This window comes from Lissotriton vulgaris, chromosome 5, assembly GCF_964263255.1.
Source record: "Lissotriton vulgaris chromosome 5, aLisVul1.2, whole genome shotgun sequence".
In the NCBI taxonomy this organism is placed as follows: domain Eukaryota; kingdom Metazoa; phylum Chordata; class Amphibia; order Caudata; family Salamandridae; genus Lissotriton; species Lissotriton vulgaris.
In genome coordinates this window covers 1,479,045,757-1,479,117,845 of record NC_141693.1, presented here as the reverse complement: position 1 = coordinate 1,479,117,845, position 72,089 = coordinate 1,479,045,757, and positions in this window count along the sequence as shown.

Genomic DNA, 72,089 nt, shown 5'->3' with positions numbered 1-72,089 from the left:
TGAGGGCGGTCTCGGTGCTGTGGTTGGCTCGGAAGCCAGACTGTGAGGGGTCGAGGGATCCATTCGTCTCGAGGAAGGCGGCCAGCTGCTTGTTGACGGTCTTCTCGATGACTTTGGCTGGAAACGGGAGGAGCGAGATGGGGCGGTAGTTCTTGAGTTCGGTGGGGTCCGCTGTGGGTTTCTTGAGTAGAGCGCTGAGTTCAGCGTGCTTCCAGCTCTCAGGGAAGGTGGCGGTGTCGAAGGAGGTGTTGATAATGTCCCGCAGGTGGGGTGCGATGACAGCGTCGGCCTTGTTGAAGACGTGGTGAGGGCAGGGGTCGGTCGGAGATCCGGAGTGGACGGAGTTCATTGTGCGGACGGTGTCTTCGGTGCTGATCGGCGTCCAGGCACGGAGGGTGGTGGTGGGGGGCAGTGGTTCGGTCGTGGTGTGCGTTGGTTGAGTGCTGAAGCTGTTGTGTATGTCTGCGATCTTGTTGTGGAAGTAGGAGGCGAGGGAGTTGCAGAGGTCTTGCGATGGGGTGATGTCGTTGTTTCCGGCGTTGGGGTTGGAGAGCTCTTTCACGATGTTGAAGAGTTCCTTGCAGTTGTGTGCGTTGTTGTCCAGCCGGTCCTTGAATGCAGTTTTCTTGGCGGCGCGGATCAGCTGGTGGTGCTTCCGGGTGGCGAGCTTGAAGGTGGTCATGTTGTCCGGTGTTGGTTCCTTTCTCCAGACTTTCTCGAGGGCTCGGCAGATCTTCTTGGAGCTCTTGAGTTCGTCGGTGAACCAGGGGGCTTTCTTGCTGCCGGGTCTGCTGGGCGGGGTCCTCAGCGGGGCGAGTTCGTCCGCGCAGTTGCTGATCCACTTCGTGAGGTTGTCGGCGGCCTGGCTGGCGTTCGCTGAGCTGGCAGGAGGGTGCTGGCTCAGGGAGGTGGCGAGCTGGTCGGCTGTGATCTTGTTCCAGCTTCTGCGGGCAGCCTGTTGCTGGTGGTGGTGGTGGATCGTCGTTCTTTTGAAGGTGAAGTGGAGACATCTGTGGTCCATCCATTGAAGTTCTGTGGCGTGGCTGAAGGCGATGTCTGTGCTGGATGAGAAGACGGCGTCGAGTGTGTGTCCGGCGAGGTGGCTGGGGGTGGACACCAGCTGCTTGAGTCCAAGATTGGCGAGGTTGTCGAGCAGGGTGCTGGTGTTGCGGTCGTTGTTGTCAGGTCGGCCGCACGCCCAGATATAACAGGGATGAGGTCGACCATGAGAGTGGGGTAAGCGACCAAGTCCGGTGCACCTCTTCGGGCGGTAGGGTCAAGTTCAGAATATATGATTTATCAAAGTTGACTTTGAACCCTGCCACCGTTTCAAAATCAGAAAGCACTGTATGGACATGGGGTAACGATAGCGCCGGATCCCGAACTGAAAGTAATACGTCGTCAGCGAAGAGCGAAATCTTGTGTTGCTCACCCGTAAAGGGGAGGCCCAAGATCCGTTCGTTCTCCCGAATCGCTAAAGCCAACGGTTCTATGCTTAGCGCAAAGAGAAGTGGCAAGAGCGGACAACCCTGACGCGTTCCGCGGGAATGGTGGAAACTCCCGGACCTATGTCCGTTAATCAGCACCCGAGAGGTGGGGTTGTTGTAATTGGCCTCAAGCATTCTTATGAACTGGGGTGAAAACCCGAAGGCTTCCAGTGTCCGATGTAAAAAGCCCCAGTCAACGCGATCAAAGGCTTTTTCCGCGTCAAGCCCTACTAACACCGCCAGTATGCGAAATCGCTCAGCCTTCTCAATCAGATGGATTACGCGTCGCAAGTTGTTGTGGGTCTGTCGACCTTTTATAAACCCGGATTGGTCCGGGTGGACCAGAGCCGGCATCAAATCCTGTAACCTGCCAGCAAGTATAGATGAGTACAACTTAGCGTCCAGGTTGAGGAGCGCTATCGGGCGATAAGATGCGCATTTGGTAAGATCCTTCCCCGGTTTGGGGAGGATGGTAATCAGAGCCTCAGCCATGGTGTCTGAGGTTCTTCCCTCAGATGCCATCGCGTTAAAGAGGGAAACCAGGTAATCGCAGATGTCCGACGCGAACGTCTTGTAAAACAGGGCTGTGTAACCGTCAGGACCCGGGGCCTTGTGGAGTTTCAGAGCCTTAATGGGGTCCAGTACCTCCTCCCTAGAGATGGGGGAAGACAGCAAATCGTTCCATTCCCTGGAGACCTGTGGGATAGGAAGACCACCCAAAAACGCAGACTGGGCCTCTGGATCCAGGGCATCGCTCGAATAGAGATCTGCGTAAAAGCGGCCAAAAATGGCTGCCTTGTCTGCATCCTTATGCCGGACAGAACCCGTATGGTCCTGTATGCCCCCAATGTAATCCCTCTCGCGTTTATCTCGAAGCTGCCGGGCAAGGCGGCGCCCAACCTTGTTCCCCTGGGAGTAGGAGACGCGTCTAAGACGTAGGAGGGTAAATTCAGCCCGGTTGTTGTAGTGGGCTCTCAATTTCCCTCTTACCGCTGTAAGCGGGCGGAGGGTCACCCTAGAGGGGTTCGACTTGTGCACTTGCTCTAGTGTAGCGAGCTCCGTCTCCAGAGCCTCCCTCTCCTTCCGTCGAAGCTTGTTAAGATTCGCATTAAGGGCGAGGCACGTTCCTCGTATGGAGGCCTTGCACGCATCCCATGTGGTATATACTGACGTATCGGAAGGTGGCTTAAGAGCGAAAAAATATCCTATAGCCTTTCGCAGCTCCTTACAAGACACCTCATCCTGTACCAACGCTGCTGGGAAGTACCACTTCCGCCAGCCGTCCCCCCCTACAGACCAATGTAACCCAAGCACCACTAAGCTATGATCCGATAACGAGAGTGGAAAAATACTAGCCATTCGGACATCTCCCCTGAGGGCCTGGCTAACAAAGATGTGATCTATGCGGGAGTACGAGCGATGGACATGAGAAAAGAATGTATAATCCTTGGTCTGAGTGTGTACGAAGCGCCAGCTATCCACCAATCCCAATTCGCCTATTTGTCGCTGCGTTTCTTCCGAAAAGACCCCAGTATCTGCCCTACGCGCCCCCGAGCTATCCAAATCCCTGTCCCACACCATGTTGAAGTCCCCCAGCAGTATCAAGTGCCCTTCCACAAGGTCCCCCATCTTGTCCATCAAGCATTGTAAAAACCCATTTTGGCCAGCATTCGGAGCATAAACCACTACAAATGTACACTGGCGGCCATATAATGACCCCTTCACCATTAGCCAACGACCCTCCTTATCACCGCTCACCCCCAGGGGCTGAAAGTGGTGAGAGGCCCGGAATAGGAGGGCCACCCCTCTATGCTTAGTGGGTGCTGACGCCCTATAGATAAGGGGGAAATTTCTATGACAGAGTCTCAGTTCATCTCTCCTGGCCAAGTGGGTCTCCTGGAGGGCAACTACATCCAGATGGTGATCTGAGAGATACTTCCAGAGCTTCTGGCGTTTCTGCGGGGAATTGAGACCCTTCACATTCCAGGTACCTATACTAACAGGCATGATGATGGCATGAGACTCCGTTCTGTGTGTTTGCTAAGATACCCAGAGCCCGGTCCCTGGTCCCCGCAAGCCACCAGTCTACACACCCCTGGATCAGGCCCCTCTCCCAACAACCTCCCCCATACTCTAGTCCACCCCCCTCTCCAGTAACTCCAATGCACCTGACCTCCCAAAGCCTCTCTGATAAGATGACACGTTGAGCTCTGTATACTGAGAACAATCGGATAAAGACATCAAGGGCAATGTCCCAAGCACCCTCCGTCCATGGGGAACCGCACTCACCCCTCCCCAGCGTCCCCAACAGTTCTCCCCCATGCAAACAGCAGAAATTGTACAATCCACAGCACAGCACAAGATAGGAATTGCAGTGGAGAACACCACTAGCACCAACAACATCCCATACACACCATCTTTGGTCGCCACCACACTCCCCCCTCCCCCCAACCCCAACCCCAACATTCCCCCTGCATCTCCAACCCCCAGAACTCCCCACCTCCCAACCCCCCCCTGCAAACAAAGAGTCAATAAGACATAACTCAAGGCACTAAACATGAACAAAGCACTCAGCAGTTCCAATGGGCTACGGTTCACAAGGTCCACATCAGACTGGAATCGGGGTGGGGGCACCAATTCGGGGACCCGCAGGGCCACGGTCCGGGGTGTCTTCTCCAAAAGTACCATAGTACCCCGGGACCTTAGGGCCAGAGACCCTCCGGCGCCCAACAATCAAGGAAATCGGGGATCACGCTGCTCTAGAGCTCTGTTGAGAATCTGCTAATGTGGCCGAGGCCACCGACGCCACCGCAGCACCCCTTTCTTGCAAGCTAGCAGTGCGGTCCGGGCGCCTCCGGTTCGGGGAAGAACCAATTCGATGCCATGAGGAAGATCGATGCCGTCTCCTCGACGGGGAGGGATGTGCCGCTTGGGATGGAGGAACGTCCTCTAGACCGAGAAGATCCTTCGCGACTTGCAGGGAGCGGATTTGTGCCAGCCTATTTTGCCATCGGAATAGGATACGGAAGGGGTGCCCCCAGGAGTATGAGATGTTGCGCTCCCGCAAGAAGGCAGTTACCGGACGGAATTCTCTCCTCTTCTGGAGCGTCGATGCCGCCAAGTCCTGGTAGAGCTGCGGACGGTGATCCATGAATTGTAAGGAGAAGATGGCTCTAGCCTTCCGTAGGATACGCTCCTTCGTCTGAAAGTCATGCACACAGACGAGGATGTCCGGAGGAGGGCCCCCCCCTCTTCTAGGCAGACCGAATCTGTGCACCCTGTCCATTTTAATTTCCTGCACGTCCTCCTCGTCTAAGATCTGTAAGAACAGGGCCTGGACATACTCTCGCAGGTCTCCAGCTTCTCCGTCCCATGGGACCGCCCTAATACGAATGTTGTTCCTTCGGGAACGATTCTCCAAGTCCTCCGCGTGGGCCTGCAGATCCAAATTCTGTTCCGTAAGACGAATAACGTCCTGTTGTAGTATGTGCACATCACTTGCCACACTCAAATCGTGATCTTCCAGGGTCGCCACCCGTTCACCAATTCCATCGACATCTCTCCGCACCTCCCGGAGATCCGACGCCAGCTGGGCGCGAAGCTCAGAAATGTCCTCCTTGATAGAGGTGAACAGCTCCGTCATGAAGGCCTTGGTGGCGGGCGCCTCATCGTCCGATTGCCTGGACGAACCACTGGCCCCGGGGGAAGATGGCTGCTGCGAGGACTTGGAGGCACCGTCCTTACCCGGCCTTCCTTTGCGCAGCGTGGTGGACATCATGGAGGTCCGGCTTTGTCGTGGGACCAAGGCTATCGTACATTCACCAGGGAAGAGGAGTGCTCAGGCGCAGCGTAAGGCCTCACCAGGTATTCAGGCCTCCTTGTTTCCGCGTATCTGCGCCACAGGCAATGGCCGCCCGGCCAAGATGGCGTCACAAAAGCTTCCCACCAGAAAAGCGCCCAAGAGTCAATGCAGGGACAGTTTCGTCCGGCAACCGATCCCGGGGTCTCCGCCTCTGTAAATCGGGGCCACTAGATCGGACCCCCAGCTCCAGCCACGCTCCCCCGCTGACCTTTCAAAACTATGTCTCAGCCGCCAGCGAGGGAACAGCCCAGGTTAGACTGTCAGCCCGCAAGGCGAAATAGGCCTCTAGTTCCGCTCTCTCGCCGGAACGGGGTCCACAGTGCAGGGATAGTTCCTTCGGCTCTTAGCTGCTTCACGCTACGGGCAGCACCTCAGAGTGCTGAGTCGCTCGCAGGTGTGGTGGGGACGTCCCTCTCCACCAGTGGCTGCAAGTAGCTACCTTGGCGCATTCCACTAATGGCCGCTCCCGGTCTCTCACAGCTCCGCCGATAGTCCGAGGTGCACTCTCCACGTGGCCGGTTGTCCACCGAGTCCCTCGGTCAGCTGCAACAGAGCGCCCAATACCGCCTCAGTGCCTCGATGGTGCGCCGCAGCACTGGCATGCGATAAGGAGGGCAGGAGCGACCCGCGGCCTCGCGATGCCACGCCCAGCCGGCGTCGGCGCCTCTGCACTCACGGGTCGGCCTCCCCCTCACGCAAGGCCGGTGCTTACTAGGCCGGATGTCGACTCTCCCGCAATGGTGTTCGAGATAAACGCGAGAGGGATTACATTGGGGGCATACAGGACCATACGGGTTCTGTCCGGCATAAGGATGCAGACAAGGCAGCCATTTTTGGCCGCTTTTACGCAGATCTCTATTCGAGCGATGCCCTGGATCCAGAGGCCCAGTCTGCGTTTTTGGGTGGTCTTCCTATCCCACAGGTCTCCAGGGAATGGAACGATTTGCTGTCTTCCCCCATCTCTAGGGAGGAGGTACTGGACCCCATTAAGGCTCTGAAACTCCACAAGGCCCCGGGTCCTGACGGTTACACGGCCCTGTTTTACAAGACGTTCGCGTCGGACATCTGCGATTACCTGGTTTCCCTCTTTAACGCAATGGCATCTGAGGGAAGAACCTCAGACACCATGGCTGAGGCTCTGATTACCATCCTCCCCAAACCGGGGAAGGATCTTACCAAATGCGCATCTTATCGCCCGATAGCGCTCCTCAACCTGGACGCTAAGTTGTACTCATCTATACTTGCTGGCAGGTTACAGGATTTGATGCCGGCTCTGGTCCACCCGGACCAATCCGGGTTTATAAAAGGTCGACAGACCCATGACAACTTGCGACGCGTAATCCATCTGATTGAGAAGGCTGAGCGATTTCGCATACCGGCGGTGTTAGTAGGGCTCGACGCGGAAAAAGCCTTTGATCGCGTTGACTGGGGCTTTTTACATCGACCAATGTAACCCAAGCACCACTAAGCTATGATCCGATAACGAGAGTGGAAAAATACTAGCCATTCGGACATCTCCCCTGAGGGCCTGGCTAACAAAGATGTGATCTATGCGGGAGTACGAGCGATGGACATGAGAAAAGAATGTATAATCCTTGGTCTGAGTGTGTACGAAGCGCCAGCTATCCACCAATCCCAATTCGCTTATTTGTCGCTGCGTTTCTTCCGAAAAGACCCCAGTATCTGCCCTACGCGCCCCCGAGCTATCCAAATCCCTGTCCCACACCATGTTGAAGTCCCCCAGCAGTATCAAGTGCCCTTCCACAAAGTCCCCCATCTTGTCCATCAAGCATTGTAAAAACCCATTTTGGCCAGCATTCGGAGCATAAACCACTACAAATGTACACTGGCGGCCATATAATGACCCCTTCACCATTAGCCAACGACCCTCCTTATCACCGCTCACCCCCAGGGGCTGAAAGTGGAGAGAGGCCCGGAATAGGAGGGCCACCCCTCTATGCTTAGTGGGTGCTGACGCCCTATAGATAAGGGGGAAATTTCTATGACGGAGTCTCAGTTCATCTCTCCTGGCCAAGTGGGTCTCCTGGAGGGCAACTACATCCAGATGGTGATCTGAGAGATACTTCCAGAGCTTCTGGCGTTTCTGCGGGGAATTGAGACCCTTCACATTCCAGGTACCTATACTAACAGGCATGATGATGGCATGAGACTCCGTTCTGTGTGTTTGCTAAGATACCCAGAGCCCGGTCCCCGGTCCCCGCCAGCCACCAGTCTACACACCCCTGGATCAGGCCCCTCTCCCAACAACCTCCCCCATACTCTAGTCCACCCCCCTCTCCAGTAACTCCAATGCACCTGACCTCCCAAAGCCTCTCTGATAAGATGACACGTTGAGCTCTGTATACTGAGAACAATCGGATAAAGACATCAAGGGCAATGTCCCAAGCACCCTCCGTCCATGGGGAACCGCACTCACCCCTCCCCAGCGTCCCCAACAGTTCTCCCCCATGCAAACAGCAGAAATTGTACAATCCACAGCACAGCACAAGATAGGAATTGCAGTGGAGAACACCACTAGCACCAACAACATCCCATACACACCATCTTTGGTCGCCACCACACTCCCCCCTCCCCCCAACCCCAACCCCAACATTCCCCCTGCATCTCCAACCCCCAGAACTCCCCACCTCCCAACCCCCCCCTGCAAACAAAGAGTCAATAAGACATAACTCAAGGCACTAAACCTGAACAAAGCACTCAGCAGTTCCAATGGGCTACGGTTCACAAGGTCCACATCAGACTGGAATCGGGGTGGGGGCACCAATTCGGGGACCCCCAGGGCCACGGTCCGGGGTGTCTTCTCCAAAAGTACCATAGTACCCCGGGACCTTAGGGCCAGAGACCCTCCGGCGCCCAACCATCAAGGAAATCGGGGATCACGCTGCTCCAGAGCTCTGTTGAGAATCTGCTAATGTGGCCGAGGCCACCGACACCACCGCAGCACCCCTTTCTTGCAAGCTAGCAGTGTGGTCCAGGCGCCTCCGGTTCGAGGAAGAACCAATTCGATGCCATGAGGAAGATCGATGCCGTCTCCTCGACGGGGAGGGATGTGCCGCTTGGGAGGGAGGAACGTCCTCTAGGCCCAGAAGATCCTTCGCGACTTGCAGGGAGCGGATTTGTGCCAGCCTATTTTGCCATCGGAATATGATACGGAAGGGGTGCCCCCAGGAGTACGAGATGTTGCGCTCCCGCAAGAAGGCAGTTACCGGACGGAATTCTCTCCTCTTCTGGAGCGTCGATGCCGCCAAGTCCTGGTAGAGCTGCGGACGGTGGTCCATGAATTGTAAGGAGGAGATGGCTCTAGCCTTCCGTAGGATCCGCTCCTTCGTCTGAAAGTCATGCACACAAACGAGGATGGCCGGAGGAGGGCCCCCCCCTCTTCTAGGCAGACCGACTCTGTGCACCCTGTCCATTTTAATTTCCTGCACGTCCTCCTCGTCTAAGATCTGTAAGAACAGGGCCTGGACATACTCTCGCAGGTCTCCAGCTTCTCCGTCCCATGGGACCGCCCTAATACGAATGTTGTTCCTTTGGGAACGATTCTCCAAGTCCTCCGCGTGGGCCTGCAGATCCAAATTCTGTTCCGTAAGACGAATAACGTCCTGTTGTAGTATGTGCACATCACTTGCCACACTCAAATCGTGATCTTCCAGGGGCGCCACCCGTTCACCAATTCCATCGACATCTCTCCGCACCTCCCGGAGATCCGACGCCAGCTGGGCGCGAAGCTCAGAAATGTCCTCCTTGATAGAGGTGAACAGCTCCGTCATGAAGGCCTTGGTGGCGGGCGCCTCATCGTCCGATTGCCTGGACGAACCACTGGCCCCGGGGGAAGATGGCTGCTGCGAGGACTTGGAGGCACCGTCCTTACCCGGCCTTCCTTTGCGCAGCGTGGTGGACATCATGGAGGTCCGGCTTTGTCGTGGGACAAAGGCTATCGTACATTCACCAGGGAAGAGGAGTGCTCAGGCGCAGCGTAAGGCCTCACCAGGTATTCAGGCCTCCGTGTTTCCGCGTATCTGCGCCACAGGCAATGGCCGCCCGGCCAAGATGGCGTCACAAAAGCTTCCCACCAGAAAAGCGCCCAAGAGTCAATGCAGGGACAGTTTCGTCCGGCAACCGATCCCGGGGTCTCCGCCTCTGTAAATCGGGGCCACTAGATCGGACCCCCAGCTCCAGCCACGCTCCCCCGCTGACCTTTCAAAACTATGTCTCAGCCGCCGGCGAGGGAACAGCGCAGGTTAGACTGTCAGCCCACATGGCGAAATAGGCCTCTAGTTCCGCTCTCTCGCCGGAACGGGGTCCACAGTGCAGGGATAGTTCCTTCGGCTCTTAGCTGCTTCACGCTACGGGCAGCACCTCAGAGTGCTGAGTCGCTCGCAGGCGCGGTGGGGACGTCCCTCTCCACCAGTGGCTGCAAGTAGCTACCTTGGCGCATTCCACTAATGGCCGCTCCCGGTCTCTCACAGCTCCGCCGATAGTCCGAGGTGCACTCTCCACATGGCCGGTTGTCCACCGAGTCCCTCCGGTCAGCTGCAACAGAGCGCCCAATACCGCCTCAGTGCCTCGATGGTGCGCCGCAGCACTGGCATGCGATAAGGAGGGCAGGAGCGACCCGCGGCCTTGCGATGCCACGCCCAGCCGGCGTCGGCGCCTCTGCACTCACGGGTCGGCCTCCCCCTCACGCAAGGCCGGTGCTTACTAGGCCGGATGTCGACTCTCCCGCAATGGCGTTCTCCGGTCTCCTGCTTCCTCGCCGGGTGCCCCGGACCGCTCCACTCGATGTCAGTGGCCTTTGCGGGTATCCCAAGGTTGGTTAGCACCCCGTAGGCGACGCTATACAATGCTTAGCAGGTCGGGCGCCGTAGAGACTCGAAAGTGCGTCTTACTCCGACGCCATCTTGGCCACGCCCCCGATTATTATTTTTTTATTAAGATATTAAACTGTCCGGCTGGACATTTCCAAAAAATATAGTTCTATTTAGTCTATATTCATTTCCTTAATATTCTCCCTTTTGTCTAAGGACCACTGTTTGTAATAATAGGTACCTACCCAAGGTCCTTAGCATATTGTGCCCTGGGTTCCCTTGTTTTGTCCAAATAACAACATCATATCGCAGCAAAAGACATAGAGGGGCACAATTACAATAACTGGCGCATCCCTGCATATCAGCAGAGATGCCCCAGTTATTTTCCATGGCGGTTGAAACCGCTTGCGCCACCATGGATACGCCGCATTCATAATGCAGCACACTGTGGCGCAAGTATAGAGAGATGCATGACACATCTGATGCCATAAAGGTGACACAGTGCTGGAGTTGTGTCGCAAGCGAGACGCAACTCCATCACTGCTCAGGGGTGCCCTATACTTGCTCTGCTGCGTCACTTCTTATGCCTGCTACAATCAGGCGTAAAGTTTTGACACAGCGAGGACGTAAAAGTGACTCAGTGAAATCTTGTAGATTTCACTGCGTCACTTTTACAGGGCTTCCTTGTGGGGATGCAGGGTGGGCTTCCTTGTGACGGAACGCCCACCCTGCATACATTATACCTGATGCAGGTATAATGTAGCGCAGGGCTTTACAACATGACGCATCTCACTAGATGCGTCACGTTGTAAATATGTTGCATCGTGGCGCATTGGTTACGCCGCCGCTGCGTCACAAAAGTGACACAACAGCGGCGTAAAAGTGTCGCAAGGGGCTTGTAAATCTGCCCAGACGCAGCGTGCTTTGCTCAAGGACAGAGAATACAAACAAGAAGTGTTTGTGCATGATTATGGATATAATGGTATACATATGTAAACAAAGGTTGTAGGCCTTTGGGCATGGTAAAACAGTCAGGGACAGACAGAGAAGGCCAGAGATGAGAGGGTAATGAGCAAAACTTTGGGCCACAGCACTTTTTCTTTTATATATGAAGCACTGGGTACATATGGCCTGTGGTAAGCCCTGGTCTTAAACCCACCTTCTATGGTGTAATCGTAACAAATTCTGCACTCCTTCGACTAAACACTGCAGCAGAATTTTAGTAAATAAATCTCTGCAGAGGCGAGTACTGGAATTATTGAATATGATGCATGGTCGTCTCTAGAGCCATTTTTATGGTCTGGCTTCAGCATCACTAGAGACTGGCTTTGGCTCAGCCCACATGTTGGGAGTCAGGAATACATGTTTTGACTTGGCAGAAGTTGTGTCCTTCCACAAAAAAAGTGCCAGCTCTCCACACAGTGATCATTTTGTTTATTTATCCAGCTGATTGATCTTGAATTTTCAGGGCCACAGACATGACATTTTATTGCTTTTAAAGTATCTTAGATAGGTTATGGGGTTTTCTCTGGCAGCAGCACAGATGGGAGGCGAGCAGTCATCAACCTACATATATGTTTAGGTCTGGCTTGTCTCCTCACATTCTAACTTACACCAATATTATTCTACAGTTCTTTGCTACCACACAAATGCATATGCTCCCATGCTATTTACTTGTAATGCATCACATTACCATATAATAGTCATTTAAACCTAGACCTTTTGGTATTGTCAATGCGTATTATTAATTAGGTTTAACAATTGAGGCAACCCACGTGGCAGGAATTATTATATCTAGTCTTACCATACAGGGCCTGCGCTAGGCATGGGCAGTGTGGGCAGCTGCCCAGGGCCTCGCGCTCAGCTCAGAAACATGGGGGGCCCTTTCTGTGTGACTGTGAAAGCTCACACTTTCCCAGTCAGCCCTCCTGCTCCTTCAGGGCCCCCTCCCCAAAGCAATCACACTGCTAATGTGTTTTCAAGTGAGGTGTCTCGACTTTCCTACTCACAGCGTGGGTTCATTCATAGAGGTGCAGTGGTGGGCGGTGGGGAAAGACTAGGTATAAGAGGTGACAGCAGCAAGGCCAGAAATTATGACGCCTCACAGGCTCAAGGGCGGGGCAGCACCTCTGTTAAAAGCCTGTCTCCCCTTTGTGTATTCCGTTTACCCAGCAACAAAAGGCTCTTTTGTTTCACGGACAAGCCAGACATTAACAAGTAAGGAGAGGTGGCTGAGGGGAGGAGGGAGAATCCAGATCAGACTGGCAGGGTACACTAGAGCAGAGTTTAGCAACGTACTGCTTTGAGGCACAGTGGAGGTGTTTTTCCATCCCATGAGCCTCGAAGCACTGAATCAGGCTACAATGTCATCTGTGGGGCTCCTTTCACTGGGACTTGCGAAGCACAGGGCAGGTAGGCCTCACAGTATTCAATTAGGCTGCAAGGTCCTGGTGTGGGGCCCCTTTTGCAGGGCCTTGTATCCATTATGTAGTTCTGGGAGGCCCAGGGCAGGAGGGTCCAGTCCTTGGCCAGCGCTATACTGTGAGATCACCACATTTTATTCCACAGAGGGACTAGCATATTAGCTTCCCAGACCAGGCCACCAGTGCTAAACTTAGAGGGCTAGAGAGGTAAATGCAGCTAAGTGCAAAAACCTGATAACCACCCAATTCCCCAGCAGGGAGCTCTGTGGCCCCTCTTTTCATGATTGTAGCAGATTAACTGCTCCATGACACACTTTGAGTCCCCCGGCCCACTTATGTCCCAGGGGCTGTGAATTAGTAATTTCTTGTCCATATAATTACTTGTAGGAGATTTCATAGATACAGTTTTGACAGCCCATGGCGAGTGCTGCTCCTGGGTCTCGTTTAACAGGGCAGTGAGGGTGCAGTGCAGGAGCAGACAGGAAGGATCTACAGTAGCTAGACAAGGTTTCTTTTCGTGGAAGAGTGCGACACGCTGTCAGCCAGCAGCCACAAAATCTCGCTACCTGCCTTTTCAAATGTAGAAATAGCAAGCAACTTCCTTGATAATGATGAGTGACCAAGCACTGATTGAGTCAACTTAATCAGTGCCCGTCCATTGCTCTGGACGTCATTGAGGTACTATTCTGTTCCGTTTAACTTTTAGTGCCCTGCAAGGAGAAGGCATGCAACTGGCATAAACATGCCAAGCAGGTCAAACAATTGCAAAGATTCATTTTCTATAGTCAAGTTGCTTTTATTTTGCCAAGTCTTCTTTTCTTAATTTGCACTCATGCTTTCTTTTTTTTATATATATCTTTATTGAGATGTTACGATGAGTGAGGTAAAATCAAAACACATGTATCACATTTGCATAATCAGAATAAATACATTAACAACAATAAATAGCAGATATTAAAAGACACAAAGTTGTTAAAAAAAATTCATAGTAAGACAAGATCAATAAATATGTGCAATGGAATGGCTAGTTCATATGCGCGTTTCCTCTTAACTTTTTCCTGCATCATCGTCTAGATTCCCTACATTTCCTAAGGGGGGCCCAGATCTTTCTGCCCATTTCCCGGGTTTTCTTTCCCTTAAAATTATACAAGCATTCTTCTATATTATGCATTCCTAAAAACCTATTTAGCCACATCTGAAAGGTAGGTACAGTTGTATCCTTCCAACCAGCAGAAATTAGTATCCGCAGTACAGCTACTGAGATAAAAGCCAGGGCTTCTGGGCCCCCGTCTGCCCTCAGCTTGCCGTCAGTACCTAATAGAACCACAGTAGGGGATAGAACGATGTTTTGTTCTAGCAGCCCCTCCAGAAACAACTGTATCTCCCTAAGGACTGGAGCCAACTTCGGGCAGTGGTAAAACATATGAGGTAGATCTGCTGGACTCATGTTACACCTAGGGCAGCTGTCGTTATCTCTTACTCCTCAGCTAAACAATTTGGCGGGGGTATAGTTTAGGTTAAAAAGGGTTTTATAATGTTGGGCTCTCAGATTTGAGGAACGAAAGATTTTTTTGTTCAGGACTAAGACAAGATCTAAGTCCACATCGGGATCGCCAATTTTCTGAGCCAAAGTAGTTTCAGTTTTTTCCATATCGTCCTCAAGCTCTTGTAGTAGGAAATTATACCCTATGCTAATTTTCCTGCCCCCCTTTCTCAGGTAATAAACTATAGGATTAGGCAAAGAGAGTTAGATTCTGGGCCTGATTAAACGAAGTGTTTGGCAGATTTGGCCATATAATAGCCATTGGCTTGCTGGGATACCAAATTTCTGTTGTAGTCTATCAAAGCCAAGAATATCATTACCTTCCATAACATCCCACTCATGCTTTCTTTTGTTTTTGCATGTGGATACTGTTCTCAAAAGACAAGGATTATTTTATTGCAAAGCGCAATGTTATTTCTTTCTTATGTGTATTTTCTGAAATTATGCTTTGACACGTAATTGTGCAGTACACCCGAATCCGCCACACTCCAATCCACCCCACCCCACTTCACCTCACCTCACTCCACACCAACCCACTCCACTTAATACAATCCACACCAAACCAATCCACCCCACTCCACCCCACCACATCCCAATCCCCCCACCCTAATCTGCCCCACTCCAATTTACCCCACTTCCATCCAGAACAATCTGCCCCACTCCAATTTACCCCACTCCAATCCAAAACAATCTGCCCCACTCCAATTTACCCCACTCCAATCCAAAACAATCTGCCCCACTCCAATTTATCCCGCTACAATCCAAAACAATCTGCCCCTCCCCAATTTACCCCACTCCAATCCGCAACAATCTGCCTCACTCCAATCCACAACAACCTACCCACTCCAATCCAAAACAATCTGCCCGACTCCAATCCAAAACAATCTGCCCGACTCCAATCCAAAACAATCTGCCCCACTCCAATCCAAAACAATCTTCCCCACTCCAATCCAAAACAATCTGCCCCACTCCAATTTACTCCACTCCAATCCACAACAATATGCCCCTCTCCAATTTACCCCACTCCAATCCAAAACAATCTGCCCCCTCCAATTTACCCCAATCCAATCCAATTTACCCCAATCCAAAATAATCTGCCCCACTCCTATTTACCCCACTCCAATCCAACACAATCTGCCCCACTCAATCCAAAACAATCAGCCCAACTCCAATCCAAAATAATCTGCCCCACTCCAATTTACCCCACTCCAATCCAAAACAATCTGCCCCACTCCAATCCAAAACAATCAGCCCAACTCCAATCCAAAATAATCTGCCCCACTCCAATTTACCCCACTCCAATCCAAAACAATCTGCCCCACTAAAATCCAAAACAATCTGCCCCACTCCAATTTACCCCAATCCAAAACAATCTGCCCCACTCCAATTTACCCCACTCCAATCCAAAACAATCTGCCGCACTCCAATTTACCCCACTCCAATCCAAAACACTCTGCCCCACTCCAATTTACCCCAATCCAAAACAATCTGCCCCACTCCAATTTATCCCACTCCAATCCAACACAATCTGCCCCACTCCAATCCAACACAATCTGCCCCACTCCAATTTACCCCACTCCAAAACAACACAATCTACCCCACTCCAATTTACCGCACTCCAATCCAAAACAATCTGCCCCACTCCAATTTACCCCACTCCAATCCAAAACAATCTGCCCCACTACAATTTATCCTGCTACAATCCAAAATAATCTGCCCCTCTCCAATTTACCCCACTACAATCTGCAACAATCTGCCTCACTCCAATCCACAACAACCTGCCCACTCCAATACAAAACAATCTGCCCAACTCCAATCCAAAACAATCTGCCCCACTCCAATCCAAAACAATCTGCCCCAATCCAAAACAATCTGCCCCACTCCAATTTATCCCACTCCAATCCACAACAATCTGCCCCTCTGCAATTTACCCCACTCCAATCCAAAACAATCTGCTCCACTCCAATCCACAACAATTATTAGCGACCACACACAAGGATCCAGGCCTTGCTCTTATTTAGCCTTGTTTGTTGCAAGTACAGAGCACAAACAAGCTTTACGGAGCGGGGGAGAGGGACTGAAATTTAATAAAAATACACACTTACCTATCTGTGGCTCACCATCACCACAGCCTCCTCTCGGTCTTCTTCCCCGCTTCCAGGGCAGGAAGCAGGATGCATCCCGCTCCCAGCCTCCTGATGGACAATCACAAAGCTACAATGCAGCGTTGTGATTGGTCTGAGCACCATGGATCGGCGCTCAGCCAGGGAATGGGAGGCTGGGCATGTTCTCCATGCAGGCTGTAATGCAGCCTGCAAGGAGAACATCCAAAGTGCTCATTAATGTTAGGCCGCCCCCAATGGCTGACCAAATGTTCATATGCACCTTAGGGAGTGCAAACCACTCCTCCAGTCCCCTGCTCTGTCAGCAGAGCAGCCACGCCCATCCCTCCCGCAAAACTGCAGCAATAATGAAAAATTAAATAATAATGTAGCTATTATATTTTTATTTTTATTTAAGTGACACTGCTTAAAAGCAGTGGGGCGACCCTCCTCCGTCCGCCACTGGATGTCGGTTTTCTATGATGTCACTTCTTGTGATGTCACAAGCAAATTAGAGGGGCCTCGCTTCTTTCATTTCGCCCAGGGCCCCACAATTCCTAGGACCGACCCTGTTACCATATAACTGCGAGATTCTTGGTGCTTCTTAAACGCTATGTGTGCGCGCGCCCGGCTGGGTCGCTGTTGCGTTCCTTCCTTCTTTTAAGTGGGATTCCCTTCCGATGTGGAATCGCGTTGTTTCTTTGCTTCAAGTACAACTTTCATGTTCCAAGTCCTTTAGCGCTCACTCTCAGATTGGGGCGCCATTACCAGACAGAATACAGCTGCCATATTTGAATATGCTGCAGTAAATTACCATAGGACAGCATGAGATAAAATAAAGGGAGCATCAGGGTAATCGAGTAGAAGAAGAAGCATTAAGGGTGCTCGTGTTTTATGATGCACCAACGAGGGGTGGGCCTATCAACTCAGAATAACACAAGAAGCCCCAAAGCAGGGTGTTGTTTTCTGTGTTTGTCATCACTGCCACAAGATGGCATTGCTCAACCACACTATACATTTCTACATTATGTGTAAAAATTTTGCTTTAGGATTCACTGTAGTTGAAATCTGTCATTTACACGACATAATTCTTGTGAATTGCCAGTTTTAAAACTACCGTGATTTGTGCAATAAACAAAAAAGCATTGTACCCCTCGGGAATATAAAGTCGGTGGAAACTGGCCATCACGTACGTGGAAATCATGACCAGCAGGTGGAAGGCGAGAACTGTCCAGGGAAGGCGAGAACTGTCCAGCATTAGCACTGTCTCGTATCACTTTACACGCTGTTTACATCCGTCACAGGCCCTTCAATATATTAGAATGGCATAGAGAGTTTTCAGGGTCACTTTACCCCTCCGTCGCAGAGTTTCGACCGCCCTCTTCCATATTTTTATAACCACAGCTGTCGGAGGGGAAGTGGTACGGCCCCTGCCCCCCACAGAGGCGTCAGATCTAGACCTCCCTCCCGCCCCCCAGGTTCTTTGCTGGTCGGTCTGCCACCAGCGATGGTTCCTGCTGTGGGGGAATGGCCAGCCACCAATCCTCTCTAGCTGATTTGCCCAGTAGTATAGGCGGAGGTTGGGAGGGTGATTCCGCCCTCTAGGGGCTCATGGTCAGGGCCCCAGTGACATAGTCAACCGACTGGAAGAACTCATCCGAAACCTCCAATGGGGTGTTCTGCAACACATATAGAAATGTTGGCAGACATATCATTTTCTATAGGGGTGCCCTTCCCATCAGTTGCGCCAGGAATTTGCTCCAGCGCCCTGCATCTATTTTATAGCTCTCCAGAATTATGGTGATTCTTTCTCTTAGGAAAGCTCCCCTATCCGTGGTCACAAATATTCCCACGATTAAAAACTCAGTTGATTCCCATCTCAGAGGGCTATCCCATTGTGGAGTGGAGGCTTTCCGGTACAGGGGGCATGCTAGAGATGTGTGCCAATTGATGCAAATCACAGAGTAAGACCAAAAAGCTGCAAGATTTTGCTAAATTTCGTGATCCAGTGTTCTCTGGATCTGCCAGATAGAGCAGGATATGGTCTGCATAGAGGGAAATTACGTCCTCCCAGTCCGGATCCTGTTGCAACCCATGTAATAGTCCCTCACTTTGCACCCGAAAGGCCAGTGGCTCGAGCTGTGCCATGAACAACAGGGGGACAATGGGCATCTCCGCCTGAAGCCTCTGGCTAGTCTGAACTCCGTGGAGAGCGTGTCATTGACTTTAACCCTCGGCATCAGGTTGGTGTAGAGGAGTCTCACCCGGAACAAGTATCTGGTGTCGAGTCCCAGCTCCCAGCCCACGTGTGGCCACTCTAATGATTCAAATACCTTCTGCCAATGGCTAGATAGTTCCTGCGTGCTAGGCACTCAGCCAGGAGATGCAAGTTGTGTCTCATAGCTGTTTAGGACATAAAATCAGACTGATCCGGTCCCACCAGGGACTCAACCACCCGTATCAAGCGGTTGGTCACGACTTTCACAAGAATCTAGGTTTCTCCATATAGCAGTGACATCAGCCTGTAAAAGTCTCAATCCTCACTCGGTTTCCCAGGCTTGTGGATCAAGACAATCGTGGCATGTGTCAGGTCCCCTGGTAGAGTGCTGTCCCGCCTTGCCTTGTGAAAGAATGCACAGAGGGGACCCGTGATACCCACAGCGCCGGATACACTCAGGACACAGGTGCCGCAGCCATTTTGAGGGTCACTGGGGGCCCCCGCTGGGTCAGTCACCTCGGATTGAGGCTCTGATCTCAAGAGAAATGCTCCAGTGGGGTTTGGCGCCAGAGCTCAGGCTTGTGCGACTGGCTCTATTTGCAGCTGCCCACACCCCCTCTACGTGGATATCTTCAAATGCGTAGATACAAGAAGCTTTGATGTGGCTACATGACAACAGTGCAAATGCTTTGATGTCCTACTCGCCTGGCAAGAAATATAATAAAAAAGACAGCTCTACCTTCTGCTCGCCAGCTACATCCTGCTTTCAGATTGTGCACTGTTGGCAAATCAATCTTCTCAGCTCTTTTCTGAACAGTGGACATGCTTTTCAGTGTGCTGTTCTCCCAGGCCATCAATAATTTCAGCCGTGCTTCTTCTGCTTGAGAAGACTGTACACATTATTCACGAGGCTGCCTCTTGATATATCTTTTATTTTCATCAGGGGAGCTCAAAGCCGCCACATTAAAAGTAGGCATTAAAAACAAACATCTGTCCAAGACCTAAAATATGGTGTGACGTTAAAACTGTAAATAACAGAGGTCGCTCAGATCAGGGGTCAGGGAGGCCTTTTAGGCTCTCTTCCAGGTAACACCTCAGCAGTACTGAACAAATAGCAAATATTTCAACTTGTGCAGTTATCCACAATGTACAGCAAGCCCAAACTCAGACAGCTGCTGTATTTGAACAGCCACTGGGGAAAATAAAATCAATCATTTTGTCAATTTTTTATTTATGAGTTCATATGGCAATTGGCAGGAGTCACAAGGCTCATGCTGGGGGTCACAGCTGCGACCCCTAAACAACGTCCATGAAATAAGCCACGCCCATTCAGCAGAAGAGTGGTATGTGTGTAGTGTGTAACTGCTGGATCATTGTAGAGCACACTGTTGTAAATATATCACTGAAGTATGGTGTGGAAGTGCACTTTCATTTATGGACAGCACACGAACCATTGAAAAGATAGTACAGTTGCTCAGACATGCAGTTTTACTGATAAAACTACATAGCACATGTGAGACATTGGGTTGTTGGTTGAGGGGCTGTGAGACCTTCTCAAGCAACAACCACAATCCCAATCAGAGTGAACTAAAGTCCTAAGTGAACATGTGCCTAATCCTCCGTTAGTATGGCACAAAAGCAGTCAAGCTAAACTTAGAGGGAATAAGTAAAGTATTTATGCAGCACACAAACAGTAATAAAGTAAAAACACTACACCAACCAAGTACATTTTTATAATTTTTTGACACCAAAATGACAAATTCAATCAGTAGAACCAGAGTTATTAATTATTTTGTTGTTGCAAGTATTTTATAGTAAACCATACAAATATAAGTTTAGCATGGATAGAATTCAATACAGAAATCTGGTGGAGAAACATTGGTACATAGCACATGATAAACAGAAAGTGACATAATCGGGACTGGAAGTAGGTCAGCTAGTTGAAATCCTGTGAATTATGATGTACCTAAGTGGTTTCTACCTAGGTATCGGGATAAACCAGGAGTGTATGTCTCAAAAAAGGTATCCGACATGTGGGTTCTGTATGAAGTATATCATATGGGTGTATCGCCACTGAACTTTATAACTAGGTGGGGGAGGGGTCAGCGGTAAGGATGAGTCATGCATATGTGCATGCAAGACGGAGTTCTAATCTGTCAATCCCTACAAGGCAACTATGTTGTCATTTGTTCTATAAATTTATTTAGGGTGTGCCACACTTTGCTTGAGATCTGGAAGGTAGATGGATGTTGAGCTTGAGAGCTGTGTGCTCCTCTGAGGTAGGAGACCCATGCCCACCAGGTGTGATGGGATGGACGGGTAAATGATTTTCATTCAGATAAGTTTCCTTTAACTGCAATTGTCAGTAGGAGGTCCAGCAATGTCATGTTATTAGCTTTAGGATTGAATGCATTCATTGAGGCCCAAGGGCCTAGATCTATCATAAGGAAGTTCATGGAAATAGCTATGCCAAATAGGAATGAAAGCTGATTCTGGATCAAGGTCCAGTATGAACTTAAGACTTTGCAGTTTGAAGAAGTTGGATTTCAGTAGTGAAGGAGTGATTTTGTTGCATAATGAGGAACTGCCAATATTTTGCCCCTTATCCTCTCTTATGTATTAGATGAACATTTTATAAACTGTCATTTGAACTCATTAAAGGAGATGAGCCGCTTCCAACATGTTTCATATAAATTGAGTGGTGGTTTCTATATCCATAAGGAGGATTCATTTCTCTTAGGAACCTTCCCAGCCTGGATAATGCTTCGTCAACTGGTCATATATTAAAGTGACACTAAGCAACGAATGCTTTCTTGGACTATGGTACGGCCTTCGATGGCATCTAGCTTTTAGGATAAGAAGCCCTTCTAGGACACCAATATAAGACACCACTATTTACATATAGGTCCCATTAAGGAACTTCGACTCATTTCTATTGGCTTTAATCATTCTATCTTATATATGTGGGAGAATATATATGCTTGTCCTGAAGAAGGTGGCAATAATTTGTGAAATCAACTGAAATGCGTCAGCATGACAAGACTAATGAACTGAATCCTTACAGTTTATTGATACCATAAATGGTGACTTCCATGCTACATCATGTATCACGTATAAAGATTGAACTGTTTGGTACTATTGAGATAGAGTATGGTTTGTTATCTTCTTTGTCTCTTCCTTTTCATTTAAATTTGATAATTTATTTTTTGCCCCAAATTGTGTTTTTTAATGCAATATTTACATTTTTTTGCAGTAACTGTTTTTAATTCTATGTAGGTGATGTAATCACTGTATTAATGTTAATATACATATTATAATAATTTGAAATTGAAAATGGTGTCTATGAACACTCCAATAAAGCTGTGTGTTTCTCTGTAATGGTGTGATACTGGATTTCCATGTCAAACTCTTGAGTTGTCATTTACCTGAAGGGTACCTGAAAAGGTGTGTGCAGTGTATGCATATGGTTTGGCGAATTCCCAAGGGGAGATTTGATTTTACTATGTAAAATGATGCTCCGCTCCCCTGCTGTTAGGGGGCCCTCTCTCTTGTCTTACCTACCACACTTACATTGGATTGTCACAGAGTACAATATAGTGTAGTGTAGTTCCTATTTTCCCAATAGGCTCTGCGCATTGGAATAACATAAACAATAGTTTAGACGTAGGACTGAGGTCGACTAGGTCTCTATTGAATATGTTAGACTTAATTTAGGTTTGCCAGCTAGCTCAGAGGTCACTAGAAACTTTCTTGAATGAACAGGGAGGAGTGAACTTCCCTGATTAGACAAGAAGGGATTCAGCTTCTGACAACTGCATAAACATGACAACTTTGCTCCCCCAGAATAAGGAGTATATCTAAAGAGTCGTGTGAAAACAATAGATAGCTATTTCACTCAATCAATTTTGCATACTTAGTTTCACCAGAGTGCAGAGAAATAGAGAGACGGGCGTTTTCAATAAATGGTGTTATTTATTGAACAGTCTTCTTTCTAATGCAAGAGAAATTAATTCCTATGATTGCAATACTTGTTATAAAGTAAAGTGCGTACAGTAAAAGGAGTATTATGAAATAATACTGTAAAAGCATTGATATGGTTTCTGAGCCATATGATACTTAAAATGTATAAAATATATACAGTTACATACAAAGATAAAAGCTTGACTAAACGTGCTCAACTGGTGCTTCTAAGTACGCCTACCCCGGTGTACCTAACCTAAGCCTAGTACGTGGGAAGGAGTAGATGGGCTGTAGTTTAAGTTAAGTTAGTTTTTTGCCATGTATAGGACCCAAGATTTCTCTAAGGATGTAATCAGCTCCGTACCTTGGTTTTTAGAATGGAAGGAGGCCTTGTATCTCGCTCTCAGGACTCGATCTCCCAGTAACCAGCGAGGGTGACTGGAAACACCGGAGCTGGATTTTCTCGGCAGGAGAAAAAGACAGCGTCTTTCTCAGTGCGTCAAATGGGAGTGACGGCTACCTTCTGCACTTGCATCAGCTGGACTTCGGATAAGAAGATAGCCGCTCTGCTCCACACCACAGTGTGTTGCTTAAGGCAAACGCTGGTATATTTATACCTGGAAGGTGCTGTGTCTGACGTAAGGTTGGACATAAGACGTCAATTAAAGATGTCACTAAGAACCGACCGTTCTTTCAGTGCTTGCAGGAGTTCTAAGACAAATCAAAAACAAAAGCACGGGGAATTCCCAGGTTGCTGGAGGTTTGGTATGTTGTAAGAACTTGTTGTGCTTTCAAGGAGTCTAAGGAAGTAGCCTTGCCGCATTTGGTTTGCATTGGCTTATTATTAAATATGAAATATTTAATTAGGGTCCTAGATAAAACACAAGACCCACTCCACGTATAATGTCCATCATTACTAAATACTAAGCAATATATAAACATATAGGTAAGCATGTGTTATTCCATCCCACCCCAAAATACGTTTAAATGCATTTGAAACGGTATAGATACACGAAAATGAGTATTATACTGTACGCATTCAAGCAGTGTTATCATTCAGATAATGCAAATATAAATATCAGCTGAATGAATTGCGCAAATTACATTTATGAAATGGCTCTTAATACAGAAGAGAAGTTCGAGACCATTTCATCACATATTTATACAAGATTGTAAGTGTGCTAGAGGCTGATTCAAAATATTGTCTCTAGGAATAGAAGCTCTGTTCTCTAAGAATAGTTCTACTCTAAGCAGAGTACCTTGTGCCAAAAAAGGGGTAAATATTTTGGAAGTTCTTGGAGGGAGAATTTTTTTTTTTTTTTTCAGGGAGAGAAAAATAGTTCCAAGTCTTTTCAGCAGTGATGTTTTTAAAAGTTGAAGGCCGAATTCAGAGGTCAGGGAACGCTGTGTGCTCGCTATTTCAATTGTTATTCTCGTTGTTAGGGGAGAACATTACCTCAGCTAGACCAGCAAAAAATTTGTCTACTACAGTAGGTGAAAGTTGTGCCAACGCTGAAAAATCATAAATAGTGCATATATGCGATGCATTGCCATCATCGATGTTTAGATCAGCAATGTTCACAGAAGGTTGTACCTGTGTGCTGCTGCTTTCATCTCGTACTTCACCGCCACCTACTCGTAATGGTGAAGTCTCAATGAATGCCGTCATCAGAATCGGAAGCCGCTGGGGACAACACGTTGCATGAGTCGTTACTGAACAAAACAAAGCGTCGATATCCATTGGTAGTATTGATGGTAGTGTAAGACAAACGTCCAACACGCATTCTTCTCCGCATAGCAGACATAAAAAGCACAGGTAAGATGCAATTTTGCCAGATCGGTCTGAATGAAAGAAACCAGGTTGTATTCAGATCTCTTAGCCGGGCCAATCCGAGGACCTTAGTGATACGGTCTCTGTATCGTATTGCTAGGATCGTTTCTTCCATTGAAGCCTGAGTTTTGTTTGTGGCTGGGCTTGCCATATCGGAGCAGAAGGAGCAAAAATAAAATTCCTGCTACGAGTCCCAAAATAAGTGGCAGGCCACCGAAAAGAGAGTGCACAAAATTCAGGAAGATGCCCAGGACTGTCTCAAAGGGTGTTAAAAGTCCCGAAAAAATTGTCTTAAATACATGTGTGATGTCACTGGTATCTGACATGTTTACAATTTGGCTTAACATTTCTACGAAATGCACTGGCAGTTTGTTGATAAAAGGGTATGTATCTCTGCTGCTGTCCTTGCAGCTTGCAGGTCGTACGTCTCTTTGGACGAGGTTAAAGGCACAGTTGTCTGTAAAGAATAGACTTCATTCTGCTTAAAGTATCAATTTGAATAGAAGAGATATTCACAGAAGGCCAAATTTCCTCCTCCATGTCTGGATTGCTTTTTGGATACAATACTTGCATACAACAAAGGACCCTGGAAGTGACGCTCACAAGATAGGGTTTCTATGGCACTATGCCACAACAGCTGCGGTCACTTAATATAACGTAGCTACCTTTGGAAAGATGTCTGAAAAATGGATCTATCTGTGTAGCCGGGGTTCCGTGCAGGTGACATTAAAGGTTATTTGAGGAACCCTTGCAAGGTCCATGCAGGTTTATAGCTTTGCATAGGAGTGTACCGCTCAGTGATGTTTTGCAGTTACTGCCACTAAGAAATACCTCTCTCTTTTCCCCACTCCAACACCTGTGTGTAAATGGTAAATTCCAGGTTGATTTGATGTATCCTTTACCCAACCTTTCATACAGGCCTGCTGGTATATACTCTTGGCATTGAAACTGAAAAGTCGTTATCGGGATTGTAATGGTGCCATGTATTATCCATTCAATGACAGGTCTTTCTGACATTGTCAATGGTAATCTCTCAAGTTTTTCAATGCTTAGCACTGTATAGTCTGCTCATTTCTGTGCCAAATAGATTTGTCTATCAGTAAGGTTAAAGATAGAAAATAATGACGTTATGTTGATTAGACGCCATGGCACGTGACCTGAACGCAGATTTTGTAACGTCCAGCCTAGCTGTACAATAGAACGCAATTGGGACTGACCATGTTGTAACATTATCATATCCTGTTCTATTATATCAATAGCAGATGATACAATGCTATCCAGTGAATAGATTCTGGGGGACAGAGTCGTTAACCCATTGTCCACTACAGAAAATGCTTTTTTCAAATTAATACGATCAATTTCTCGTATTTTTTCAGCAGTTTCAATTTGATTTAATTTCCAAGCTTCATTGTATGCTGCATATATACCTGTGTATATGAAACGTTTTTGACGCTGTTTGCGAGGTCCCATTATGAAATCTCGCAAGTCAGCACCTTCTTTAAGTAAAGTTAAGTGTTGCTTAATTTCTGGAAGTGTGGATTTCTGTAGCCATTCGAGGCATAGCTTTCCCACACTGTATGTTGTGATTATCCCTGGATGTTGTCTTTGGGAATATCTTGGGTCTGGCCTGTTTTGTTTGAACCCCTGTATTTTGTTCAGGAATCTATCATGACAGTTATTAGTGTCTGTGGGCCAGATTAACCATTTTTTCCAATCAGGAAGTGTTCTGTTTTGTTTTAAAATATAGGCCACGTCTAACCCCTCATCTGAAATGGTGTTTCCATCAGGTATTGGCTTTGGTATAGACTGTTTTTTTAAAATCTTTTATCTTGGCTAAACCAAGACAGGTTGTTTGCTGAACTGTGTCATTCAGAAACATTATTTGTTCTGGGATCATGCAGGCTCTGAACAATGCTTCTACACCTTGTACCTGCCATTCTTTTATTCCCCAAATGGTTTTTGTCTCAATGTTATTTTTCCAATATTCAAAACCAAATGTAGACATTTTTTCATAAAATGTTTCTGAATAAATCAGTTTAGTATTTGTCAACATATTTTTCACCCCTGTCTTATTTAACATTTTAAAATAGAATGTTTCCGGATCAGTGACATTAAACCCCGAGAAGTATGGGAATTTTTCAAAAAATGTCTTTGAGCTGCCTTTTGGCGGGGTTGCACACTGTTCCCATTGATTATAAACGAAAATATTTCTAGGATTTGCGAATTTATGCAGATTATGATGCCTGTAATGGGTAAAACAGTACATTTCCTCATAATTCGACGAACCCTGTAAATAATCATGTGCAGTAAATTTTTCTGACATTTCTAAATCTGACATCATATTATTAATATTTTCAAAGTCCCAGTCATCAGAGAATCTACTAGGTGAAACAAAGTCACTCAAAGAAATCTTAAATTGGTGTGGCAATTTCAAGAGCTCAACCGGGCCATAAATTTCATAGTCAGTTTTGTCCCATGCTATACCACCAGGTATGGGGATGGCTGTGATGTTCACTGATGACAGTTCTCTTTTTTCGATGTGTGATGATCTGTGTGGTTTCAGGACAAAGTTGATGTTCTGACTTGCTGTGTCCATTGTACTATATTTTCCATGAATAAATCTACCCAAACTTAAAACCAAGATGAGCCACAGAAAGAGGAAAAGTACGCCTAACACAATCCACAATTTAATCCATTGAGGAGTTAGATATATTTTTTTGAGTTGACAGAGTTCTTTTACTTTTTCTTTGAATGTTTTCGTTGCTGGCTTGTCTCCATGTTCACTTGAATCATCGGAAAAATCATCAAAGTTGATAAAATAGCCAGATGCAGTTCTGTCAATTGGTAGGATTGCTTCCGGATTTCCGTTGATCTTTGCATTGTCTTTTGTTACATTTGTGTAGTCCGAAGCTACATCGTTGTAGACTGGTGTTTCTTTTTGAACTGTAGCAATTTGGATCTCAAGAGGCACAAGTTCCATGGCTTTGTTCCATAGTCCTTTTTTAATCACCATAGTTTTATCAAATGTGATTAGTCTCTCAGTTTGAACCTCTTGGATTGTAGCAAGATTTGGTCTTCTGCTATTTCTTTGGAGTCCACTGGGCCTGCTACTTATTATTGGCCACATGGTTGTGGTTTCACCAGGTCGATTGATACAACTCGGTTCTCCTTTTTACCAGCAAGAGGCGGTAGCACTACTGATCTTGTTCCGCTGACAGCTAAGACAGGTAATGCCTTTCTGAAGAAGGCCCAAATTCCTTCTTAACTGGGATCTTTTCACTGACCAGATCCCCAATCTTTGGAATCCAGACAGGTCTTGCTGGGACAGGTGTTTTTCTTCAGTGGTAGTTGGCTTTAATTTTTTGTTACACAGACTTTTTCTTGTTTCATTTAAGTCCTGTAAAACAGCCAAACCATCTTTGATATCAAAAGCTTTTTGTTGCACCACTGAAGTTTGACGATCTAAGTCCTGAATAAGCATTCTAGTTCCAAATAAAGCTTCATACGGGCTGACACCTCCTAGAGAATTTCTTGGCATATTATTAAGGCTACGTTGGACACTTGTTAGATGTTTGACCCACCCATCACCCAAACCTAATACCCTCGCTGTTATAGATTGCTTTATGTCCCATTTTTTTCTTTCCACAACCGCATTTCCCTCAGGAAGGAAGGGAGAAGAGTACCGCAATGCAATGCCCATTCTGGCCATGGCCTCCTTGTAAGCCCGAGAGCTAAACGCAGGACCCTGGTCAGAATGTAGCATGCCTATTGCGTATGTGCCGATACAGACCCGCAAATCTTTTATAACAGTTCTGGCGTCAGCCGAGCGCTGGGGCCACATCCAAATGAATCTCGTACAGGAATCCACTGCGACCATGATATATTTATAGTTACCGTCCCTTTGTAAGGGTCCACAGTGGTTCAGGTAAACACATGGTAATGGTTTGTCTGAGATTAGAAGGGGCGTCTGCGCTGGTCGTTTCACAGTTGACACTTTCATTTTCTGACATATTTCACACTCTAGAACATAGTTCCTAGTCTGTTTTCTCATTCGTGGCCACCAATATCTCTGTTTAAATAATGATACTGTGGCGGAAACACCAGCGTGTGCAGAAGCGAGACCTTTGTGTGCCGCTAAAATTAGTCCTAACCTGTGCTCCGTGTTTGGAATTGCTCTATCCCCCACTCCAGGGATTTGAGCAAACGGAACGTTGTTCGCATCAGTTTTGTATGAGTACTTTACTGGAAAGCCTTTCGGGAGTGTATTACCACTGTTTTTTACTGAAGCACTAACAGCTTGCATTATCTCGCTGTCTATTTTTGTTTTTAACCGAGTAATGGCAGCTACGGAAGCCGTTTGTACAGCTGCTTTCGCGGCCTCGTCAGCCAATGAATTCCCTGCAACATGAACGCCATCAGGCTGATGACTCAGTGTATGAATCACGTGAGTCTTTTGTAGTTCTCTTTGTAAAAGAACTACCTGTTCCCAAAGCCTTTTATGCTTAATTGTGCCACCTTTTGCATCTTTGTAATTGTTTTGAACCCAGTTCTGTAAGTATTCATTGTAAGACTGTACACAGTAATAGGAATCGCACACTATTAGTGTGGGGAATTCTCGTTCGCTATTTTCAAGTGCCATCTTAAAAGCCGGTAGTTCAGCTCGCTGAGCTGTACAGTCTCCGAGTACTTGAGTTTTAGTCATCAAAGGTTTAAATTTCCCTTCGTGCCAACGACCTTTAACAATCGCGCATGCAGCACTATAGGCTTGTTTACCCCCAACCGCGGGTTGTGCTTACCCGTCTTTATATATTATACAATCGTAATGCTCCAGAGGCAGAATCTCCATCGGCATAGGACATTCATATTCGTATTGCAGAAATTCCAGTATTTTTAAATTAGGATCAAATTCATATACTACTGACGTAAATAATTAATTTACTCTCTTAATTTCTATGCAGGTAAGTACTTAATCAATAATAACTCAATCAGAAGGAAAGAAAACAGAGTCCGTGGTGTTAGAGTTTCTAAGGGTTTTATTCCTCATAAAGGAATCAGGATATCATGTTCTGACCACCACAGGGGTGTCAGAAAGGATAGATGAGCGCGCTCTAGTTTATTGACATTACATAGCTTATATACTTGATTTACATCATAAGTTTCAATGTGAGAGGCGTAACAGCTGAGAGAAGACAAGATAACAGTATACACGTGGTACCAATACATCATCAAAAGGCGTAAACTAGGCGTGAACTAGAGGTGTGTGCTAGAAACGTCACTGATAGGTGACGCAAGTGGGTGGCACCAAGGGGTGGTGCTAACAGAATGTTGCAATGTCAGCAGAAATCGGAAGCATGGATGCGCGCGCAGCTGCATGACGTGTGATTGACGGGGTGCAGGGGACTTGACATTTACACTGACGGAAAGAGACAGAAGTCTGGCATGTCAGATCAACTTGTACTTCTATCATATCTGATATCTGATGTTTAGGAACTATACTATCTGGGCGAAAAGGTCTCTAGGGCAGAAACTATTCTATGCTAACTGTGGATGCGTGTATGAGCGCCTGAGTGTCTACATGTAGAGCGTGGGGGCACGGGGCCTTCCTTGGAAGCATGGCAACGGAGGCTATGAATTACTTGCATTAAGACGGGTCGGCCCTTTGGCTCTGCAGCTGGAGAGGATGTTTACAGGATCTAGTAGGCAGGAATGTATTCTCGGGGAGCGGAACAGATAACTCGAAGGTTATAGTCAGTCTTGGCAGAAAGCAGGCTTGAGCTGGGCGCGAGGGGCCGCGCAGAATGTAGGACATAGTTCATGAGTACAGAGGTAGCCTGGGCAGAGTCAGGAGCCACAAAAGAGGTTCAGATGGCAGGAATTCAGGGCCTACTCTGGCTAGAGCAGGAATACATGAAAAGCGTACTACAAAAAGACGGTGGCATAGCATACTTAGGAACGGACTACATAATCCATTCAGAGTGCATCTGAAAGAGGATAAATTAACGGTGGACGCAAATGTATTTGCGTCTTCATAGCTGGCATAGGAGGGAAGTTACATGCACTTTAAGCTGGTACATGGAGTCGGTGGGGTACGCGCTAGGGAACACAACATGGCCAAAATTTAATTTTCCTCATTCCCTCCTTGTTCCCTACGGACCCTTCATGAAATATCGATCTTTATGAATCGATCAGTCTGTTCTTGTAACATCATTTGTTCTTCTTTCTTTCGGTTACGTTTTGAGTGGAAACTGGAATGTTCAATACAAGAAGTGGCACACAGTCCGCAGATCGCTGGCCCACACTGTAGGCACAGGCAGCAACTGAATACTAGGACTAGGCCAATGCCTAGGAAGGATAGGATCTTCCATCCCCAAGCTGTTAACGTTGTCCAGAACCAACCGGACCAAGTCCAGGTGCCTGGAATCTGATGTATCTGATTTGCAATTTTATGAAGACGGGTGATAGCTTGATATACAGAAGGTGCATTTTGTGGAATGAAAACACAGCAGCTTGACCCGATGACCTTACAGGCTCCACCTCTATCTGCCAAGATGACGTCAATTACAAGACGATTCTGAAGGACAACAACCCGCATAGCGGACTGCTCTTCTGTTAAGTTACCTAGGGCTGAGGTAGTTTCATTTACTACGACTTCAAGTGTTCTAGTTAATCTGCGTATTAATTTACTATTCTGGACAGGACCTAAAAAGAAAAAGAATCCTTTATTAAAATCAGTGTACTGTTCCCATGCCGTTTCTGTGTAGTCAACAAGGGGGGCATCTCTTCTGGGTCTATTCTTTACTAGATTGCTATTTCTATGGTAATCAGAAGGAGCTAGAAAAACAGGTGGCAGAAGGAATGCAATGTAACAGGTACCATCCCAATCTGGAGGTAGATGAATGTATGCGGTATGACCACACACAAAATAAGAATGACTGATAGCTTTGAAAGATGATTTTCCACCATCACTGAATTCGACCACAGTAGTGCATTTACTATGACCTAAGTGCACTGAACCTTTCTTTTTGATACATAATTCACCAGTGACTGGCAGTACTGACATAATGGGTAGAATTGGTGTGGCTTCGGATTCGACAGTAAGAATCATAAGGCTAATTGTGTAATTACCTAATCCATATACTTCATTTTCTAGATCAGTTCCTATTCTAATGGGGAGTCCCTCCTTATCCGGGTAACAGACGTCTAGTAGGACCAAGTTCAGGTTTCCCCAAACCCAACCCCCATCGAAAACAGCAATGTCGGGATCTAAAGAATTAATTATCTTAAACCATGCTCCACAGGAGCCATTGTGAGAGAACGGATACGGAAAGAGAGGCAGCGCTCCCTTGTAATTCTGGTAGGGAGGGAGTCGGCCACATATCCAGCAATTTGTAGCATTGTTAGTTTGATGAGAATGGTGTAACATACTAATGAATGTATTGTTGCGCAGCGCAAGTCTGTAAGAAAGCTCATGAGGAGGTAACTCACTGAAAGTGTGTTCAGCAGAGACATTGTAAGCAGATTGTTCACGCTTGAAAATAGGATAGTATATGGGTAACAAGATGCTAGCAACAATGATTAATATACTGAGAAGAAACATAATTATTAGTGTCACTATGCAGTGACTACGAAGTGATTTGCAATATGTTCTTTTCTTTTCCTCTCTCTCTCTAACTCGATCTAGGGGATACATGTCAGAAACTATTTAACCGATTCACCTAGGGGAGGACTTAAACAATTAAACTGTCTGACTTGCTAGATCGTAACTTCATACGATATTGTTCTTGAGGAGTTTTTTCTCGTTTGGATTCGGAAAAGTCTTTGGAATCACAGTCTCTGGTGGGGGTGGGTGTGTCTTGTTCCGGTTTCAGTCCTGGGAATGGTTTGATATGGCTTAGGTGGACCCACCCCTTTCTGCCTTCCAACTTGACTGCAGTCCTTGTCGTAAGTAGAACGGTCTTCGGAGACTTCCAGCGAGGCTCCAACGGACTTTTCCTGTCGAAGTTTCGGACTAAAACAACGTCACCGGGGCGGACATCATGCTCCTTCACATCGGTGTTGTCAGGGAAAGCTGCGGCAACCTGTGAACGACATGATTGGAGTGCAGACATCAAGGAGGCAAGGTAATCTGTCAACATATTAGAATCAACATCGGTGATCTTTTTAGGAATGGGCGTCCCCCACATATTCGGTGGTCTGCCAAAAACCACTTCGTACGGAGATAGCCCTGATCTCGAATGGGCGACCATTCTCATATAGAATAGTGCCACTGGCAGGGCGACTATCCAGTCGACCCCTTTGTCCTGACATATTTTTGCAAGGCGGATCTTTAATGTCTGATTATGCCTTTCAACAAGGCCTGCTGCTTCTGGATGTCGGACACAATGGAACTTCCACTGGTATCCCAATAACAAGGAAACTTCTTTCATTAGGGCAGACGAGAATGGCTGACCGTTATCTGAGTACACGACACGAGGCAAGCCGTACCGTGGGAAAAATTCACGAACCAACTGTTTGGCAGTGGTCGGAGCAGTGTAATCTGGGACTGGGTATGCTTCGGTCCAGCGGGACAGAGCACAGACAACTACGAGAACATATTTAAATCCTCGACAACGGTCCATCTGGATATAATCCATCTGGAGAACTTCAAAAGGGTGATCGGGAGGATGAAATCCACCTTGCTCTACAGGGACGCTTTTACCTGGATTGAACTGACAACAGATCATGCAAGTACGCACTTTCTGTTTTGCGGCTGCTCGTAAGTGTTTATTGTTCCAGAGATTTTGCAAACTGTCTAGCATTGCTTTCTCTCCCAGGTGGGCAGGACTATGTGCTGTATTTATCATGACTTGAACCATGGAGTCAGGGAGAAACCATGTAGATTTTCCCTTCGTCATCCAACCTTGATCTGTCTGGATCCCTCCTAGTTCGGTCCATTTCTTTATTTCGTCTGCAGTAGCATGTGTCTGAATATCAATAACATCTAGTGTGGGATCTCTGACTGTCATGCAGTTTGTCAGATCTGTTATCTTTGTCGTGTCAGTTGTCTGAGTGTGAGTCAGTGCTGTATGTTTTGCTGTCTGATCTGCCAGGTCGTTACCCTGGGAAACAGAATCTGTGGCTTTAGTATGTGCTTTACACTTCATAACTGATATGGCTGAAGGCAGATGTATTGCTTCTAGCAGTGCTTGAATGAGAGGACCATGCTGTATTTTTGTACCATGAGAGGTCAGGAAGCCTCGTTCCTGCCAGAGCATGCCGAAGTCGTGTACGACTCCGAACGCATAACGGGAATCAGTGTATATGTTAACATTTCTGTTCTTGGCTAGAATACAGGCTCGAGTCAGAGCGATGAGCTCTGCCGCTTGAGCAGACAGTGTGTCAATACGATGTGTTTCCTTAACTTCAGTTTCAGTGGTCACGGCATATGCGGCCACTAACTCTCCTGTACTTGTTCTCATACATGAACCATCCACATAAAGTGTCAGGTCTGGATTTGTCAATGGAACATCTGTTAAATCTCGTCTGGGCTTTGTTACTGCATTAATAATTTCTATACAATCATGTGGAGCTGGATCTGTCATAACTGTAGGTAACAATGTTGCTGGATTCAAGATACTGCAGCGTCTGATTTCTATGTGTGGCTGGAATAATGTCAATTCGTAACCTGTCAGTCGTGCTATAGTTAAGTGTTGAGTCTGGGTTCTGTTTAACAGAACCTCTACAGAATGTGGAACTTGTACTGTTAACTGATGACCTAAAACAATTGAGTCGCTTTGTCTGATTGCTAACGCTGTTGCTGCTACTGACCTTAAGCATGCAGGGAGTGCCTGTGCTACTGAATCCAAAGTACTTGAAAAATAAGCGCAAGGCTTATGTGAACCTGCTTGATCTTGTGTGAGGACAGACAACGCTGTACCATCACGTTCTGTAACAAAAAGTGTAAACGGTTTGCTGTAACATGGTGTCGCTAAAACTGGTGCTTGGCATAAAGCTTTCTTTAATTCCTCAAAGGCTTGTGTGTGTTCCTGAGTCCAAGGGAGGACAGTCGAAGTTGCTGCCTCCTGTGTCGTTAACTGGATGAGTGGTTTAGCTAGAAATGCATATTGAGGAATCCATTGTCTGCAGTACGAGGTGAGGCCTATGAAGGCCCGTACTTCCTTTTGCGTCAGGGGTCGTGGCATGTTTACAATTAACTGAATGCGATCGGGAGTGAGCTGTCTCCCCACTTTGGACAGCAAGTGACCCAAGTACACAACTTGCTGAACACAGAATTGTAGCTTCGAAGGAGACACCTTGTGCCCCTTGTCGGCCAGGAAATGCAAAACTATCAGTGATGTTTGTTCACATTCGGGCTCACTTCGTGCGGTGATCAGCAGATCATCGACGTACTGTAGTAAAGCGGTATTAACTGGCATTTGAATACAATCTAGTTGTCTTTTCAGTGCTTGACTATAGATGCTGGGGCTTTCTGTAAATCCTTGAGGTGCGCGGGAAAATTTGAAACTTCGTCCATTTAAACTGAATCCGAAGAGATATTGGCTCTCCCACTTCCCAATCCTTTTCCTTTAATTTCTCGTAAATGCCCGTGGGCAACAGTACTTTTAACATTTTCATAATATCATCATACGTGTAATCTCCCATCAGTAACATGTCTTTAAGCTCTCTGTGAAAACCTGCAGGGTCTTTATCATGGCACGGAACTAATTTCTTCATTTCTAATAGTTCTAACTTAGTCAGTGGTGTGTGAACATACACACGTTTCAGGTTATTATCGGCACCCATAACTGGATGTACTTCTCGTAAGGGATTCTGGCTTTCAATGCCGCCACCGCATTGCATGTGGTACGTTTTTCTTTCTGGAGGCGGGGCGGGAATATATTCAGAGCTCAGGAAGGTGTTATACTTGCGTCGTTGTTCTAGAATTATTTGTATCAATTTGGTACTAAAACCTCTCCATCTATCCATGATTAGTGCTTCTAATGTTTCGTGTAAGGGACCTGGATCAGAATGATGGTTTCTGAACTTGATGAGGAGGTGCTGAATCATGTATACACCTGCTATTTTCTGCTCTTCCGGGGAAAGGTTCAAGAATGTCTGCACTAACGTGTCATCATTATATATGTCTGCGTTTTCAGCCCACAATACGGCTGACCGGGCTAGTTCCTGTTCATCCATAGAATTGAGTATATGGTACCCTACTCGATCTCGAAGCCTTTTATCAGTTTCCTGGAACTGATGCTCTGAAGAATTCGGATTTGTTAAAGCGGAGAAAAGAACTCTCTTGCTCTCCGGACGGACACCTTTCCTAAGGTAATTTCCCTTACCTACATATGCTATTATATCTGTAGACTTTTCTGATGTTTCATCTTCATCTTCCTCCTCGGAGGAAGTTTTATCAGTTTCTTCCTGATGTGCAGTTAATACTGCCTTTCTAATTTTCTGGGACATAGTGGCTATGCTAGTCCCCTTGTCATGTCTCCCGTCTGCTATATTTTGGCCCCACTTGTTTAATGCTGCTAACTCACTTTGATCTGTCCCGGGCCTGTCTCGTTCTCTTATCACACAATTAATGAAGAATCGTAAAATCTGTTTTTGAATGTCAACTTTCTGTTTATACATGGCAGCTTTGACACTGTCGGGGTCTTTCCCTGTCTGTATGAATTTGTATAGTCTGTCGAGAGCTTCCTGCATTCCTACATAGCATAGCAAGTTATCGGTGGCAGATCTTAAGCGCAGTGATGCTAATACCATTAAATCGTCTTTTCCGGGTACTGGATCATATCTGCAAAATGACATCCTATCTTTAAATGCGTCAAGCCGGGCTGAATAGGGAGACTGGAAAGGATTCTGTGTATCCTTTAAAGGCAATCTGTGTGTCGGTGGAGGGGTCTGTAGACCCGCTGTCGCACCTCCTGAGGCGGATGCTTGGGCTTGGGCTTGGGCATTGTCTCTTCGCGGAGTCTGGATTTGGACTTGAATCTGTCTTTTAGTAAGATCAGGTAGTACTGGTTTCGGTAGATCCGTCTTCAGTGGGGGAAGTGGCGGAGGTATCGGAACAGGGGAAGTCTGTCGCGGTACCGGCGGAGCTGTATCTGGGGGCGCAGTGCCACCCCCATCCCTGTCCGCAGGCAGGGCACGAACAGGCAGATTGGTGTAAGCTGGTGCTACATCCTCTAGATATGAATTCAGGAATATGTCTTTAGTAGTCTTGTGCATTACTTTAGTTGGAACTAATGGTGTCGGTAAGTTTTTCGGTATTTCTGATTCAGTTTCAGATGTGCCATCTGCTGCGAGATACATACCGTTTACAAGATTATTTCGGGCACGGTCTATTTGTTCTGTTTTTACTCGGATCCCTTCAGTAACTAATTCGTTTTCTCGCTCTTTATCTGATTCTTTAAGTCTGTCTTCTCTACGGAGTGCTTTGTCAGCACGCTTACGTGATTCCTTACGCCAAAATTCTATGGCGTCCTTCTGAGATTGCCTAGCTTTCTTTTTCCATAATGCTTCTTCTACCCTCATGATGCACTCGGCATCCCATGTTCCGGTAACAGGCCATCTGTGTCTCTCGTCTAGGTGCTTGTGTAATCGGCCCATAAATCTAGATATAATATGGCATCTATGCCGTGCTTTTGATACATAAAATTGCCTGGAGTGTCCCTAGGGGGGATAGGAATTTCTTCCTCTAGTAACCCTTTCCTAGTTCCGATCTGTTTTAACTTGCTGAGGAACGGCATCCTGTTTACTTATTACTTGAACGCTAGATCTTTATTCCTTGATACGAGTTGCTAGTTGATACACGAAATACAATAATACACAATAAAACAGTCACATTCATACCACAACATTAATTACATAAAAACATCAAAGACATAGCTAACTACCCCCTACACTGAATGTACCGCTCAACGGTACGGATACACTGGTGTAACAGTGCAAAAATTCGGAATACTTTATATACTGCTAAACAGTACAGATACACTGCCTAAAAACAGTGCAGACCGGACTTGTGTACCCAAACCCGTCTAGATACGACCCAGCAATGGTACTCACCGGGAAGCACGGAAACAGAAGGCCTCAGAAAACTCGACTGGACTCGACTCGGAAACTTCGGAAAACTTCGGAAAACTGGTGGGCCTCTTCACACCTCGGACCTTGCTTCTTTCGGCTGGGCTCTGGTCGGGATCCTCCGCACTCCTCACCGCCTCGTCTGGGCACTGATCGCAGTCTTCGTCACCTCCGTGGGTCAGAGGGGGATGCAGGAAATCCTGCCAGTACACGTGTAGTCCGTCTAACTGATGGCAGGGGACACGGATTGCAACGCACCTTCCGGCGCGTGAGGTGGGGGAGGGGTCCCTGTTCGGGCGCCAAAATGACGTAAATAATTAATTTACTCTCTTAATTTCTATGCAGGTAAGTACTTAATCAATAATAACTCAATCAGAAGGAAAGAAAACAGAGTCCGTGGTGTTAGAGTTTCTAAGGGTTTTATTCCTCATAAAGGAATCAGGATATCATGTTCTGACCACCACAGGGGTGTCAGAAAGGATAGATGAGCGCGCTCTCGTTTATTGACATTACATAGCTTATATACTTGATTTACATCATAAGTTTCAATGTGAGAGGCGTAACAGCTGAGAGAAGACAAGATAACAGTATACACGTGGTACCAATACATCATCAAAAGGCGTAAACTAGGCGTGAACTAGAGGTGTGTGCTAGAAACGTCACTGATAGGTGACGCAAGTGGGTGGCACCAAGGGGTGGTGCTAACAGAATGTTGCAATGTCAGCAGAAATCGGAAGCATGGATGCGCGCGCAGCTGCATGACGTGTGATTGACGGGGTGCAGGGGACTTGACATTTACACTGACGGAAAGAGACAGAAGTCTGGCATGTCAGATCAACTTGTACTTCTATCATATCTGATATCTGATGTTTAGGAACTATACTATCTGGGCGAAAAGGTCTCTAGGGCAGAAACTATTCTATGCTAACTGTGGATGCGTGTATGAGCGCCTGAGTGTCTACATGTAGAGCGTGGGGGCACGGGGCCTTCCTTGGAAGCATGGCAACGGAGGCTATGAATTACTTGCATTAAGACGGGTCGGCCCTTTGGCTCTGCAGCTGGAGAGGATGTTTACAGGATCTAGTAGGCAGGAATGTATTCTCGGGGAGCGGAACAGATAACTCGAAGGTTATAGTCAGTCTTGGCAGAAAGCAGGCTTGAGCTGGGCGCGAGGGGCCGCGCAGAATGTAGGACATAGTTCATGAGTACAGAGGTAGCCTGGGCAGAGTCAGGAGCCACAAAAGAGGTTCAGATGGCAGGAATTCAGGGCCTACTCTGGCTAGAGCAGGAATACATGAAAAGCGTACTACAAAAAGACGGTGGCATAGCATACTTAGGAACGGACTACATAATCCATTCAGAGTGCATCTGAAAGAGGATAAATTAACGGTGGACGCAAATGTATTTGCGTCTTCATAGCTGGCATAGGAGGGAAGTTACATGCACTTTAAGCTGGTACATGGAGTCGGTGGGGTACGCGCTAGGGAACACAACATGGCCAAAATTTAATTTTCCTCACTACGTCTGGTGCAGCAAGAGAATTAACCCATTGTATCCATCTTGGATGTAAAGCTTTAGCATTGGGGATGCTTGCTCTTGTTACTGCTTCTAGGGCAGGTATTGGTGTGTAACGGGGTGTACACGAGGTCCCCAGTCACCGGACCGACCCCACCACCTACAACTACCAGAATGCATTGTGCCAAGGGGGACTCCGGGGATGAGGACAGCAATGTACTTTTACCATACTCCCCTGTCTCTCTCCCCTCTCAGGACCCGGAAGCCGGTATGGCTGTTAATGCTGGAGAGGACTGGCCCTTTAACTCTTGGCAGGAGGCGGACTGGGAGGAGTCGGCATACTACTCATTTCCGACAAAAGGACTCCACCCCGAGGCACAGGTGTGCTTGATCACCCGGAGGACGGAGGAGGAAGGAGAGGAGCGGACGGAGTGCGAGGAGAATACGGAGACCAGAGGAGAGGACGGCGAGAGAAGAAGGACAGCGGAGGAGAAAGTAGAGAGTAAGAGAGAAGGAGGACGAGAGCGGCGTGGAACATCAGAGGCCGGGGGAGAAGCGGCGAGTCACCTACCAGAAGCAGAGTCGGCGCCTGCTACGGACGGAGAGAAGCCAGGAGGCCACCGTTCCCGCGAGTCGCCCAGCCACTCACCCAGGGGAGGTGCGTGGCTTTCACAGGTGCGTGACCGATTGCGGGGCTGGGTGGATCTCAGAGGTACATTAGGTACCAGACCACGGGAAACCTAACTTCCCGGGACCCCTATCCTGTGCACACGCCCCTCCCATTCACGATAGTGCACCTTTGTAATTACGAGCACCGGTGGTTTCCCTCACTCCCCTACCCTGACCTCGAGTTATTCTACACTGAGCTGATACCTCCCTTGTTCTCTTTTTGCCTTCTGGGGAGCGAGAACCCGGCATTCGCAGCGACGGACTCCGACGAGGACGAATCCCCCCCTCGAAGCCCGGAAGGGGTCCGAGAGAAGGAGAAGGTCACCCGACGACGGCGCAGCAGGAGTAGATCCCCACGGAGATTCAACCCGATAAGGAAGAGTAGTACAGATCACTGGTTTTCTGCAATAAAACCTTCTTTACCAAGAACTCGCCTGTTGCCTATATCTGAACCCCAGCCAACCCCCAGTGTTACAGTGGTGGAGAATGCGGGCAGTTTAACCCTCGATACAGAGATGGAGACCCTCATACAGCAACTAATTAAAGGACAGGAGAAGCTGGGATGGGTGGCCGAGCAACAGCTAACCTCAGCACAGGCCGACCGAGAGATCTTGAAGAAAGCCCTAGCCTCCAAAGAGGAAACACAGCAAGTATGGGTGAATCCGGGGACTACCGGGACCATCAGGGAGACGCAGTCTATACCACACGGCACCTCAGCGGTATCCCTCCAGAAATACCATCAAGGGGATGACCCGGATTCCTTCATGCTCAATTTAGAGAGAGTTGCCAGAGCCTGTGGGTGGCCCATCAGCAAATGGCCTTTCTTTTTGGCTCCGCTCCTGTCTGGAGAAGCCCAAGCAGCCTACCAGGTTGCCAACCCAAACGGGGATACTCCCTATGCGGATGTAAAGAAGATTATCCTAGACCATTTAGGACTGGACCATGAAGCCTATAGACTCCGGTTTAGGAAAGAACGAGGTGCTCCAGGGGAGAACCCTAAGACGCTATTTGTTCGTTTGAAAATGGCTGCGGACAAATGGTTGACCCCTGCCACAAGCACTAAGGCGGAAATCATGGATAGAATATATCTTGAACAATATCTCGAAGCGCTGCCTTTCGCTACCCAGAGGTGGCTCAGGCAACATCCCAACCTGACTACTACAGAAGCCGTAGACATGGCAACCAACTTCACGAGGGCCCAGCCACGCTCATCCGGCTGGGAGCCAGATCGTGTCCACAAACCACCTGTAAAGACAGACCGGCGACCCCCTCCGTCCCGCCCTGTGGATCCCCCTAAGCTCCGAGTTTGGAAACCTGAGACCCCCACCACTGCCGGACCACAATGTTTCGAATGTGGTAACTGGGGGCACATTGCACGGTATTGCCCCACCAAAAGACCTCCCGAGGAGCCTATGGAAGTGGGATACTTGCCCCGGGCTGTTCTGTATTCTGCGGAGATGGGGAGCACATTAAGCATGAGCGAATTTTGCGGATCTCGCGTTCGCGAATTTTGCGGATTTGCGGATTCGCAATCCGCAAAATCCGCGAATTCCCGCGAATTTGCGGATTTTTTTTTTTGTGTTCGCCCGTGTTTCTGCCAGTTCGCGAGGGGTTTTTACAATTTCGCAAATTGCGAACTTACCTGTCGGGTCGCAAGTTTTGCGAACTTGTTGTTTCTACGTGTCCAACCTGTTTGGGACACTCTTCTTCATCACTGCCACTCTCTGTCACCACTGCCACTCTCTGACTACTCATGCCACCCTCTGGCCCACCCATGCCACCCTCTGTTTCATCACCACACCCTCTGGTTGTCCAGTGTACATTATTTTCGGCAAAGCAAAGCACACCTTCCCTGCCTCAAGTGACCTGAATTAATTTGGGGCTGATTAATGTGTCACAGAATATTTTTTTAGCTGGCACCTGCTTCCTTAGTGCGCCCTGATTAGTGATCTTTTGCACTTGCTAAGTGCTTTCATTGTTGCAAAATTAGTTACAACACCTGCCCTGCCCCAACTGACAATAATGAATTAGGGGCTGATTAATGGATTTTAACTTCCAGCCTGGCTCCTGCTTGTCTCCCTTAGCTGTAATTCAGGACCTTTGTGGCATATGTGTAACTATTCTGAGGTTCAGAGCAGGGTCACATAATAGTTTCAACTGGCAACTGAACTCTGGAGGGGCCCCTCAGGAGGAAGCACTACAGGAAATGGCTACTAATGATGTGCCTGAACTTTTGAACCTGGTAAGTAGTTACTTTCAGTTTTGCTTAGATCGTATTTCTGCAATTTCGCACTTATTCGCGGGGCGCGAACTCACGCGAACAGTGCGAGCAGTGCGAGCAAAATCCGCTGCTCGCGGATTTGCGGATTTTGCAGGAAATTCGCAAATCTCGCGGATTGCGGATTTCCCGAAAATCCGCAAAATCCGCGAGCGGAACGGATTTTCCGCCCATGCCTAGAGCACATACAGGGTAAGTGTACAGGTGAACGGGTCCTCCCTCCAGGCACTGCTAGATTCAGGCTGTAGGCAGTCGGTCATACGAACTAAACACGTAGCTAACTGCCAATACTTACCCCAACAAGTAGTAGCCATCCGTTGTGTCCACGGGGATGTCAAAACCTATCCTCTGGCTCAGGTCCCTATTCACCCCCCCCAAAGGCCCCCAGCAGTTGATACGGGTAGGAGTCCTTAGCACCCTTCCTGAGGATTTAATCATAGGGACAGACAACCCCCGGTTCCTCCATTGGTTCAGACACAGTTTACAAAAACTCGAGATCCCCTCTATGTCCCCCAAACCAGCTCTTTTGGCACCCGAGCCCTGGGTACTAGACCGGAGTTTTAAGTTTGCCCAGAGCAATGATCCCTCCCTCTTCAACGCCTGGGAACAGGCACACCAGGATGGTGACAATCCCCAACCTAGGTATCCCCGTTTTGTAATCCGTCAGGACCTACTGTACCGACAGGGTAAAGAAGAAGAAGAAGGTCAACTCCTGGTTCCCCTCTCCTTCCGGGACCAAATACTCTTCTTCGCCCATAGTCACCTGGTGGCCGGACACATAGGATCAGAAAAGACGACGCAGAACATACTGCGATATTTCTATTGGCCCGGCATCTATAAGGACGCTAGCAGATACTGTCAGGAATGTAGCGTGTGCCAGCGGAAGAACATGACCAGACCACCAGCAGTACCTTTACAGCCTCTTCCCATCATCGGCAAACCATTCGAGAGAGTAGGAATGGACATCATCGGCCCGTTACCCAAAACCAAGAAAGGATTCCAGTACGTATTGGTAGTTGTGGATTACGCCACCAGGTTTCCGGAGGCCTTCCCCCTAACAGCCACTACTACCCGACAGGTCGCCGACAAAATGATAGAATTGTTTAGCAGAGTGGGGTTCCCCAAAGAAATCCTGACCGACCAGGGAACCCCCTTTGTATCCCGATTGATGAAAGAAGTCTGTAAAAACCTGGACGTCCATCAAATCAGAACCTCCGTATACCACCCACAAACGGATGGGTTGGTGGAGAGATATAACCGTACCATAAAGACCACCTTACGCAAAATGATGGAAGTCAACGGCAACGAGTGGGATCAACTACTTCCTCTGGCTCTCTATGTCATCAGGGGACAAAGGCAAAGTAGCCTAGGAGTATCCTCCTTTGAACTTTTGTATGGGCGACAGCCCAGGTCGCTGATGGAAATGACAAAAGACGCCTGGGAAAATGAGATACCCGAGGAAACCTCTTCCACCCTGGAATATGCCCACAGTCTCAAAAGCAAGTTGGGAAAACTGAGAGATTTGGCCTACACCCATCTAGAGGACAGTCAACACAGACAAAAGAAAGCCTACGACAAAGGAAAGAAGTGGAGACAGTTGAAGGAAGGAGACTGGGCTCTAGTACTCCTGCCCTCATCAACCCAAAAGTTTAAGGCTTCCTGGGTCGGACCCTACAAAGTGGTGGGGACGATAGGTAAAACCACCTACACCTTACAGATCGGCCCAAAGAGGACACAAACCTATCACATAAATATGCTTAAGAAATGGCTCGGACGACCCCCCACTGATGTACAGGTAGCCATCAGTACGCCTGGGGAGAACAACACCACCAAAGAGCAGCTGAATGTAAATGAAGACCTAACACAAACTCAAACCAACGACCTAAGACAACTCCTACAACGACACGAGAGCCTGTTCTCAGATCAACCTGGACGAACGACGATGGCTGAACACTGTATCAAGACCCTTCCTGGAAAAATCATACAGATGAAACCCTACAGGGTCTCGGAAGCAAGGAGAGCAGCCATCCAGAAGGAAGTGAAAGACATGTTGGACCTTGGGGTAATCAGACCATCTACCAGTCAGTGGTCGAGTCCCATCGTGATGATCCCCAAACCTGACGGAAGTCGACGATTTTGTATGGATTTTCGGGCGCTTAATGAGATCTCGGAGTTCGATGCATACCCCATTCCGCGCGTCGACGAAATGGTAGAAAAACTGGGAGAAGCAAGATACATAACGACCCTGGACTTAACCAAGGGTTATTGGCAGGTGCCCTTGAGGGAGGAAGATAAAGAGAAAACTGCCTTCAGTACAGATACAGGGCACTATGAGTTTACTGTCCTACCGTTCGGGCTGCATGGGGCCCCTGCTACATTTCAGAGACTCATGAACACTGTTCTGGCCCCGGTCTCTTCCATCGCAGCAGCCTATTTGGATGACATCGTGATACACAGTAAAAACTGGGAAGACCACCTACAGCATCTACATCGGGTCTTTTTGGCTTTAGAGAATGCCGGGCTCCGGGTCAACGCAAAAAAATCTAAGATCGCTTTCCAGAAAGTGAAATACCTGGGGTATATGCTGGGCCACGGTGTGATAGAGCCTCAAATTGAGAAGGTAAGGGCCATTGCCGATACTCCCTTCCCGACCACCCGAAAAGAGATGAGGGCATTCCTGGGCTTGGTAGGGTATTACCGTAGGTTTATACCTTCGTTTGCAGACATAGCAGCCCCCCTTACGGACGCCTTACGGAACCCAGGTAAATCAGGTGCCCTCATACGCCCTACTGACCCCATGTACGCTGCCTTTCAGCATTTGAAACGCCTCATCACCTCCACTCCGGTGTTAACATCCCCCGATTTCTCAGTTCCATTTATTCTTCATACCGATGCCTCGGAGTATGGGATTGGGGCGGTGTTGTCACAAAAAGGGGCGGATGGTCTAGAGCACCCCATTGTTTATGTGAGTCGTAAACTGTTCCCAAGAGAGTTAAAATATGCGACAATTGAAAAGGAGTGTTTGGCGGTAAGGTGGGCAGTTGAGAAGCTTGCCTATTACTTGGAGGGGCACCCGTTCGATCTGTACACAGACCATGCTCCCCTTTTGTGGATGGCCCGTAATAAATCGAACAATGCACGGGTAATGAGGTGGTTTCTGGCGTTGCAGCCCTACTCATTTACCGTCAGGCACACCAAAGGAACAGAGAATGTAAGTGCGGACTTCCTCTCGCGACATCCGCTCCCCGATCGGGAGCATCCTAGGGGGGAGGTGTGTAACGGGGTGTACACGAGGTCCCCAGTCACCGGACCGACCCCACCACCTACAACTACCAGAATGCATTGTGCCAAGGGGGACTCCGGGGATGAGGACAGCAATGTACTTTTACCATACTCCCCTGTCTCTCTCCCCTCTCAGGACCCGGAAGCCGGTATGGCCGTTAATGCTGGAGAGGACTGGCCCTTTAACTCTTGGCAGGAGGCGGACTGGGAGGAGTCGGCATACTACTCATTTCCGACAAAAGGACTCCACCCCGAGGCACAAGTGTGCTTGATCACCCGGAGGACGGAGGAGGAAGGAGAGGAGCGGACGGAGTGCGAGGAGAATACGGAGACCAGAGGAGAGGACGGCGAGAGAAGAAGGACAGCGGAGGAGAAAGTAGAGAGTAAGAGAGAAGGAGGACGAGAGCGGCGTGGAACATCAGAGGCCGGGGGAGAAGCGGCGAGTCACCTACCAGAAGCAGAGTCGGCGCCTGCTACGGACGGAGAGAAGCCAGGAGGCCACCGTTCCCGCGAGTCGCCCAGCCACTCACCCAGGGGAGGTGCGTGGCTTTCACAGGTGCGTGACCGATTGCGGGGCTGGGTGGATCTCAGAGGTACATTAGGTACCAGACCACGGGAAACCTAACTTCCCGGGACCCCTATCCTGTGCACACGCCCCTCCCATTCACGATAGTGCACCTTTGTAATTACGAGCACCGGTGGTTTCCCTCACTCCCCTACCCTGACCTCGAGTTATTCTACAGTGAGCTGATACCTCCCTTGTTCTCTTTTTGCCTTCTGGGGAGCGAGAACCCGGCATTCGCAGCGACGGACTCCGACGAGGACGAATCCCCCCCTCGAAGCCCGGAAGGGGTCCGAGAGAAGGAGAAGGTCACCCGACGACGGCGCAGCAGGAGTAGATCCCCACGGAGATTCAACCCGATAAGGAAGAGTAGTACAGATCACTGGTTTTCTGCAATAAAACCTTCTTTACCAAGAACTCGCCTGTTGCCTATATCTGAACCCCAGCCAACCCCCAGTGTTACATGGTGTAACGATAATTATTCGTTTACCTTGGGCAATGGATCTTTCTTTTGCTACAGCCGTTTGAACCGCAGTCAGAGTTTTTTCGGTTGAACTGAATTTCATTTCAGCTTGTGTGTACAAATGTGATTTGTAAGCTATAGGTACCGTTTCTCCCTCATAAGAGGTCAGGTATGTGAATCCGCATTTTCCTGGGATGATTCGGATTACAAGGTTGCGTTCATTCGCGCGTATTTGCAGTTTTGTTTTAATTAACATATCTGTCTGCAGTGATCTTAAAATGTCTGTATGTTTTTGAGTCCAATTAATTAGTTTAAAATCTGGTTTTATTAGTTCGTAGAGAGGTTTAACCCTCTCTGCATAATTTAAAATGTATGTTCTTCCGAAATTCAGGAAACCTAGTATTGATTGCAGGTTTTGCAGCGTTTTTGGAGCTTGTACTACAGCACACTTCTCCAAGAAGTTGTCTGCCAGGCTTTTGCCTTCACTTGATAATTCGTATCCTAAAAATAGGACAGTTAAATGGGCAATTCTAGATTTTTTAAAATTAAATTTGTACCCTTCAGAAGCGAACCCAAGTATTATGGTGTTCTCTCTTTTCAAGTGAGTCTCCAGGTCATCATCTGTAAGATAGATGTCATCTACAAAAGATAATGCCTCATCATCATAAATTTGTACTAACTCTGTTACCCTTTCTGAAAATAATCCTGGGCTGTTCTTGAATCCCTGTGGGAGACGACAAAATTGTTTTTGCGACCCCATTATTGAGAAAGCAGTCAAATACCTGCTTTCAGGTGCAATGTTTTGACAGAAGAATCCATTAGAGATATCTAATGTCGTTTTATATTTTTTTGCGCACGATGTTATTCATTTGTGCTGCACTGTGTGAGTCTTGTCAAGGTAAGAGAGAAGACCCCTCGTGTTCCGGGGAACAGGGTACTATGTGACCAAGTAAGTCTAAAGAAAATCCCTGGAATAGTACTAGAGATTGCAGTGTGCAAGGGACAATTGCTCTTTTGTGTCCAAAACACCCATAAGCATATTATTAAGGGACACACCAAAAACCAAAGTATGACGTTTACAGACTTTTATTAAAACGAAAATATAATATTAAAATTTCAGAAAAAATCAATCAATTCTTCTGAAAACATACAGTGTCAACAATGTAAATTACCATTTCATACTAATAATTTTTTTTTAAAAAAACACATAAATAACATTTTCTAAATTAAAAAAGAAAGCTACATAAGAATCTAAATGCGGAACAAATACAGTACAGTACAGTGATATCAATAGCACAAAGTATACAGAAGAAAAACACCCCAATAATAATACTCGCTCGAATGTTGTTTCAACCAATTAGTGGGATCCAATAGCCTTACTAAATTTGCATATTAATACCACAGTTGTTAAATTTGCATATAGTTGGTATCTTCTAGGCTTTGTTGGATTCTCTATCTTTCCGTGCGTCGACGCGTTTCGGTGTTAGTACCATGGATACGGTCACACCTTCCTCAGGACAATTAATAGTGGGGTCCTCAGTTTCACAAAAAAGGTTTCTTTCTGTATATTAAAGAGATATCTATCAGTATGGTACACCAGAAATTTTAAATTATGCATCAATAGCATTAGCATCTACACTTCCATCCTAATGCAAGTTTTTCCTATAAGTGTCATATTTAAACTAATATATACAAGATCGCAAACCATTTCTATATGGGCATTTCCGACATGTTTAGTGCTGATAAATTTGTACAATTTTACAATACATTACACCTTTATGAGCCTCAAACCCTCCATTGTACTTTGGTCAATGGCATATATGGTATGGGTATGTATAGGGAATCCCATGGGTTCCTAATTTCTTTCTGGATATGATAAGAGTAAAGTGGCTCCACTACTAGCAGGGTCTGTTTTTAATTAACAATTAGAGTTCCAGTGTTTACTTCAAGGATCTTCTTACTTTATGATAGGAGAACATTTAACATGATGTTTGATTTTTTGTTTTTTATTCTTTAGTTAGATTCTATATATTACTAACCTTTCAGGATCTTGACGAGATGGCATGATAGTGTACTTAAAGTCTCCCTTAGCGACCAGATTCACTGGGTAATGGAGATGTCTCTTAGCGTGGCGAGTTATGGATCATTCTTATCTATTAAACATAATTATTGCAACAGTTACATTTCGGACTTATCTTGCTTTTTATCCTATCTCTTATTAGCACTTTTGCCTGATGTCTAGCTTACCTTTTACTAGTGAGTAAAGCGTTTTCGTTTATTCCGTGTTTGTAAATATTCTCGTGGTTCCATCCGCTCTTCGGTTTCCACGTTTAGATACTTCGCGGGTATCTGTTGTTTGAAAGTGGGTATAGATCGGACTTAGTTTCTGATCATATATACTATACCCTACCCCCGGGTGCTTAGCATTATGTCGGTTGGCTTACCTTCTCTTTAGTTTAAAGATGATTTCCCGCACTTGTCACTGGCTACAGGGGGTGGCTGTTTTGTGCGTTTTTCAGCGGTTCCAAACCAGATATGTTCTATGGAGAAGAGCATAGTTGTAATAGCTCTACTCGTCTTGATATCATATACATTATTCTCTCTACTACTACACTTTCTAAAGAGTATGCCAGATAGCTTCTCTCATGTTCTCCTGTTTATTGGTTAATTACTTTACGCTTCCTGGATTTAAACTAAGCCCTTATGTACTCATACTTAAATCATTTAGCTCCCTCATGGCATAACCTCATCCCTCTGCTTGATTCTAAGGTTACAGCGATTCCTTCAGGTTAACTTAGATATATTCATCACTCCCCTTCTATCGATATAACCCACTTATATTCTCTGGCCCCCGTTCCTGTTCTATTTGTTTAAATAAGAGCATTTTATTACCGATGATCCTAATGCACCTAACAGGTTCCGCGCTTTATTTGTTAGTTCTTACGGTCCCTGGTTCCTGTAAACAAACAGCCTTCTTTTCGGGGTCGGAATCTTACTAAATATTTACTCAAATCAGGACCTTGTGATGGTGCCGACTGACCTCGCTAATCTATCTCCCCCGGATTTCGAACACTCACCTGCCGCCTTATCGCGCCGAGCTTCCCCTCCTGTGTGCCGGTATTTCAATGATGGCCGGGCTTGTAGTTTTGCATCTATTTAAAGCGGAGTCTTTGATATGGCTCAGCTGTATTGTACGCGGTATTCCTACGCTACCTTTTCGCGCATGCGCGCTGTCGTGTATTGAAAACACGTAAACTGCGGCCATCTTTAAAGGGGTTTAATGTCATAATTCACGAAGGGTTTGCACCTATCTGTGTTATTAAATCTCTTTCACATTGGCTAATCTGTAGTGTGTGATTATTATTCCTTCCATTTGTTTAATATCCCCCGTATCCACTGTATCGGACACAAACTGGCTTTTATTAGTATTTATTTGCCTACACATTTTTGACAGATTGTAATTGTATTCTTTATATATTTAAAGCGGAGTTTTAAAAATGGCTCAGATATGGTGTACGCAGTATTCCTACGCAACCTTTTTGCGCATGTGCGCTGTCATTTATTGAGAACACGTATACTGCGGCCATCTTTATAGGGGTTTACTGTCATGATTCACGGAAGGGTTTGCACCACTCAGTGTCATTAAGTCTATTTCACATTGGCTAATCTGTATTGTACAATTGTTATTGCCTCCAATAGGTTGATATCCCCCTTGTCCAGTATATCAGACACAATTTGTCGTTTATTAATTTTAAATTTACCTACACATTTTTTGGCAAATTGTAATATATACTATACACCTATGTCTATATATATTAAAGGGTATTTCTAGTCTCTATGTTATTTCCAGTGTGGAGAACCGGAATTCTAATCTCGCCTGGATTCAATTTGCTGGTTTTTCCTGTGTATATTAAATCAATGAGTCCCAGTCCTCTCTTGTGTTCAAACCACCTTTAATGGTATTGAACTTTACCATATACCACTGTTCTTGTTGTTTCCTTCTTTTTTTACTATCTCCCATTCTGGTCTGTTCTTTGATTTTCTCCACTATGACCCATCTAATATCCTTGTCAGTGTGATTTTTTTCTCTCCAGTGGTTCACTAGAGGGGCATTTTCCTTATTCAGTCTGATTGCTGATTTATGTTCCCCTATTCTTCCTCTAAGTTCTCTTCCTGTTTCCCCTATATATCCTAGACCGCAAGGACACAAGATCAAATAGATCAGATTTTTACTTCTGTAGTTATTTAATGTGCATATCCTATGTCTTGCAGAGTTGATACAAACTTCTTTTGTTACAAGACACTGATCGCACACACTGCAGGATCCGCATTTATTATTTCCTACCGCTTTTTCTCCTGTGAGGGTTCTTTGATTATCTATGATATCTTCCCTGTAGGTGTGGACCAGGGTGGAGCGAAGATTTTTATTTTTCCTAGAAGCATATAGTGGTCTGGGAAGTATGTTGTCTGCTCCATCATTGAGGATCTTCCAATTATGATTAATCACATTTTTGATTTGGTTTGCAATGCCAGAGAATTGGCTCACCATGACAATTTGATCTACAGTTGACTTTTTATTTTTATTTTCTAGGAGGCTGTCCCTGTTATAGTAACGTGCTTGCTTAAGAGAGTGGGTAATCAGTTTATTTGGATACCCTCTTTCCTTAAATTTAAGCTTAGTCTGTTCTGCATGTTTATAAAAATCCTCCACAGATGTACAGTTTCTCCTCAGACGGAGAAATTCTCCAAACGGGATGTTGTCACGGTGACTTTTAGGGTGATAACGTTTGTAGTGGAGAATCGTATTTCGATCAGTCTCTTTTTTATATAATTCCACCGCCAGTCTATCGTTTTCATTTTTTATAGTAATATCTAGAAAGCCTACTTTTAGGTTACTATGAGAGGCTGTAAATTTTAAATTGCTGTCTCCCAGGTTGATCCACGTAAGAAATTCATTTAGGTTTTCTTCTGTCCCTAACCAAATGAAGAAAATGTCGTCTATAAACCTCACCCAGTTACGGATGTTCTCATAAAAGGGACTGACATCGTTGTAGAAGTGTTTTTCCTCGAATACGCTGACATAAATACAGGCCAGACTAGGGGCGCAAGTTGCGCCCATACTGGTACCTTTGCGCTGTAGGTAAAGGTCTTTTTTGAACAAGAAGATGTTATTAAGGAGCACCATTGATACACATTTAACTATAAGTTCCTTACTACCTCCTGTAATTTCAGTTTCTTCTAGAAGTTTCTTGATGACTTCTATTGTATCAAGTTGGGGTATGTTTGTATATAGTGACTCTACATCTAGAGTCACCATATACTCGCATTCTCCCTCAAAGGGTAACCCTTCAACCTTTGTGATCATATCAGATGTGTCCTTGATATAGGATTTCTGTTGTTGCACTAAGGGTTTTAAGAATCTGTCAGCGTACTTGCTGAGTGGATCTAGTAGAGAATCAATAGAGGCCACTATGGGTCTTAAAGGAGGGTTGTCCAAACTCTTATGGACTTTAGGCAGCCCGTAAAATGCTGGTGTCTTAGGACTTTCATTGTGGAGGAACTTACACTCTTCTTCTGTGATGTCTCCATTATTTTTAGCTGTTTCTAACATGGTTTCTATTTCTTTCTTTAGGATATCTAGACTTCTTTAGGATATCCTAGTATAATGTTGTGTGTTTGATAGAAGGGACTGCAAAAGTTTTACAGCAGGAGTTTAGATGTCTATAGTCCAAAACTAGACGATATAAATCGTCTGGCTTGGAGACAGGAAACAAAGGATTGTTCATTTGTGAGGTGCATGTTTCAATCACCCCCTGATATTCAAGTTGATCTAAAATTTCTTTTACTTGTTTTTTAGCTTCTTGCTTAACCGGATACTGCCTCTGTGCAGTAGGTTGATTTTTTTAACTGGATTTTTGGTGAGGAGAATCCTCATCCCATCCTACATGATTTTTATATAATGCTGGGGCTTGGGCAACCGCCCATTTTCTAGCAAGTGTGTATTTTTGTATGTATTGGAATGTGATTTGAGAAGGCAGGCATGATCATTTCTTCGCCATGTGGGCACTCCCTGACAAACTCTGGTGGCCAGTCTTTTTATGCCAGTAGGATGTCATAGCCTTTAGATAGGTTCTCCCAAAAGAGACCTTTTATTTTCCTAGTTTTATCTCCCTCTATACGTAATGTTATTTCGTATAGTTTATGGGGCACGCTCACTCGGGTGTCTGCAGTTTCCACTTGAAAGTATTCATTTGTGTCCACTGCATCCAGAAGATTCATCAGGATCTTGCGAGCTATGCTCACTTCTGCTGCGCTGTCTAGCATTGTCTGGGCCCACTCTCAGTTTTTCAGTTGTGTCCTCAGGATTCTCGGCATGTTTTATTTTAATACTTGCTACCTTCTTTCCGGGAAATTGTGATTTTTATTTTGATGAGCAGGTTCTTTGTCTTTGGACTTGATGTGCTCTTCCTTGTGTTCTGACCGTCCTCTTCTTTCCGATTTCTTTGAGGAAGTCTGAAAAGATCGAGAGGAACGTGTATCATTATCTTGATATCTGTCAGGTTTTCTTAGATTGTCCCTATTTCTAAGGTTATATCTTTTCCCAGTGGGCTCCCTTTGGGGAGACTTGCCCCCCCTCTCTGGAGGTCTATTTCTCCGTTGGGGAGACCTTCCCCTGGACTGAAACCTAATGGACCTAGCCTGGTAATGTGATTTTGATGATTTAGGGCGCCATTAAACAAGAGCAGGTGCTCTTGGTATGTCAGTGGAATTTCAACTTCCTCATAAGGAGAGTATTCCTCTAGAGATTACGCTACTTTGTAGAAGTGGAACTCATGTGTTAAAGCATTTGCTGTTGGAAAATGTATCCAGGAATAGAATACCTCTGTCTGCCGAAACTCATGTACCTCTACCACAAATACGACCGTACCACCTCTTGATGTTACTCCATTTTCTATAAGTTTTATAGTTATGGTTTTTCTTATGTTGGCCGGGATGATTACTGCATCACAGTCGTCTTCATTCAACCCTGTAAGGTCTGCACCCGGTTGATTTGCATTTACTGCGGCTTCACCGGTTTCGTTGTTGTCGCCGTTAAGCGACATTATTTAATGAAAAAGTGTCTTGCAGAGCAAGTTTTTGGGGAAAACAAAAGATTAGGTGCACAATATTTTGGAACGCTGTATCCTTCAACGCTGATTATACCGTAAACTAATACATAGGATTCTCATCCTACTAAGTTCCGGCGGATATTAACCTTTCACCCACTCCAGACGTCTATTGTAGTTTTTACGGGAAAAGGAGTCTGTGTGAAAAAGCACGACTGAGTTACTCTAGTATCTTGCGTTAGATTATCGCCTTACCAAACGTTGGGCGCCATGTAGTGTAGTTCCTATTTTCCCAATAGGCTCTGCGCATTGGAATAACATAAACGATAGTTTAGACGTAGGACTGAGGTTGACTAGGTCTCTATTGAATATGTTAGACTTAATTTAGGTTTGCCAGCTAGCTCAGAGGTCACTAGAAACTTTCTCGAATGAACAGGGAGGAGTGAACTTCCCTGATTAGACAAGAAGGGATTCAGCTTCTGACAACCGCATAAACATGACAACTTTGCTCCCCCAGAATAAGGAGTATATCTCCAGAGTTGTGTGAAAACAATAGATAGCTATATCACTCAGTCAATTGTGCATACTTAGTTTCACCAGAGTGCAGAGAAATAGAGAGACAGGCGTTTTCAATAAATGGTGTTATTTATTGAACAGTCTTCTTTCTCATGCAAGAGAAATGAATTGCTATGATTGCAATACTTGTTACAAAGTAAAGTGCGTACAGTAAAAGGGGTATTATGAAATAATACTGTAAAAGCATTGATATGGTTTCTGAGCCATATGATACTTAAAAGGTATAAAATATATACAGTTACATACAAAGATAAAAGCTTGACTAAACGTGCTTAACTGGTGCTTCTTAATACGCCTACCCCCGTGTACCTAACCTAAGCCTAGTACGTGGGAAGGAGTAGATGGGCTGTAGTTTAAGTTAAGTTAGTTTTTTGCCAAGTATAGGACCCAAGAATTCTCTAAGGATGTAATCAGCTCCGTACCTTGGTTTTTAGAATGGAGGAGGTCTTGTATCTCGCTCTCAGGACTCGATCTCCCAGTCACCCGCGAGGGTGACTGGAAACACCGGAGCTGGATTTTCTCAGCAGGAAAAAAAGACAGCGTCTTTCTCAGTGCGTCAAATGGGAGGGACGGCTTCCTTCGGCACTCGCATCAGCTGGACTTCGGATAAGTAGATAGCCGCTCTGCTCCACACCACCGCTATCTCACCAATCCAGAATAATAGTGTATGTTTATGGCCTGCATTGTGCTAATATGTCAGCAACTGATGCATACAACCAAAAGACAAACCAGATCTATTGCTGACAGGCTTTTGTAAAAACCAGTTCCTATGTGACTTTCAAAATGGGTCTGAATGCTGAAATTCACACCAATTCCATAGCCAATGGCCACTCATTACAAAAGATTCCCCTTGGGAAGGGGTGCTTAATATGGTCGGATTTGGATAGAAAATAGGTCCTGACATCCACAAAGCCACCCTTCTTTGTGAATTATGACATTTTGCTTTCTTTGGTTATTACTGGGATAGGAGCCAATGAGAGTGCATACAGTGTAATATGGTAGTTGGACACAGCATTGTACACCCAGATGAAGTGACACTTAAAAATATCACTTTTTAAATGGGTGTATATTTGATGTCAAATCACACACCAGCCTTTGCCTTCCAAGTGGTGCTAAATAGAAAAGGGAAAGATTAGGAAGAAGAAGGGTGACTCGTTGACAAGAGAGGAGAGGGATGCCTCTCACACCTCTAGTATACTGTGCTGTACTCGCCAACCACACTGTTCCTTCTCTAGGGGCCAATGCCAAGCTCAGGCAGGTGGCGGTGGCCTGGAATGGCTGCCAGTAGGGATATCACATTTGTTTAAACAAAATATATATTGACGTACATAACTTTGACCCCAGCTTGCATTTTAGTAGCACGGTAAAAAATAGGTTTTTAATTACCAAACTCATTGGAAGCAGTTTTATCTAAATTTGGAGACTGAAAAGCTGAGATGGCAACAATGAAATATGGACGTGTGACCATTAGATTGCTCACTGACTTCTACAGTAAAACGTGTAACCCACTGAGCTGTCTAAATGGCTAGATCGCTGACCAAGAATATCATTTGGTGAGATATCTCAGTGGATTAAGGCACCCAGCGGTCTTATTTTCCAGTACTGGTACAGTAGCTGAAGGTATGCTAAAAGTTGTATTGAGCGCTCTAATACCCAACATTAGGTCTCTGTTACCAGATACCTGAGAGCCTAGCCGGTCACTGTAAATCCATTCACAACACTCAATGGGGTTGGTCTGGATGGTATAGTAGATAGAAAAGGAGAAATTGCTCTTTTTCTAGGTGTCCCCTCACTCACCAGGGTTGCCCCGTGGTGACATGCTTCATCATTGGGGCCATCCCAGTCCTCTACGGGCTGGGGCGTGCTGAGACTTGCGAATTACGTAGGAGCACTTATAATTGACTATGTGTGGTGCGGGTGTGATAGTGGAGTGGACTAAGTGATGTGTTTAAAAATACCTGCCCAGTAGGTTTTCAATATACTTTATTCTTGCCGCTAGGTGGTAATATTAAAAATGGGGTGAAAAAATAGGGGTTCCTAAATGTAATGTGTTAAGGTGTACCTATCAACTCCTGTCAACATGTTTCGTGCATACCCCAAGCACTTCTTCGGGACTACACAGGGACCAGCCCTGTGTTCACCACTCCTTAGCTCTGCAATGAGTTATTTTTAATCAAATAAATGCTGCAATCTATAATTAGTGCATGCAATAATACCTACGTATTTATTCCAAACACGTGGTTCCTGTAAAACAAAAGACAACTTGAAAAGTCAAGGGGTGTTACCCCTAAACATAGCACACATAGCACATATTTTTTGGATTGCACGTGGAAAACGTGATTACATTTCCCGTGGTCCTCAACAGGACATTTTTCTATGTAAAAACGTGATTGTTTTCATGCACAAAGAGTGGTAGTTCTCATGCATCAAAACGTGATAAAACACCTTACTGTGACACAACCAAACATTCATCTTGCACACACACTCCTACATATTTACATACATGTAGTGGGACCTAACTGTGCCCCATGGACTCGGAGGGGTTCAGTATCCCAGCAATTCTAAGAGAGGTAGGAGAAATGGTACATCGTAAATTACATCCACTGGTTTTGTTTTTTCGATCTGTTAGGCTCTGCGATGGTTATTTAACCCGCAAGATCGAAGAATGAAGGCTCTTCATTTGCCCGTTTTTATTCGCACACACTTACTTGCTCACAGAATACCTCCCTCTTGCAGACACCTACTAGCGTCCCTCTGGTCCGGATGTTATTTGACCGGGGGCACCGGGTTTGTATTTAAGGACCTTCAATCGCCCGGTTACTTCCGCATTGCGCGCCACGCTCAGTAAAGAGCTGGTGCGTGTCGCTTGTTTGGAATGATCGCGACTGGCGGCCATCTTAGGTGTATGGTGTACTTTTCACTCGTTTAAAAAGGTCAATATTGTTGGATTAGGATGGTCGCTATACTTAAAATTTAATTTAAGGTATATTCCCGTCAACCATTGTTATTATCAACTAATTTGCCGCAATTTTTTACAAAATTATATATTTAGGTGTACAAAGGCCGATGATTGGAATATTGTAAATCAGGCGGCCATCTTAGGTGTATGGTGTATTTTTCACTCATTTGAAAGGGCAATATTTTTGGATTAGTATGGCCCCCGGTCAAATAACATCCGGACCGGAGGGACGCTAGTAGGTGTCTGCAAGAGGGAGGTATTCTGTGAGCAAGTAAGTGTGTGCGAATAAAATCGGGCAAACGAAGGGCCTTCATTCTTCGATCTTGCGGGTTAAATAACCATTGCAGAGCCTAACAGATCGAAAAAACAAAACCAGTGGATGTAATTTACGATGTACCATTTCTCCTACCTCTCTTGGAATTGCTGGGATACTGAACCCCTCCGAGTCCATGGGGCACAGTTAGGTCCCACTACATGTATGTAAATATGTATGAGTGTGCGTGCAAGATGAATGTTTAGTTGTGTCACAGTAAGGTGTTTTATCACGTTTTGATGCATGAGAACTACCACTCTTTGTGCATGAAAACTATCACGTTTTTACATAGAAAAATGTCCTGTTGAGGACCACGGGAAATGTAATCACGTTTTTCACGTGCAATCCAAAAAATATGTGCTATGTGTGCTATGTTTGGGGGGTAACACCCCTTGACTTTTCAAGTTGTCTTTTGTTTTACAGGAACCACGTGTTTGGAATAAATACGTAGGTATTATTGCATGCACTAATTATAGATTGCAGCATTTATTTGATTAAAAATAACTCATTGCAGAGCTAAGGAGTGGCGAACACAGGGCTGGTCCCTGTGTAGTCCCGAAGAAGTGCTTGGGGTATGCACGAAACATGTTGACAGGAGTTGATAGGTACACCTTAACACATTACGTTTAGGGACCCCTATTTTTCCACCCCATTTTTAATATTACCACCTAGAGGCAAGAATAAAGTCTATTGAAAACCTACTGGGCAGGTATTTTTAAACACATCACTTAGTCCACTCCACTATCACACCACACATAGTCAATTATAAGTGCTCCCACGTAATTCGCAAGTCGCAGCACGCCCCAGCCCGTAGAGGACTGGGATGGCCCCAATGATGAAGCATGTCACCACGGGGCAACTCTGGTGAGTGAGGGGACACCTAGAAAAAGAGCAATTTCTCCTTTTCTATCTACTATACCATCCAGACCAACCCCATTGAGTGTTGTGAATGGATTTATAGTGACCGGCTAGGCTCTCAGATATCTGGTAACAGAGACCTAATGTTGAATATAGTATTTGGAGGGTGAGCCTTAGCCTTTTCCTCCCTCTAACTCCCTTTCCTTTTGTATCGCTCTAATACCCATACAGGTGTCATGGTGCTGAAGAGGAACTGGACTGAATTAAACATATCTGGAGAGAACAATTGCCCATACTGCCAAGTCTTCATGATGTTTCTGAAATGCAATATTTTATGTGTTTTACACTGTGTTACCCGGAGAGTATTCCATAGTTTAGCAGCTCCTGCAGAGAAAAAGGTACTGAAAAAGCAAGCTCAATTAAATCCAGGTATTGCTCATAAGAATGCACCAGTAGAGAGAATGGCACGACCAGGGACATATGGGACAAACCTTTTCCTGCGGTAGATAGGCCTGGTAGGATGCAAGGCTCTATGAACATAGCAGAGAGATTCTTCACCACCGGGAGGCAATGCAGCAAATTCAAAGCAGCGGAGGTGGAAGAGTGATGGGGCACGCCAAGTGCCAGTTTGGATTGCAACATTCTGGATACTGTAGAGCTTTTTTGATAAACTCAACAAGTTGCCTCCCGCCCAAAAAAAAAAGGATTGGAATAGTCCAGGCAGCTCCAAATGGTCACCTGAACCACCACTCACAGATGACACTGGAAGAAGCAACCACAAGTAGATGATGGACGGAGCGCTGAAACTTTTCAGACATTCAGCCCGAGTCACAGATCTGGGTTGAATCCATCATCGTTCTTTAGCTCACTTCGCCACCCCAGTTCAGACCCAGCCATATGCAAGTCAGTCTTGACCCTTAAATCCAGTGGCAAAGTGAGCAAGGGACCCACCTCTGGGCATACCCTGCTAATTTAGGATGAACAAAGCAAACACAAGGAGATGATGGATGGAGCACTGAAACTTTTCAGACACTCACCCCTAATCACAGATCTGGGTTGAATCCAGCATCGTTCTTTAGCTCACTTCGCCACCCCAGTTTCGACCCGCCAATTGCAAGTCAGTCTTGAGCCTATGCCTCATGGGAACAGACCAGCCTGAATTGCCGAGCAAGGTCTACCCTGGACCGAAAACAAGCATCCTGGGACCGGTTTCGGGGTAACACCCCTCATCAGCCATGCTAGCTTGAATCCAGTGGCAAAGTGAGCAAATGACCCACGTCTGAGCATACCCCGGCAACTTAGGGCAAAGAAAGCAAACACAAGGAAACCATGGACGGAGTGCTGACACTTTTCAAACACTCACTCCTAATTACAGATCTGGGATGCGTCCATCATTGATCTTCAGCTCACTTCGCGACCCCAGGTCAGACCCAGCCATATGCAAATGAGTCTTGGCCCTGTCCCTAATAGGAATAGTTCAGCCTGAACTGCCAAGCCAGGTCATCCCTGGACCGGAAACAAGCATCCTCGGACCGTTTGGAGGGTAAAATCCCTCATCAGCTAGACTATCTTGAATCTAATGTCAAAGTAAGCAAGGGACCCACGTCTGGGCATACCCTGCAAACTTAGTGTGAATAAAGCAGACACAAGGAGATGATGGACGGAGCTCTGAAACTTTTCAGCCACTCACCCCAGTCACAGATCTGGGCTGAATCCATCATCGTTCTTTAGCTCACTTTGCCACCCTAGTTCAGAAGCAGCCCTATGCAAATCAGTCTTGACCCTGTGCCTCATGGGAACAGTCCAGCCCACACTGCCAAGCCAGGTCTTCCCTGGACCGGAACACGCATCCTGGGACCAGTTTTGGGGAAAACACCCCTCATCAGCCAGGCTAGCTTGAATCCAGTGGCAAAGTGAGCAAGGGACCAAGGTCTGAGCATACGTTGCCAACTTAGGGCGAACAAGCGGCACAATTTTCCTCAGCCACCAAAGTGGCAATAAGCAAGTGTAAGATAAATTATTAACTGGTTTTTAGTGGGCTAGATCTCACTCAGATAGAAACCCAATTTTTCCACTGACTTATTTACATTAGTTGACATAATGTAAGCAATTGTGTTTTGTTACTGTGGTCTCGCTGCATACATGGAACAATGTATATGTTCCTGCTGAGTTTGTTTCTTTCCACTATATATTCCTTGTTCCATCACGTGAAAGAGATTAATAAAAGGTATGTTAAGGAAATGTATTTTGGTAAGTATAACGCTGTCACTGCTGTTTCCATGTGATGGTCAGCATTTAATTTGATGGATGTGACAATTAAAAATCAAATGCACAGGCATGATGTAAATATAAAGTTGCACTTGTGTGCATTTCATAGAGGCGTTATGTGAGTGCATGTCTAAAACCTGTGTCTTGCTTTAAACTCCCAAATAAAAGAAATTCAGTAGTCCTAAATTGAGGCACTCAGTAAAACAGGAAAAGCACCTGAAAAAGAGACTCAGCACTCACAAAATGAGGCAAATCAAAAGGCAGCTTCAAAATAAAGATTGGGGTTTTATTAATTCAACACTATCTAACAGAAAGAATTTCCCAGATGTAAAATTAAACAGATAAAACAACATGCAAATGTATATATATATATATGTGCGCACAAGCAAGTAATAAGAAAACCCTCTCAAGTAATCAAATGCCTGAGGTAAAACACAAACAGATAATAGTAAAATACACACAAATATTAATAATAAGGGAACACTCATAAGTCAAATGCAAGGGAGAAAAACATACGCAGATAATAATGGAACATTTGCAAGGAAGCAAAATATAAGCAGCTAATAATGGATGTCCAATGCAAGAAATAAGCACTGTCAATTGCCAAGAATGAGCACTGTCAAATGAAAGACTCCAATATAAAGAACATGTAAACACAATATGAAAATGTCACAGAGCAATACAACTTACAGCTTATACATCACCATTTGAGTTGAACACAACATTCTGGTCAGCTTGCCTGGGAAGCCCTTTTCAGTCTTAGTGGGACAGCAAAAACTTCCCTGCGACGGTGCTTCCACCCCACCAGTGAGCTACTGCATGAGTGCCAAAACTTCTTGTCTTTAATACTTTTTACTAACACAGAGAGCGACTTCTAGAAATTCCCCATTCTGTTTCAAGATCAAGACGGAAGCCAGGCGAACCTCCGTGTTTGACTCTGAGATAGAGAAGTACGTTCTTCACTCATGCTTTCAAATGTACATCCCACACATTCTGTTCCAGCAAGGCTGTTTTGCTCGCTTCCGAGAAGAAAGAAAACATCCTACTCTGAAGCTGCAAGAAGGCACAAAATAAAATCATGTAAGAGAACAAAAATGATGTTGTACATTCAAAATGGAGTCAGTTAAAATACGTAGAGTTAAAGGTCACCACAATCTCACAATGTAAAAATAAATGTAGCATTACAACCAGAAACCAATATAAAGCCTTTTTTTAAGTGAGTATTTTGAAGGTAAATCAGAATTAAAAGTAATATTGCACTGGTAAATCATTGAGTTTATTTGTACCCTTATTTGTTGGTGAAACATTTTTAATTGTGATTGCACCCAAAATATACAGTTAAATCATGCTTCTATCACTGCAATTGAAAGAGTTTATTTAAGTATGTGTATAATACTTTTCAACCTTTACGTGCAGCCTCTTGCTGCGGTGGCCAAAGAGTGGGGGCTGACGCTAGTGTTGTATGCCGACGACCCCCAGTTGGTCATCACCCTCACGGAAAGCCCCTCCATCGCGGCCTCCAGGTTCAGAAATGGCCTGGCAGCTGTGGCGCAATGGATGACGGATAACTATTTACAACTGAACGCTGGAAAAAAAAAAGTGCTACTCCTTGGCAAAAACACCAGCCTCTGGAATGAGCACTGGTGGCCGTCATCCCTTGGTTACATTCCCCCCCCTAAGTCCCTTGTAAAAAATCTAGGAGTCTGGATGGACGCCTCACTCAGCTATCAGACTCACACCAAGAAGGTGGCCGCCACTTGTATAGGCTTATTGAGAAATCTCAGCCCTATACTTGGCTTTTTCGACCCGAAGGTCCGCCAGCTGATCGTCCAAGCGACTATCCTTTCTCGCTTGGACTACGCTAATGTCCTCCTCCTAGGCGCAAACAAAGGAGAAATTGCTAGACTCCAACGCGTGCAAAATGCGGCGGCAAGAGCTTTGGTCGGCCTTCCCCGCAGATGCTCAGCCAGAGATACCATCCGCAAACTTCACTGGCTACCCGTTGACTTCAGAATTCATTTCAAAGCCCTCATCATGATCTTCAAAATTTTTAAACTGGGAAGTCCTACTCTCCTACAAAATCTCCTCATTCCCTACGTTCCTGGACGTGATCTGCGCTCCTCCAACCAGTACCTCTTGAGCGTCCCCCGCACAAAGCTTTGCCGCATCGGAGGCCGCTCCTTTAGGGTCTTAGGACCTAAGCTTTGGAATGCTCTGCCCCCTAACATCCGTTCCCTAGAAAGCCTTCCAACTTTCCGAAAAGCCATTAAGACCCTCCTGTTCCCCTCTGATTAGCTCTTCGCTCTCCCCTTCTCCCTACTTGGTAGGTTTCTTTGACTCTTCATAGCGCCGGGACGCCTCTTCGCTGGGGCAGCTGTTGCGCTTTACCAAACCGAAGAATAGAATAGAAAAGGAAAATCATGCGCTTAAAAGCCTTTGTTTAAGCGTATGTTTTGCAATTAAATTTGATGTACTCAGAATTAAAAGTAATGTTGCACTGGCAATTCGAAATAAATAATAAACGCAATATGTTGAAAGTATTTAACTTTGATTTGCTGGTGCAACATTACATTTAATTATGAATCTGTGTGGATCACTTGCACAACAGGCGCTTAAACAAAGGCTTTTCATTACTTGATTTTATTTTTAAACACTAGCCTATATAAGGTCTTTAATTTGAAGTGATAGAAGTGTGATTTAGCCAAGTGTTTTAAAAGTCAATCACGGGCATGCTGAATTACAAGTATATCGTAACAATGCCCGACCTGAGTGTTGATTTACACCAATCATGTGTAAAATAGTTAACAGGTGCCCTCGGAAAACAGTGTTGCGCGTTTGACCTTGGTCTTTGAATGCTAAGCAAATAAGACAATACAACAACAAGATTCACAGCCCTGATTTCAGAGGAGCTTGGAGCAGTGAATGAAAACAAGATTGTACATGTTAAGTGCTCTTTAATAAAGGAAAAAAGTAGCTCCTGAAACAGATCCCACAATGAAAGCAGTGGAGAGATAGTACAATTGGTCCATGCTCTTGGGTAGGGCTAAGCACAGGAAGAGGCATGACAAATGCATGGCATGGACAAATGGGGAGAAAGAATATGAGAGTAACTAGGGAGGCAGCAAATGGGATGCCTTAAGGGCGGACTGAAGCCCACAAAGTATATATAACACGTCTGTCTGAGACAGCGCAGGCGCTGTCTAGCTGAGACCTAAAACTAGTTGAAGAATTTGAAAAATGCATGCTGGGCTGAAAAAGTAGACATCTCTGGGTGTTGGAGTGAGTATATCTCTTGGAGCAAGGAATCGTGACAGCCCAAAGTCAGGCACTACAATCCAGCTGACCCCGGATTAAAAATAAACTCTCCAATGTAGAATAACACGTTCGATAATTCTGAAAGTGAATACTAGCATTACCATTACCCCAGCCACAGTCAAAGGTACATATAACAGTCTTGTATTTAAATTACAGGTTTTCACAAGGTTACACTGAGCTGCCTGTTAGGTAAGTTATTTCAGCTGCTCTTTCAGAAAGACAGGAATTGTCTATGAACTCTTTTGTACATCACATATAGGAAGTACAACCTTCATCGGAGCGCTGTCTCTTCAACACAGGTTCTTTCTATGGCTGGCTACAATGTTTAGTAAAATTAGTACTTATGATCAATTTCTCTGTAAAATCAATGCACAAACAACTGCACATATCAGCTTTGGCTGAAAGCAATATTTGTTTGACCAACACAACTAAGATTTGGAGGTTTGGAGAAAAAACGGCTTCATTTGAAGCTGTCTTGAGAAAATGCTGCATTGACCTGTGGCTTGAAGAAGTGTTTCTAGAATCTTGATTGGTTGAATTCAGAAAAGGTCAAGATCTCGGGTGTTAGGACATCTGAATTAACTTGCAAGTTATAATGGGGCACTTAGAATCAAGAAACACATTTTAAAAACATTTAAAAAACATTTATTAAATGATTTAGACTCCCGCTTTTACAGCAAAAATATGCAGGAATGTGCAGAATGATGTAGTAATACTCCTTTACAAGTGAAGTAATACTTGTTTGTGATGCGGTTTACAGCCCAGTAAAACCATGCCCCATTACAAAGAATACTGGCAGCAATTCTACACACATAAATGTGTAATACGTGGAGAGATACGTTCCTGCAAATTATTCTCCATTTAGAGAAGGAAACCTATAAGGCTAGGGACAATTCTATTGATCCCAGAATTGTTATGTCTGGATTTAGTTTTGCTCGCAAACGAGCCAATAAGCGACAGCTGAGGTAAATTGTAATAACCCTCGCATGTGCCTATTCTGTGGAGACCCAAGCATACACACTTACCGGCCCCCCGCATCCTGCTGTTGCCAATGGTGGGAAATAATGTCAGCCAACAATACTGGTATTAGTGGTGGTCGTTGTTGGCCGCAGTTTATTAATAACCAAAGACATATTAATAACACAAACTGGTTTTAAGCAATCTTCCATTTTGCGAACAGTAATCATCAATCATACATGTCATATTTACAAATTATGACACCATCTTGTGATAACAGGTGTCAGTCTTTTTGTGCCCTCCTTAGTTCGAAAATGGGACTTGTACACAAACCAGTTTGTTGCCAGTCTCTTGGTGCTCCAGTGGTTGGTTGCCCACGCCTTCTGCGTGTTGCGGAGGGGAGCTTACCTGTCGGGATTTAGGTCCCCAGCTCGCTACCATTTGCGCCCTGCCGTCCGGCCGGGTAGCGGGGAAATTTGTTCACCCTGGGCGGACAAGCCTACCTGCTCTTGCACTCTTGTCTGCCGGGCCCACCCCGGGTCGACCATCTGCCAAGTCAGACCTGCCGCTTCTTCTGCGCGCTGCTCCCTAGGCCCTGCTAGTACTTGCCCTGTGCCATTAAGTAACCCCGGCGCCAGCGATTTCAAGCATTCTTTTACGATGTTGCTAATATGCTCACCCTTTTTCTTTTTGCCGGTCGTCTCGCCCTGGTCGCCGCCCTCCCGTCTCGACGGAAGAGGTTTCTGACGTACTTTCCTCGGAGGGTTCCTCTTCGATGTTCTTTTCATCGGCGTGCTTTTGGGCTTCTTGGGTGCGGAAGGCCCTGGTTCTTCGTCTGCCTGGTCCACTGGTCTGTTCTCCTTCCCTTTACCCAAGTGAGGGTGGAGCCAGTCATCACCGTGGATGGCCGATAATTCGCGGATCTTCTTCAGTACCTCTGCCATCTCGTCTGGCTGGCCTTCCGACATGTTGTGAGTCTCTGCGCACTTTTGTGTGGCTTCTTGGTTTCTCGCGTCAGGCCGTCGGCGGGGCACAGCCAAATGCGTGTGCTCACCCCGGGCTCTGAGCTTGCTGCCGCTTTACCTGATGCGATCTGGCGCCTTCGAAACCTTCGCGCTAATTTTTGCTTCGGGGGAGCTGGCACGGCGCGCCGTACTCCACGAGGTGTCCTCGGCGACGATGACCTGGACCTCCGACGGGGCCTCGCCTTCTTCAGCTACGTCCTCCGCCGCGTCGACTCCTTCCCTTCAGTCGTTGTTGCTGTCGCGCCGTTCTCCCAGCTCCTCGAAGGGGTTGTGCTTCTGCTGGGAGGGCGGCGTCGCTTAAATCCTCTTGGGCCCTCCATGAAGGCCTCAGGTGAGTCCCCCTGATTGGGGGGTTCAAATAACGCCAGGTTGACCATTGGGCGCCCTCTGGGGGCACCCAGGTCAAGAGGTCACTTCCGGTCGGGTGGCTGGTGCGCACCCCGCTTCCGCTGGTTCCTGGGCGCATCAAGGCGCCCAGAACCAGTTTACCCCGCTGGTGGCACCACGAGGATTATGGCGCCGGCCTTCAAGCCTCCCCCCCCCTACGGGGGGTGCGGCGGCCTCTGCAAAAACAGGCCCTTGCCCAGGGATCGGATTTCTGAGGTATCAGATTGGAATGTGGTATTTACAGCACCCAAACAATAACCCCCTGGCAAGTTTTGTCAGGTCAACCTTGCTGAAGAGTACCGGGGAAAACGTGCAGTAAATTCTGAAACATCTGGAACTCCCTGCCAGGAAACACCGCATGTAATTCTTCACTCCTCAGAGGACACTGAGAATAGGAGGTTATGTAATTTTCAGAACAGAGCTTTTGGATAATTTCAAGGCTGCAAATGGCCACTAGAAGCAGAAATCCATGAATGTTGAGATGTAGTGTGATGAACTCTGGATTCTTCAACCATGGTCCTTAGAATGTCCAAAATCCGTGGGATCTTGGGATGAGAGTTCTGATGCCTTCTAGTCACTGACTGTCTTCTCTCAATGCAGAACCTGGTGGAGTACAGACGGAAACCACTTGCTGGAGGGTGTGGTCATCTTGAAACTCTTCCGGCCAACATTCCACTCCCATAGATCCGTCGATAATCGGTACCTAGGTTGGAGATTTCAATCTGTCCTACTTTGGGTGTTAGTAGTTCACCCAGTTACGGTTTTCTCTTTCCATTTTGGCACTCGGTGATGCTGTTTCAATAAAAGTTCGGTAGGACAAGAATCAAAAACTAAATTAAAAAGCAGGAATGTACAGGGATGCTGACACCCCGCAAGTGACAGCTTGATACCTTCTGATGAGGAGACTCATGCTCACACTGGGGGACTTCGGGCAATCTCCTACCTAATTCCTAGCATCAGCACGTTCTCATCTTCACCTTCTTCAATGATGGCAGATCATGTACCTTTACTGGCAAAAAAAGAGTCAAGAGGGCTTTGCATTGGCTTCACATTTTTTGCTTCACGTCCTACAAAAATTTCGCACAGGCCTACTTGTAATTCCAAATTAACAATGAAAATATGAGGGTATTTATAAAGCACGCGTACACAAGAGGCATCATGGCATGACGAAAAGGACAGTGCCGAAAAGCATGGAAAAAGGAATCTAAAAAACAGATCAGTTTTGGTAACTTTAAGGAAAGAGGCTTAGTTATTATTCAGGTTGATGTTAAACTGGGGAGAGTTCCACACTCAGGGTATGCAAACAAGAAGCACTGGATGTCCAGGCTGATCAGCTTGATGGTAGACTCAGTAGGGAAGGGGTTATCATGGAGGAAAGTGTGCTCTCAGTAGGGGTGGTAGAGTAAGCCGAGGTTTTAGAAAAGTGGGATATCATATTAAAAGGACAGATGAATTAATTTATTACTTACAGTAATCTTCATTACTGCGAATCATTTGCTCCTAGCCCCAGGCATCACAGCTGAGCTCTGCCCTCAGACAGCCCTTTCTTTTGGTGTTTAGATAGTTCTGTTTCTACTTTGAACATCCCAGCATGGCCCCTCTCTCCTGTTCGCACATCCTACCTTTACAAGCAAACATTTAGCAGTGTCTTCCGTTGAAGGGAGGGTAGAGATGCACCTTGGCACAAGGAGTTCTTGATTCGGATTAATGAAGATTATCCTAAGTAATAAGTCGCTCCTTATTCCAGGAATCACAATTGAGAAAAAAAGTAAAAACATTTCATAGCTTTTATTTAACCACTCATTTCTCTTCGTTATCTGGATACATTTACATCATTGCAGCCATCAGCTCTTCCACACTAAAATGTAACGAGTCATCCTATTCAACTCTAACCTATCGTGTTATATGACACTGCTAGGTATGGACCAAGTGGCTGCCCTACATATCTCCTGTAGGGAAACCTCAGCTGATTCGGCCCAGGAGGTGGCTACTGTTCTGGTAGAGTGACCTTGTAATATCTCAAGGACCACACAACCTGCTGATATATAGGCATGTGAGATGATCTGTTTTACTCACTATTCAGGGTCTAGGTCTCTGTTATCACCTTTTCCTTCATTTGTGGTACAGTATGCTGTAAAAAAGCACAAGAGAAGCAGAACTCCTTGATTTCTCCTACATAAATCAATAATGTCCTTTTTATCTCTAATGACTCCAGAATATGCACTTCTGAATAATTTTGATCACGAGTATAAGAATTCCCTGTGAACAAGGAAATTGCTTTTGGACTTTCAGCCTAAACTTATGATCAGATCTTAAAACCATCTAATCAGGCAGACATTTTGGAAAGGGATAATTGATCTCTAAAGGACACAGCTTGCATAATTTTTTTGCCAAAGTTATGGCTATATGTCTACATATCCAAAGGCTCAAATGGTTTCTGCTTCACTTCTTAAAGAACCACAGCTAAGTCCCCGCTGGTGGCAAGGGTTTAGTCTAGCAGCCTTCTCAATCTAAAGATTTTCAACAATTTGAAAGCTATGAAATTAACTTAGAAATTCCCCAGATGTTCTGAAGCATGTAACTGCTGCCCACTGAGCTGACAGTGTAAAGAGGAAGAATCCAAATAAGAAGCCATGTCTTAAGATGTCTGATGTGTGGAACTGATCAAATGACATTGCTTTAAACCCTTTATCTTGACACTAATTTTCAAATTGCCCCCAATGGTAGAGTAAGTCAAACACATTGAAGGCTTTTTACAGGCCTACATATCAATTGGCACTTCTTTAAAGTAGCCTAACTGCTGTATGGCCAACTGCTCAATGTCCATGCTGTGAAATGCAACGTTCTCAGTTGACTTAGAGGTTGACTTGAAAACTGAAGGGGTGGATGATGTAATGAAAGCTGAAGCTACTGACCCTTCACTAACTGATTCATCAGCAGACACCTCTATAGATATGGCTAAATGAGGCAACCAGTATTACTTGCATCTGCTCGGTCTGAATTTTTTGATAGACCATCTGAGCCTCTTTAACCCGCTTTAGGTTCCGCACCAGTGTTGGTGCCAACTTCGGGTCTGGTGCCGAAATCTGCATTGTTCCCTTGAACATCGATGCCAGCGTGGATACTGCCAGTACAGGAGGAGGAGCCAAAACCTAGCATGGTCTCTGACTCTGAGCCAGCTCCGTCTCAACCCAAGCCATGCCCATTCTTAATGTGGCACAGCAAATTCTGAATGGGTCATTTATGAGGCCCTACCGTCACTTTTGACCTACCGGAACATCACATTTTTGATGTTCCGGTGGTGCAATGTGCCACAGCATATATATAAGTCCATGTAATGCCATGGTAGTTGGCTTTTCATGGCCTTATAAATATGTACCCCTTTCACGCAGAAAACTGCGTGAAAGGGGCGTTCCATGGGTGTTACTGGGGGTGTTCCCAGCAAAATCCATGGCTTTTTGACACTGCCCAAGATTTACAAGAAATCGTAAGTCTGAGGCAGCGCCAAAAAATTACAGCCCCCTAGGGGTGGCACAAGGGAGTCAAAACGAGGAGGAATATATTTATTTCTCCTCGTTTTTCCTCTTTCTATGTTTGCTGTATTCTGCAGCACACATTGAAAGAGGATAAAGCCTCTTATGATTGTTTTTGTGCAGCAAGTTTTCCCTTCCTGCACAAAAATAATAATCTAGCAATGCAGGCACCCTTGCACAGTGGTGCAAAGGGGCCTGCGTTGGCTTATGGCAGCCCATTGTGCGCCAGCACAAGTGAAACGGACAGGAATGCGCTGTATCTATTAGATAGAGTTCTACCTCTACATAAATCTATTGGCATTGTGGGTGATTTCCTTGGTATTGCAGCCCTTTCTGCCGCCCATCAGGGGAGGCTGGTGTAGGCTCTCATGTACAATACCACCATCATGTGGTACTGCAACAAGCAGAGCGGATTTGAGTCTTGGGTCCTGTGTTAGGAGGATCTGTACCTCTGGAATTGGCTGAGCAGTCAGGGCATTTCCCTGGCAGCATACCACTTTCCAGAATCTTTAAACACCAGGGCAGACCATCTCAGCCTCCAACACTTAGTGGGTCATAAATCGTGATTACACCTGTAGGGGGTGCAGGGCATTTTTCAGCAATGAGGACAACCCAGGCTTGAGGTCTTTCCCACAGCCAAGAATATGCAGTGTTAACACTTTGCGCACTGGATTTCTCAAGAAGCTCTACCTCAGAGACACATTACACATGCAGTGGAGCACATTACTCCTTTATGCCTTCCAGGTGCTACCTCTCTGCCTTGAGTTCTGAAAAAGATCAAGAATGACCAGTCCCAAGTTATCTAAGTGTCTCCATATTTGGCCAGGACAGTGTGGTACCCAGAAATTCTGGGCCATAGCATCTCTCCTCTGATCAGACTGCTGCTTTAGGAGAATCTTCTGTTGCAGCAGCAAGGCATGCTATTCCACCCAGACCTGTGCAACCTGCACCTCTATACCTGGAGATTGAACAGTGGCAGTTGACCTCCTTTGACCTTCCTCCCAAATTATTAATGTAATACTGGCAGCCAGGGTCCATTCACAAAATAAGTGTATGCTAGGCGCTGAGATAAATTTGTGGGTTGGGGCTGCACACAGCAAATAGTCCCTACTGGTTTTATTTTGTATTTGGCCAGACAAGGTCTTGCTGTGGTCACTGTTAAAGGTTACTTGTCAGCCCTTTCGCTCTTTTTATGTTTACTGGATAATCTGTTATAGTGGTAGCATAGTGATTCTCCTTGTAGTCCTTTATTAGTGTTCATGCTTCATCCGTGTTCCCTTTACATTCTGTGCCTCGCGACAGTATTTTGTGTATGGTTTACATTTGTAAATGTTATCTGTTGTTGCAAGCTCACACACCGCATTCCTTCTCCATTGATCAAACCCCCACTTTGGAAGCTACGATTAGGATTCCCTGGAGGCTCCTGCTTATGTTCTAATAAACAAAACTTTTCTGATGTTTGAATGCCTCCTTGGTGTATCATTGGTGCCTCTACATATTTGGCGATGAGTGATAAACCAGCAGGAGCCCATCATCTAATTTAACCCATATTCCTGGTTTTCTACAACTTTGGCTCACTGCCCCGCTGCGTGGCACTTCGCCTGAGCGCAGACCTCTGCATTGAGTGTGGCTCAATGGTTAGAAGAGGCAGACCATGAAGCAGAGGTCAGACCCGGGACCAGGGTTCAATTCCTGACGCAACAGGGTCTTGAGCCCAAAAATGTCCACGGACTCGATAATTCTCGCTTCGGTGCCTGCTCGAATCACGGGTTCACACTTTGCACACTCTGCAGCTCCGGGCAATAGCTTGCTTAATCTCCACTATGGCCCCCCGCAGCGGGATGCCTGGCTTTCACCTTGGGGATGCCCAGTACGGGTTATCTCACAGGGAAAAACCAGGACGGGTTCCCAAAGCAAGCGCTTAGAGACCGTTGGTGATAATGCGCTATATAAATATAAATTACAAATTACTCCCAGACGTTCATTGTGCAAGGCATTGGGCTCTCGCCAGACCGGAGCTGTCATGAGTTTTTGGTGTGATTGGGCCTTTTTGACTTTTCCTGACCCTGTTCTTTATGTATTGCCTATAACGCTGTCCATACACATCTACTCTTCTTCACCTGGCGTTTTGAACGTGCACAGACATGCTGCATCAACTCAATATAGCGGCCACCTTGCATTGGGCATCATTTCTCCATTTACCATCTCTTATCTAGTTCAATCAGTTTTCCTATGCAACACAACTGGACCAACCATCAGACCACATTTACTTGCAATCTATACAACTAGACAAGGATAAGTGACTCCGTTTAAGGTAATGTTTAATTATTCCTATTTCAGCTACATTATGTCTGGCATTCAACAATTTGTCCAGATCCAGCCATTTCTTCAAAATCCAGGTAAACCACCTCAGCTATGGGAAAAATGGTACAACTCTATTGAAAATTATTTGGTGGCTATTGATGCAGAAAAGTTCACACCAAAAAGAAAGTAAGCTATTCTTTATAGTAATTTAGGTATGGAAGCTCAACAGATTTTTGGCAATCTACATGTTTACACACCATCTGAAGACTGTGATCATTGGAATGAATATATGGAGGCTATGACAAGGTTAAAAAATGTATTGAACAACCCAGCATCCTACTAGAAAGATTTACATTTAACAAAAGGAAGCAGTCTCAGGAAGAATCTATTGAGATG